The sequence below is a fragment of the Cygnus atratus genome, chromosome 1 (genome assembly GCF_013377495.2).
Source record: "Cygnus atratus isolate AKBS03 ecotype Queensland, Australia chromosome 1, CAtr_DNAZoo_HiC_assembly, whole genome shotgun sequence".
Taxonomy (NCBI): domain Eukaryota; kingdom Metazoa; phylum Chordata; class Aves; order Anseriformes; family Anatidae; genus Cygnus; species Cygnus atratus.
Window position 1 is genome coordinate 11427654 of NC_066362.1, and position 72089 is coordinate 11499742.

General features: G+C 37.4%; 1 protein-coding gene across 1 annotated transcript; it reads left to right on the forward strand.

Annotated features, from left to right (window-relative positions):
* The first annotated feature begins 18557 nt into the window (after window positions 1–18557).
* Window positions 18558–46723, forward strand: GNAT3 (G protein subunit alpha transducin 3). The gene is made up of 8 exons (XM_035549435.1): window positions 18558–18675; window positions 26205–26247; window positions 30469–30610; window positions 36063–36220; window positions 40112–40240; window positions 44617–44746; window positions 44954–45107; window positions 46533–46723. The coding sequence occupies exons 1-8, from the start codon at window positions 18558–18560 to the stop codon at window positions 46721–46723; spliced, it is 1065 nt and encodes a 354-aa protein (XP_035405328.1).
* Window positions 46724–72089: the final 25366 nt, after the last annotated feature.

Consider the following 72089-nt stretch of genomic DNA (forward strand, 5'->3'; position numbering starts at 1 on the left):
AAACATTCACACAGCCAAAATGGAATGAGAGATGGCTTTACATTTTTGGAGACAGTCACTGAAAAACATGTAGCAGGAATAGGTTCTAGACAGGCACTCCACAGTACTAAATGTACCAACTGAAGCAACACAATGGTTTGCAGTTTTTAGAGAAACACCTGACGAGTTTCCCAAAAGGAAACTCTCATCAGATTGGACTAGTACCAATAAACGTTATCAATTTAGAGCAAGGTAAGTTAGCTCACACAGAGCTTTGCCTTGCCAGAAATTGATTGTACTTGAGATAAATAAATGATAGCTTGAGTAGCTGCCCACAGACATTTCTGTCAATGCAGTTCTGAGAAACTAGATTGCCTTGTTCTTTTCTCTAACTTGAAGACTTAGCAAATACAGTCAAGGTGTAGAGTAATATTAATTTGCTCCTATAGGTGATTGATTTAGTCTTGGGCGATGTAGGCAGTTACACTGGAAAGCAGGTATAGGAAAATAAATAAATAAATAAATCCTCCTCCACAGCTCTTACTTATGACACAGGAGCCTTGTAAAGATGGTAAAGATGGTTTATCTTTCTGTGGTGAGTGGGCTGGCAAGTAGTGCTGGGGAGAAGAGGAAAAGTTCCTCCCAGGCATTGAGCACCATTCTTTCTGTCTCCTAGGAGGCAGCAGAAAAAGCAAACTCAGCTCCAAACATTTTCCCAGCAGCTTCCTCTTCCCTCCTTGTAGTGGGAGTTGCTCAGCTCCAACCAACCTCCCGCACCCCCCTGGCCCACTTCTTGGAGTACCAAATTGATTGTTTCCTCCAAGGCTTGAGCTGTCTCTGTTGCATATATTCAAGGTGGGGAATTGCTGTACCAGGTAAGTCTAGATTCCAGGAGGTCACTGTAAGACAACCTTAAGTAACATATATGTGTGTCCAGAACAGTCTAGCATCTGCACTCCAGGAAACCTTTGTCCAGTCCTGGCTAAGCCTTGGATCTGTTCACTTCCTGGGTGTAATGGCATGAAATTAAGAGGAAAAGATATTGGAAAGGAGGCAATATATAAAACAACAAGATTGCATGTGCATTTATACGACATTTATAGACTTGTGAAGAAACAAGAACAACAAAATATTCTGGTTCATGAAACCAGCACAGGAGACTGGCTAGAATATACATACAGCAATATCATTCATAAACTGTGTCAACAGAATTTTTGTTATTTTTTTTTTTTTTTTTAAGCAGAGCATATAATTTAATTATGCATATAAATAGCTTTCTAATCAATTAGATGTCATCAACACAAAGATCCAGATTCTATTTTCTGTGAACTGTTAGGGACCCCATTATTCATCATTAATGAGGATTATATACCTGATGTTACCATAGCACTTAAAGGCATCAGGTGAGTATTGGGTCTTTTGGTGTTTACAGCTGAGCAAAAATACCATAAGAAACAGACCATAAGTGACAAAGCCAGTGTTGCGCTATGATTAACTTTCCTGACTCTCTCCGTAAGAGAAAACATAGGCTTTCCATGATTTCCAGTTTGAACAGCTCCGTTCTGACAGAACTCAGTTTCTAGGCTTGTAGAAATTGTCATACATTGATAAAACAATGAAGAAGGGAGGGAGAGAAGATGGGGAACTATAAAATGAGTATGTCGCTATATGACAGAAGGAGGTTTCGTCCCACCACCTGTGTTTCATATCACCATCTAAGCAATGCTCTAATTTTTTTTATAAAAGGCTCAACAAAAGAAGGAAATAGAAACTAGCTAAACAATTTCCTTACCTTAATAGCTGTTTTGAAATCTTAGAGACAACCTTAAAAAGCAAAATATCCTAGGATTTTTTTAAGTAAAATTCCATTCATAGGTGATAAGGCTTACCCAAGTTCATTTGTTCCTATTTTGAAAAACACACAGGGTAAGATTCAGATCACCTACTTTTGTGCCATTAATAAACCTGAGGAGCAATTAAGAAGCCTGAGCTGAATAAAGAGAATCTGAATATTTGCTCTCCAGCATGATGTAACCCTGAGCACAGCAAGATTCCAAAGATATTTGTGCCTTTGTGATATTATTTATGCCATAAAGTCCTTCAAATTATCTTTACCAGAGTGGACGCTTCTGAATCTCATCACAAGTTATCCCTGGAAATCTGAGTTTGCATTCCAAAAAGATGGGAGGAAGCCCTTCTTCTGCTGTTTTTATGAATTGGTTACTGCTGAATAAAGATAAATGTATAAATATATATTAAATAAATAAATAAATAAATAATCAAACAAATATTTTCCTCAGGGCTTATTTACTACTGAGTACAGTAGTTTACAGAGGCATTTTACTTTATGATCTCCTCCTGTTTTGTGCTCCTGGTAGAGGAGTCTAAGCAAAATTTCACACTTATGTTTCTATTCAGCATCTCTTTGGAGAGCTCAGCATCTCTAACAGAGGTGACAACCTCTTACTGTAACGGGAACCTTGGAGTGCCAACTTCAGTGCTCTGACTCCCCTCTCTGGGCCAGGCAAGCACTAAGGTAGCTAATTCAGGTGACCAGAGTCTACATTTTAAATCTGATCAACAGTTTAGATCAACAACTGTATATTAAAGTGACTAGGCACTCTTCTTTTTTTTTTTATGGTTTTGTTTTGTTTTGTTTTGTTTCTGGATTAATTGCATGCACAATTTTCTTTCATACTTTCTTTGTTCAGTCTAGACTCCTCTTTGAGTCTTGGAGTCCTCCTGAAAGGGATTCATTACCACATGATTTGAGGATGTAGGAAAAATCCTCAACCTAAAAAAGGTTTTTGAAACCCTTTTCATTTTCTTCAAAGTAAGTAGATGACTATGTTGTGATCTGGCATACATCCTTCAAGGCATATGGTACAACATTTCATTGTAACTTTCAGGAAGGAGAGGGAAAGTGAAGAGCTTTGCAAGTAGCTAAAAAACTATCTGAAGAACGAGAGGTCATTGAGCAAGATAAATATGTGTAATGGCACAGCAAGATCCAAGTGAATGAGTAGAGAAATCATGTTGTTCAAATAGAAAATCTTCAGATTTATCTTTAGGTACCTTATTCTTACAGGTAAAGTAATGTAGCATTACATGGGATATCAAAAGGATTCTATTCTGCCTCTCTGCATTAAATGTGTCTGGATTTAGTATGCTACCAGAGTCCCTGGTAGAAATTCATCCAACTTGTTGGGGTTTCCATAACTTTCATTTATAGCTTGTCCTGGGGCTTAGTTACCATTATAGTTAGTTTTTTTCAGAAGACCCAATGGAAACCTTCATTATAAATTATGACTGTCTTTTATTTCCTGACACGAGCATCCTCATAATGCATGTTTTGGGACTTTCACATCTCATTTGTTTGTTAGTTGATTTTCTAAACTTGAAAAGAAATCTTTTTTTTTTTTAAATTAATAATGGAAAAGCACATCTACCTTATCATACATTAGAATAATGCCACAATATCAGATACATTTCTTGTAAAAACTGGGTCCTAGTGGAACTGTCTTGCCTGTTATATTCACTTGTTTTCTAGTTATAAAGTGGTGCGGTGAATGTATATAACCTTTTTTTGACTAGAATATCCTTTACATTTTCAATCAGAAAATGTGTAACAGCAAGAAAGAAGGCAATTTCTCCACTTTTGACTCCATTAAGAGCTTCTACACCTGGCTGTAACAGGCTTCTCTAAGTAGTCTCATATAAAAGCTCCTCTTGTATTTTAGCGGTGTAATGTTATCTCTGTGAAGAACTCCCTTTTACTGTGTTGACTTGGATATTACAGTTCCTTTCAGGCATGTCGGTTATGACAAATCTGTTCTAAGAACAGCAACATATTTAGATGCCTGTATGTCCACTTTCATCCTTCTTTTAGTATATAGGGAGAACTGAGTATATACAATTTTCTTGCCTCCAGAGATTTGTCTCTATTCATTTTTCCATGTAATTTCCATGCATAACCACATGAACTGAAAAAATACAGAACTTGGCCCATAGTAAAACAGATGTTTTTCTATAATAGACTGTGCCTGTGTAGTCAGACACATACTAGCCAGTTTTGTTTGCATATAAAGTTTATTTGTAATCCTTTTGCTGCTGGAGAAAACAGTTCTCCTTTGCTTCTGTTGTTTTGACTGCTTGTTTTGTTGTTGTTTACTTGTTTTCATTTTTAAAACTATGGCTTCTGAACTAATATTTAAATGTTCAACCCACAGGCCAATGAAGCAGGTAGAATTTATCTCAGAGACAGATTTCAGTCTTAGTTATTAATTAGAAATAAACTCTGACATAGAAATGTTCTTTCAAAAGTGAGATCTGGATGGATGTCCTGAAAGACTACACAATTAATCTACTATAGTGAAAATAAATGTGATATCTTGAATGCAGAGTAGAAAAAGACACATGCAAAAGAGCTTTTTTCAGCACAAAGATGCATGTGACTGTCCCCACAGGGACAGTCTTTGTCTCCCATTGTTCTTGATTACTATTTCCTCATTTTGTGGTTATAGATCAAAGACTGGCCTTTTTTAAAGAAATGTGTTTCTATCAATAAATCTTTTTCATCTCATTGCTCCCATTCCAGTTTATTGGAAATTGCTAATAGCTTTGGCCATTTTCCAGATTTTTGTCTCTCTTCCAAAATTTTTTGATTCATTCATGAGATTCATGTGTACTTTTTTCCCAGCAGGTCCAGCAGACCTTGGAGTTTATCAGGATGTCTCCAGAATGATTTCCACTAATCACTGCAACAAATCTCTAGTAATAAGTAAAAAGTATTCATGCACTGGAGACTGGAAAGGCTCCTAATATAAAGATCTTTACACAGTGTTTTCTTAAATGAAAAAATGAACTTTGGAACTCCTGGAGTCTCTCTGGACATTGATGACATTACCATTTGTCCAATGACTTTGAGAAAATCAGTTCATCCTCAGCTTACGTAGTACAGAAATCCTTCACCAGATACTTGCATGAGAGAGGGACACTATCTATATTTTCCTTGGAGAACTGCTGACTTTGGAGCAGTGGATAATAATAATAATAACAATAATAACAATAACAATAATAAATGATAATAATAAATAATAATAATAAATAATAATAATAAATAATAATAATAAATATTTTGCTTCTGATGCAAAATATGTGCTTCTGATGAGAACCATGTTCAGAAGAGCCTTTGTGAGAATGACAGTGAAAGTACTGAAGAACTAAAGTTCTGAAAGTACTGAAGAAATAAAAAAAAGATTTTAGCATTCTTGGTGATGATTTTAGCAGCAGAAGATGAGGCCTCTATGCTATTTGCTGTATGTGTGAGAGGAAACTAAAATCTGGAAGTGCCTATTATTTTTCATTGCCTGTAAAAAGGATAGAAGGTGATTCATTGAAATTTAGACTTGTACACTGTAGGCATCTGAGGACAGGTGCAACTAATATCAACAAATACATTTCAACATTTTAATAGCAGTGAAAGCATGTAGTTTTACTTAGCATTCATGATTCTGATGAATTATCAATGAAGAATACACAACACTGAAGTGAACAATAAAATATTGTTGAATACCTCTACATAAATATGCCCTTTTAAAACAATGTAATATAATATGAAAACGTTATTTTTTTTTCATAGATACAAAGTTGTACAAATGTGATGCTCAAAATAGCATCTCATGGTATCAGATGGTGATAAAGAGGATTTTTCAGTTCTTTTTTTGCATAGTGTCGCATAATTAGAAATGTCTCTGGAGAATGTGATGAGCATTTCCCAAAGTACACACGTGTCAGAGAAATATCCTTTTCTGTCTTTGGGTATGCCTCTTGGGAATTTTTTAAAAGTTTTAACTCTTCCTCCTACTTTTAAAGTTCTCACACAACTAATTGCATCTTTACCTTTGGCCACTGTGATTCCTCTAATATAACAAAAAAAAAAAAAGAGGAAAATGAAAGAACTGCCATACTGCCGTACTGTAGGTCTCTGTTCACAATGATGCACCATCTGATTTCTTTTGTTGTTTTTGTTCTTTTTCTAAAAACTCTCTTCAGCCTCAGGTCTTGGAAGGGGCAAGACATTTCCAGGATTGCCCTTCCTGGAACATTCCAGGAACATTCCCTTCCTGGAACATTGCCCTTCCTGAAATGTGTGATAGGATTATATGTTCCAGGAAGATGCTGAGCAAGATGCTGATCAGCAAATTAAATATATAAGTATCTATTAAAATAGATACTGATACAATGATCAGACGCAAAATAATAATTTTGACAGAGTAGCTGGGAACAAAGAGAGACCTGCAAGCATATCATCGCTTGTTCACATCTGAAGGCAGATCTTACTTTTCCAGAAGTTAACCTCTAGCATTCCCCACATGTTATGGTATATTATGAAATGAAACTGGTGGGCAAACTAGGAAAATAGACTACTCTGCTTTTTGCTTTATAGTGCTTATGGCAGCTGCAGAAGTGGAAGGCATCTGTACAATCCACAGACAGCACAGAAAGGACCACATTGCTGAACAGTGTTTGTGCTCCTATGGGACATAGGCACTGGCTTCCATACATACACCAGTGCAGACTGTGATGTAAAATAAATAGGATTCTGCAGTCATCTAAAGAGAAATGCATTCTTCAAAGATCTTGTCTGCCTTTTATCGACTGATTTGCTCTAACGGTTGAAGATATTAATGAAGCCAGAAGTCAAATAATGCATCTCCTGCCCTTTTGTTTTCTGAATTTATTGCTATGCTAAATTCTAATACTAATTCTATGGATTTTGACTATATCAAAGTTTAAAAAATCCAGGAAGCTAAAATATCCTGGCAGCCAACATCATGAAATAAATGAGCTAGGCAATACAATAACATTATGTTAGTATCACATAACTTGTATTGGAAAGACTTCCTCCAAAGTCTGGATCGCACCTGTTATCTAAGTGGTTCTTCCCACCGAAAGCAAAACTCCTGTCGCTGGTGTTACAGATTTGTGCATATTGTGGGCATAGAAACCATCTCAGCCTGTTCTCACACTCTAACTTAGGAAGCACAGGAAGGTGTAATGCAGAATAAGGCTTTGAGAGCCAAAATCAGGAAAGGCTAACCATGAGCTAGCTTGGACACATCTTGTCCATTACATCATCAGCTTCAGAACATATCCTTACACCTACAGTAACTGAGAATAAATATCACAGACCATCTCAAGTCTGTGTTAATAAACAGTCAAAGGCTTCAAAACAGACAGGTTGTGAATAATCTTTCTTTAGTTATGCCAATTTTCATTGCCAAGCCAAGTCCAAGAATTGCCCAGGGAAAGTCACGAACACTCTACATTCTTCACCAGGATGGTTCTAACAATTCCATTCCAGGATAATTGCCAGGCATTCTTGAATACACTAATATTGCTGCTGCCTATAAATTAAACACATAACTGAGCATAGGGGGCAAATACTGAATAGGAAGACTTATTTCTTTCTGTCGCATGTCACAAAATAACCCAGCAGAGCTGGTCATCTGGAAAGGCTAGTGGCATTGCTAATCTACATATGTAGTGAGTAGTATAATTACAAAGTGTAAATCTGAACAGAACATGGGGCTGAATATGTATGAGGAGTCTGATCACAAATGTTGGAATCCAGCCCTGCAGTGTCTGCAGGTCAGAGGGACTTAAAAACTGAGCAGGCACAAATGAAATCTAAGATATCTAAGACCCAAGCAGAGCACCACACTGAAGCATGAAGTGTGACTGCTCAGATAGCAGGACTGTGACCCCCCCCCCCCCCCAACTGCTCAGCTAGCAGGACTCCGACTCCACACACACACACACACACACTTCCATGAAGCTAGAATCACAAAGGGCAGCACAAGGCATCCAGCCAACACTTCAACCCAGAGATGACTTTCCATCAGGGTGACACTACAGCAGCAGAGGGCATGCAGATAAATAAGTAGCCTGAAAAAGTTGTGTGAAATATCAGTAATACAGCTTGCCAGCTGCACAACACTAACTTTAAAATAAGGTATGTGTGTTACAATGACTTTTGGAAGAAGAGAGCCTGCAGATTTTGTTGTGCAGTTCAGTTACGGACAGACTCAGACAGTCAAACTTGAGACAAGGTAAATGCTGGGAATAGAGACTTTTGCACAAAACATTTGGAGATGCCAAGAGAACAAGTCCCCTGAAGAGTAGGAAGCAATTCTACTTAAAGTTACAACTTTCAGAATAAAAGTGGAAGGATATTTAATTTTGGAAATGAACATGTGGTTTTGAATAACAAAACCATCACTCTTGAAAGCATAAATTAATGTGCTGCCTGAAAGTAAATAGGTGTTCCCCATCTTAACGAGTTATTCTATAATTACCAAATGATTTTTGCACTTCCTTTTCAGCATTTGAAGTTGGATGCCATCGAGGATGGAGACCCACTTCCAGCTGTGATCTGTTATAGAACAACACTTAGACATTACTGACATTCATAATATGTCTGGCTAGTCTTGTAGGCTCTTCCATTTCCTTTGCAACTAAGTTCTGACCTCCTTTCCTATGAGGCCTGAGGATTCAGAGGTTTATATTTTTTTTCCCATCAACTTATTGTATGTGAGTAGATTTCTTAACATATGTGCTTAGGATCTTCTTTCCCAAATATCCAGGGAGGTTGAGCTGTACTCCTGCCATTCAGGAGAGTAGTAAAAATATTTTGTTTTTGTTTTTCCTTCCCTCTCTAAGTACAGAACATTTCAGGGGTGGAGGCCCAGCTCAGGAAGAAATGCTCAGCTCTTAAGTTCCTCTTTAAGGGGAGTGGGAGCTGAGAAAAATGAGATAATTTCCATTTTCCCTTGAATTCTTCCCAGGACAATACACATTTTTCTAGGGGAAATGTCACCTAAAGCTGCATTAATTATAATGCTACTTTACAAGCAGCATAGAAGAATACATAAAACATAATTCTTACAATCCCCAGAGTGAAAAATCCTAGTACTTCCTCTACGTGCTACGTGTCAACATGAGGTACATCACAATGCTATTGCACATTATTTCAGGATACCATCAAAACTGAAATTACTTTAGAGATCTTAGTTGAAGATGTTTGAAAGTTAAACTGATCTGACCACAGAAGTAAATGAGAATGTATAGGGCTCAATCAGAGGCTAAAATGATTGCAAGCCGCAAAGATAATGAGAAACAGCTTTTCTGCCCTGGAGACGTAATTTTTCTTACAGAAGTTATACCAAGCAGGAGACAGGCTTTCACAGAATAATATGAATATCGTAGACTGACTTTCCCAGGAAATCACTCTCTCTCTCTCGCCTTACCATATTTTGTTGCCATGTTCTGTTCTTTGAATTCATCAGGTCTAACACAGAGTTACAGTGAAATGTACCTTTAAAAATGGTTCCCTTATGCCACCATCCTCTCTAAAAACCTACCAACATAAGAATCTCATTTATTTAATATTGTGATCTGGAGTCAGAATGAGAGAACTAGTAAGACACAGAAGTCAACTTCCATGAGAATACAGCATAAGAGTCCATATAGAATAAACCATCTCTCTTCAGATGCGATGCATTACCTCAGCAGCAGAACAACATCTATAGTCTTTCCCATAGGGATTATGACAATATGACAACAGCTCTTACAGAAAAGTAATTGTGTGGACACACTTCAAGCAGCAAGGTTTGATTCAGTTAGCAGCCTGTAACTGCTTTTTATTTATTTATTTATTTTCCAGTCTGCAAAATTTTTCCAAGCTCTGAAACTATCTACTTACACCGTCTTCAGTATTCAGAAGCTAAACATTGCCAATGACTACTCAGCTATGTTACAGTACAGATCTGCTCATGTTCTATGTGGAGTCCCATGCTTTCCAAAGGGACTGCAGTCACACATGAACAACAACAACAACAAAAAGGGAAGAATACCATGATGTCAGGAAAAAAAAAAAAAGTTCTTTTATCTTTTCAATATTTTCCCCTGCATGCCAGTTTGACTCCAAAAGGAAAGGTTAAAATATTTGTTACTCAAGGAGTCTAATTAGAATCGTGTTTGCTCTTACTCTTTCTTCATTTCTGACTGTGCAAGGCACTGTGGGACTTGGCAGATCTTAATATATGGCTCTTCTGGGAATTAGAAATGTTCAGAGTGAGATGTTGGCAAAATATTTCCCCATTGTTCTAAGATTTTTTTAATGTACTATGTTGACTGTTCATCCTGTACTAGAAATGAAATCCTTTTTGCAGAAATTGCAGGCATCACCCACTTTTTTTGCTAAGATTCCCCAACATTTTTCTGAAAATATGAGATGCACCTCTTGAAGAAACCGGCTGGAGAGTGAATCAGTTCAAAGACCTAAAATAACATATTCATTACAGTGCATTACTTTCTGACTGTCCCTTTCGATATTCTCAGGTAAATCAACAATAAGACAGGAGAAAATACAAATGTACCATAACAGAAAGATCATCTACTAATATTTGGAGAAGGGTCAGACCCTGAGATATTTGCCATCCTCATGTAAGAAATCAGGGAAAAACACTAGTGCTCAGTGCAGTTCATAGCTCTTTCAAATACATCAGAGAAATCCATTCCATAAGTGTTGTCTGTAGTCAGAGTATTTGTTCAGTTTGGGGTTCTCTTAATGACTTTGCACTAGATGTTTCTTTTTTACTAATAAGGCAAAATTATGTAGCAAGTTTAAAATTTTTGGAATGACTGGTTCTTTACTTGAACATAATAGCTTAGCCACATGTCTGCTGTCACAAAATTGACATAGGTTCAGTAATAACACAGCCTATGTTCAGCTAAAGTATTTGTAAACACACCAAAATTATGTGAGCCTTATCTGAACTGATACTCAGCCAGCTAGCCCCCACCCAGCTCCCAATAATCTCTACACACACAATGTTACATATTCCATTGCATCAGTATGTGTGGCAAATATAGAACAGAGGATAATGAGTGTACTGAAGTTCAGTTTTCAGTTTAGAGAAACTGAACTAGCTTCAATACACTTCATGTATCTCACAGTGAGCCTGAGTTTTTCAGAAAAAAGCTAAAAGAATTATTGAATATGTCAATATATTAAAAAAAAAACTGACAGCATTAAAAACGTAACAGCTTTTTTTTTCATTTTTTTTTTACATTTTTAATATTCTTTCTTTCTCTCTTCTACTTCCTTTTCATTTTCTCCTCTGTAATCAATAAAAATGAATGACTATATCATCACTCTTTTTCCTTTTTTATGTAACAAAATGGCTTTGTAAGTGATACAGTATCATTTCTGTAATCCTGTTATAGAACTAAGGGATGAGTTTTTCTTTTTTTTTTTTTTTTCCTATTTGATAATGCTTCCTAGAGAGAGGTGATAACAAGAAAAAAAGAATAAATGTTAGACTTCATTCATTTATTTATGTCTTACATATATTTCAGTGCAGAAAAAAAGGAAACAAAAATTAGGAAGGAGAAGAACAAATAAAAAGAAAAGGACCCAAGTTCTGTATTTTTTTAATATATTTTGAAGGAAAAAAAATGCAAAATTTTTAACTGGGAACTTAATCTATTAATGTATTCTTTGCATTTAAATGTTTTTCACAGAAACAATATTTTATTCGTCATGAAAAACTTACATTTTTTCTTTGTTTTTTTGTTATTTTGTTTTTTGTTTTTTGTTTTTTTCCAGTTCCAGAATCCACAGAGCTGAAGATCTATTAATCATATCTTTTCCCAAGTATCTACTGTAAACATGGATATTAAATCTGCAAAATATTCTTGACTTTTAAAAATGTGGAAGTAGTATAAAAAAATAAAGCAACACAAACAAGCTTCGAGAAATAGATACATAATGGTCTCAAGTGAGATTAATCAGATCCATGATTTCTTACCAGTTATCAGGATATTAATTAACCTTGCTTTACTACAGCTGTTTTGAATAGCATGGAAAATACAGATGATAGCTCATCATGAAAACATCCAGGACAGTATCTAGAACACTATGTTCAGTTACGTCCTGTTATATATGCGATTCTACTAAAACAGTTGTGCTAGAGATATTTTAATTTCTGAAAAATATGCTTGAAAAGACTCGAGCAACTTGTTAACTTTTTCCAGTAGGAAATAGTTCTGTTGTCCAAACACTGAATTTCAAGTATGCCCACATACTGCTCTGGGTTAACTTACTTAACATTAACTGAACAGTGTTTATTAGTGATTGGTATGTTACGAGGCAAGGCTGCCTTTTGGACAGACTTCAGTGAGCTAGAGGAATGGACCAGTGTGAACCTCACGAAGTTCAAGGGAAAATGACAATTCCTGTATCTGAACCAGAATAACCCGATGCAGCAATCCAAGCTGAAAGTGGCTTTGCAAAAAAGACCTGGATGCTGGACAGCAAATTGAGTATGGGTGTGTAATAGCAACAGTGTGCCCAAAGAAGAATTTCTGGATTCCTCAGTGGGAAACTGAGGAAGTCCAAGCTCTGACTACACTTGAGTCAACTCAATTAAATACATCATGTATGTGCACTGGCAGGATCAATGGCAACAGTGCTTTAGGGAAAATCAGAAAACATGATGCCAGAGACTCTGAAAGGTCTGCTTCTATCATGGAGACAGAATGATGAATAACAAAAGTAATTCTGTCTCCTAATGTTATTTCCATAAACACAGGATTATGAAGCTGACAGGTGCCACCAGTTAAATGATACATTTTCTTGTTCTATGTCAGATATTTCAGTGCAATAGTACAGTCGGTTTTGAAATTGATATATTTTCTACTTGTCTTGAGATGTATGAAGATGATTCCTAAGAGGACATAGATACTTATTTGGATGTTTTATGTGGGCTTCATATCACACTTGAACTTCAACAGTTTCACTTTTATGACTAAGTCACAATATCTTGGAAGGGTATTGGAGTGGCAAGGGGAGATAGTTTGAGAAGACTTTCATAGCCAATCTACTACCCAAAGGTTCTCCCCCATTACCTGTTACTGCTAGGCTGGATTGCCAGTTTTGAAGTTAACCCCACTAACTGCTTCCAGATCTATCTTACATTCCTGTTCTTGCAAGTCTGAGAGATGAAAAGATACCCTGGGATGTCTGGTTGCAGTCAAGCAATATGGGTATGTCTACACTGCACAATGAAGACGACAATCCAAACTGTAAACATCACATAGTGAAACACAGTCCTATGTGGAGAAAGTACCTCAGATCCATAAACACTTAAGCTACATGACTGTGGCCAAGTGCCAAAGGTAATAAACTTCGATTCTTAACAGATTTCAAAACAGTTTTCAAAACGTCTAGCTTTGTGTCACGTTAAAGCAGCTTGCCATGGTTCTAAACTAATAGCAGTGCTGACTGGGAGCATATAAAGAGACTCTGTACTTCCTTTGTTATATCTGTAATATCTATCATTCAGCAGGGTTTCTCATGAAGTACAGCACAAGAGTAGTTATGAAAGTCCAGATTGACTTGCCAGCATTTTGGGTGTAAGGGAAACTTTCTTCCCTACTGAAATGGTCAATGTGCAATAGAGGAATAGAACAACTTAAAGAGCTGAAAGGCTTCCTGTGATTGTAACAGGCATTGTATTGAAGATTTTTCAGGCTTCCTTTATTTAAGAGTATACTGGAGGAAATGTATTGAAAGTTTCTATATTTAGAGAATTCTATTCTTACTGAAACTTCCTCTTTTTCCATCCATGTCACTCCTCCAAATGTTATCAGGTGAAAGGGAAAACATTAGTTATAGTGAAATGTCAAAAATAAGAACATACTTAAAATCATAGAATCATAGAATCATAGAATGGTTTGGGTTGGAAGGGCACGTCCCACCAGACCAGGTTGCTCAAAGCCCCATGAAGACTTCCAGGGACGGGGCTTCTCTGGGCAACCTGTTCCAATGAATCAACACCCTCAGAGTAAAGAATTTCTTCCTTACATGTAATCTAAATCCCCCCTCTTTCAGTTTAAAGCCATTCGCCCTTGTCCTATCACTACAATCCCTGAAAAAGAGTCCCTCCCCAGCTTTTCTGTAGGCCCTTCTTAGGTACTGTAAGGTCTCTGTGGAGCCTTCTCTTCTTCAGGTTGAACAACGCCAATTCCCTCAGCCTGTCTTCATAGGAGAGGTGCTCCAGCCCTCTGATCATCTTCATGGCCCTTCACTGTATTCTTCTAATACATCCATGTCCTTCTAATGCTGGGGGGGAGGGGGGGGGAGGAGGGGCACAGAGCTAAACACAGTACTCCAGGTGGGGTCTCACAAGAGCAGAGCAGAGGGGGAAAATCACCTGCCTTGCCCTTCTGGCCATGCTGCTTTTGATGCAGCCCAGGATATGGTTGGCTTTCTGGGCTGCAAGTGCACGTTGCTGGCTCATGCCGAGCTTTTCATCAATGAACACCCTCAGATCCTTCTCATCAGGGCTGCTCTCAATCCATTTTCTTGCCAGCCTGTGTTTGTGCTTGGGATTGCCCCGACCCAGATGGAGGACTCTGCACTTGGCCTTGTTGAACTTCATGAGGTTTGCACAGGCCCCCCTCTCAGGTCTTCCTCTGGATGGCATCCCTTCCCTCCAGTATGTTGACCACACCACACAACTTGGTGTCATCGGCAAAATTGCTGAGGATGTACTTGGTCCCATTGCCCATGTCACCAACAAAGATGTTAAGCAGTGTTAGTCCCAATACTGACCCATGAGGAGCACCACTCGTTACTGATCACCTGGACATCGAGCCGTTGACTTCTTGAATATGACCATGCAGGCAATTCCTTACCCATTGAGTGGTCCATCCATCAGAACCATGTCTCTCCAATTTAGAGACAAGGATATCATGGGGGACAGTGTCAAATACTTTACACAAGTCTAGGTAGATAACATCAGTTGCTCTCTCCCTGTCCACCAATGCTGCAACCCCATTGTAGAAGGCCACCAGATTTGTCAGGCACAGTCTGCCCTTAAAGAAGATATGCTGGCTGTTATCAATTGCCCCCTTATTTTTCATGTTCTTTAACATAGTTTCCAGGAGGGTTTGCTCTATGATCTTGCTAGGCACAGAGGTGAGATTGACTGGCCTGTAGTTCCCTGGTCTTCCTTTTTTCCCTTCTTGAAAATGGGGTTCTGTTTCCCCTCTTCCAGTCTTCACCAGAACTGTCACCAGACTGTCACAACTTCCCAAATATGACGGACAATGGCTTAGCAACAACATCCACTAGGTCCCTCAGGACAGCAGATGTATCTCATCAGGTCCCATGGACTTGTGCACCTTTAGGTTCCTTAGCTGGTCAGTTTCTGAATGCAAAGACACAGAAATAAAAAAAAAAGGGGGGGGGGGGGGGGAAAGAAAAAAAAAAAAAAGGAAATTGCAAATTTCCTAAGCTATTCCTTTTTCTTTGACTGGAAGAAAGATAGGTAGATTATAGGTTGGTTGTTTTTTCATTGTTTTGTTGTTTATTTGTTTATTTTAAGAAACTGAAAATAAATTATAAAACAAAAAATAACAAACAAACAAACAAACAAAAAATAACACCTAAGTTCATTGGAAGAGTCTTTAAAGAGTACAATCTATATAAATGCCAAACAAAAATCCCAAACCAGTACACCTTTAATATAAGTTACAAAATCAAAATTTGGAATTACAATCCAGAATTCCAAATCCATGAACTGATCATCTGAAAGCTCTTTTCAGAAAGTGTCTCATAATTTCTCATAGTAGCTACAAAATGCTTGTAATGTACACTTTATATATCAGCACCACCTAGAGTGCATCACCAGAAATAACTCCAGTAACATAATATTCTTCACAAAGTGTGATTGTATATCAAAGGAACGCTTTCCAGACTTACTCTTTTTCAGTGAGTTCCATTTCAACCATACCTGGTTTACACAATAGAAGAGAGACAGGGAGGCAATATTTTTGTTATTGCAACTAGAAGAGGTGAAGAAAAGTTATTGCAAAATATTTTAGATTCAACTGAACTCCGTAAGTCAGTGTCTATTGCTTCTGTCTTGATCATGAGCAGAAAGTTCCTCAATCAGAATATAGGCAGTGATAACAATGATGAAAATGATGATATCCAAAGCAGATCAGAGTCCTCTTCATTCTCCTAAATCTGTTTTAATTTCCCTGAGAAATAGGAACAGATTGTTGTGTTTTTCAGTAAACTATTTAGTTAAGAGTTAGAAGGCAGAACCAAGAAAATCAGGTGGGTAAGATGTTAATTGCATGCTATTGCATGTTTATGAAGAAATTTTTATTGCATGTTTTATGCAGTTATGAAACAATTGTTAATACATGTTTATGAAGTAACTGTTTTTATCTTTATTTCTATTGACAATCTGTTTGCAGCATGTTTGCATCACCTAATTATATAAAGCTAATTCCTGTATGCAGTCATAACAGCAACAAAAGGGTAGAAAATTTATGTTATGGGAATAACACTTGATTTTCCATTGCTTTCCAAGGGAAAACGATATAAAGCTTTCTCCATTATTTATTTACATTAATTTTTTTCCACTGCAGATGAATAGGAGCTAGTTTGCCATTGTACTATTCCAGTTTGATACTGTAAAAATTTAATGCAAAATAAGTAGAGATATAACAGTATATGCCTTGAACAACTCAGTAGGGAATTGGGCTCTTAATCTGGAGGTGATGTTCTTCTCCACGCTTTGTGACTGTAGCAGTTAATTTGTTAATTCTGGCAATGTTCAGAAATGCTCAAACATAATCACTTTTCAAATCCACTGAAATTCATAAGAGCATAGTACTTGCCTATGGTTCTGGTAAACAGACACCTGGTGTAGACAGAGCACTTCTGGGGCTGTTTATTTTCATTTTTTAAACAAACGTGTTGCTAGTACAGCTGCATAAAGATCTTATTATAGTCTATATTAAAGAGTAAAAAAAAAGTAGGAATATAAGCTTAACAAAATAGAGCATTTTCTTCCTTTGCAGACGTATATGCAAAAAATCAGCTGTTGGTAAGTACTGGTTATTCATTTCTGGCAAAGCAATGCAAGGAGACTGAAAATAGGGCTTCTTGCTCCACTGACTGAGAAGCATAAGACAAACAAGCACATCTTCAGATCTTTACTGCAGTGTGTGGTCTTTTTACGAGATGACACTCACTAGTAAATGGGACTGGGACAGCAAAGGGCCTGTCTTTTCTCGGAAGACAGCACTCTCCTGCTTATATGGAGCGCAACTCATTAACAATGCTTCTCATCTTTATTCCTCTCCTTCCCACCTTTGTGACCCAGTGCTAGTTGCCTTCTTGTTAAATCTGGGGTCCTGCTGTGGGAAAGTTTCTATTCTATAGGAAGGATGAGTGAAATACTTTGCTTCAGGTCCTCTTGCTCATTTTTCTTCTGGCTGGAAAATACATCTAACATCACTCAAACTGACCTGTAAGCTTATACCTCTCTTAAACATTATTTCTGGGCTAAACCTTCCAAAGCTTACACATTGGAAAGTCAGAGCATTATTGACCATTGCTAGTCAACAATTGTAAAATAGTAATATAATTTTATACAAGTTTCTACATTTAATGTAATTGAAATACTGTGCAAAGGGAATAAGTATAACATTACAATTATTTATAGTATTGCAAACGATCATTTTCAATCTTTTAGTCCTTATGGTAACTCTACTCTTACCCACTGCAACCAGGTGTGGATTACATAAGAATATATTTTCTCAGTATACTGCTGGCAGCACATACCAAGTAATGTGCCCACCATATTACATAAAATATTTTTATATTGCTATTGCATTGTGAAGAAACTAAGACAAAATAATTACATCAGTAAGGAGAATCTGACCTCTATCCCGTCTTACACAAAGAAAGTGTGGTACTTTCAGCCGAAACTGATAATAAAATCATAAAGAAATGGAAAAGGACTGTGCCAGTTATTAAGGAATGACCACGCAAAAGTATAACAAAGGTGTTACAAACTGCAGTGAAGTACTTATTATCATTACAAGAAAACAAATGAACTTGCCATAATATGAAAATGTATCAAACATTCTGCAAGATAATTAATAATTCAAAATAAAATGTCTTCAATACAAATCCAAATTAGGTTAGTTTTAAATAAAGAATACTGATATTTAGGGTTATAACCACTGAGAAAGATGAAAAATAAATTATTCAAATGCTTCAAAGACATATAAACCTTTTTTGGCTTCAAAACATAAGCACTTATTCACTTTTTTTTTTCCTTTATCTGAATTATTCCCGTTTTTATTGTTTCAAAACATTCTTCATATTTCTTTGGAATGTGTGAGGCTGGACACTCTCTGGCCATGGATAAAGAACTATCTAGACCTTGATTTTGCTTTTGAATAGATCATTTTAGTTCTTTGACATCATAACAGTACACTTCATGTCCCTATGTAAATCCTTGACTGTAGCATCTCCAGATCATATGACATGTGAAAAGGGACTATTTGATTTGAAGGTTGAACACAGAGGTGTTCAGGATTCTTAGATTTCCTCAAAGCACAGGCTGTTGTCCTGAATTAAACAACTAGACTACATAGAAGTAAATCAGTTGGCACAAAGAGAGGATTGTGACCACCTCAAGATGGGCAGTGGAGCCAGTTCTGAGAGCAAAGAGTCAGCCAGGAGATCCAGAGAGCTGGAAAAGAAACTCCAGGAAGATGCAGAGAGGGAAGCCAGGACAGTCAAACTACTACTGTTGGGTAAATAGAATAAAAATTGTTGATAATATTTTTCTAATGAGATGTTATTTTGCTCTACAATTACATTTCAGAACAGTGGATTTCCCTGCCTTTACTATTTTACTCGAAGAAAATAGTCCTGCAGCACATATATAAAGTGTTTTCTGGTTGTGGACACACATGAAGCAAGCAATTAAGACACATGGAATGAGCTGAAAATGACTATGTAACTAAATGGATTCAATTTTAAATTTTATAAATCCTTGAGCATAGAAAGGTTTGAGAAATGAGAACCTACTGTTAGAATAACTGTTCTGATGTTTACATATGCAGAAGGTAGAACAGATTTTTTTACAATTCTATATACATTCATTTGCAGGAGGATTAAGTGAGACAATTGGTTAAGTAGAAAATTCCCAGGTGCCACCAGATATTGAAATAGAAATTGCTTATTTTCCAAACTGTTGCACTTCATTCTTTTACATAAAAACTTATGTGGTGAGTGTTTTTTGTTTGTTTCTTTCTTTGTTTTTATGTATAAAAATGATACTGTAAATAGAAGAACAGAACGTAGTGAAATGAGTAGAGATGAATATTCTCACAGACTACTACTTCTAATCCACATTATGAACAATTTATTCAGTGTGTGTAATAGCAAATGAAAGATGATATTTTTCTTGATGCAGCTTTATTTTTTTCCCATGTTACTGCTTAGCCTGCTAGAAATATCCAAGAGCACAATAGCACTGCTAGTATCTTAATACCTTTCTTCTACTATTATACTATGAGAGATTACATTGGTTACACGAAACGAATAGAAAAATAGCCTCTTATCATTCATTTTTTTCTAATTTTTTTTTCCTTGTAACCACAAGGTTTACAAATGCTGTTAAACTGAGATTTATTCAGCCTGAGCTAGATCCCTCACATAAAGTAAATCAGATGAATTCTATTTTGTATCTTATGCAAAATATCTATTTATGCCTGCTGAGAATCTGTCCATTATAAATAATAAATACAGGAAAAAGACCAGCATGCAGGTTTCTCAAATGATTACAAGAAAATAACAGTTTGACACAGTTTAAGTACCATCAGTATTCAGATTGCAATTTACAAAGTTTTAGAAATCAGTTGAGAATATGAAGATTTTCTGTGCTACATTAATAGAAATTATTGCTCCTGCTGAGACAACCTTAAGTTGGTGAAAAAGAGAATATTATTTTCATTTAAACTTTCATAAACTTTCAATAATTTCTATATATTCTTAAGAAAATAAACTGGCAAATCGAGTTAGAACCAGAGTCCGTCTTTCCAGAATCCTGTCTCTGACCAAAACTGATCCATGAGGAAGATGTAAGAAATCCTTTAAGAGGAATTTAGAGAATAAAGAAAAATTTATAAGATAAGCAGTTTGATGATATACTTTTATCTTCAAACCTTCATGTCCTAGCTCTCATACTGCAGGTTGTCTTACACCAGGACACAAAATAAATCACTCCTCCCAGAAAATATGTACGTATTTAGTATTTAGAGCATTAACTTAGTATGTTTCCCAATGGATAAAATGAGTCTTTTTCTGACACTATTAGTGTCTCAGTCTTAAGATACTTTTGGTAAAATGTTTTGAGATGAATTGCAAGCTACATGAAAAAGATTTCTATTTAGTTTAACTTTAGCATATTTCAGCCTCATCAACTATTCAAACTCTCTTTTCATGAAACAAGACAATCACCAAAACTTGATGAACTCTTCTCTATAGCATATATTTCTATTTATCTGCTTTTATTCATGCTATGTCAGTGGGTGGTGTTTTGGAAGGCTTTTCTCCTAGGGTACTTATGATATAGAACACAAGGAACCAAACAAAAAAACGTTACAGGGAAAAAAATAATTTACTTCTTAAAAAAAAAAAAAAAAGAGGTGAATAAAGTCTGTTTTCAACTTAGTACACAGCTAGAGTGAAAGTGTCTGCTCAACATTTGGAATCACAGCTGCTGAAGCAATGTGTATATGGGGCATCATATAGATCTTTCTATGGTCAACCAGTGAAATGGCCAGGTAGGACAAAATAAATCCACTATCCAGATCTGGGTTCAAGGCTGGATTATTTTATTTTATTTCAGATTTTAGATTATTCTGATATTTCTATACCTCCAAGGTGATCTCAGAAAATGATTCAGTTCTTACACTTCATAATTTAAGGGCACCACCATTCAAACTGATAAGACTAGTCTTATCCTAGCCCTAGATTTCTGTTCATTTTGACCACACATTGCCTCTACGTTATGGTCCAGGTATCACCATTGTTTATTTTGCAGTAGGCAGACTGGTAGATATATATATATTTAGAAAAAGATTGTACATATATTTCATATGTTTTTCAGTGTCATCACTATTGCTCTTACCTTTAAAATGTGAAGAAGGGAAAAAAAGAAGAAACACAAACAAACAAACAAAAAGCATTCTGACCATTTCCTGAGAGGAGTTTTTAATATCTAGTCTGGTCTCTCTGTGTCCTCCAACAGGTCACTTTACAAAAATTAAATTATATACAGAAACTAAAGACACCACATTACCACATTTCTTTACATTAAGTTCCATGACCTAGGCAAACACTTTCTTGGTATAGAGCTGATAATTTGTAGTTTATAGAACATGCACAAGGAGAGGAGGAAAACAATGCCCCTTCCTGATTTTCTTCAGAGGTTGCCCCAGAGCCAGGAAGGTTTAGACCTTTGTGCTAGGTGCTCCTGTGCTGTCAAGGTCATCCTTGTCCAGAAATCTAGTCCTTGAATATTTATACTTCCAAAATTCATATCTTTTTATGAGTCTGGAACAAACTTCAATGTGACAATTTTATTTCTTTTGTATCAGGAGATAAATACAGCCACAACGTGTACGTACTTTGTAGGAGGCCAGCCTAAAGGTAAAGTACAATGCACATTTGAAACGCCACCAGAACAGCTGATGCTCACAGTACTGTAGGAACAGTGACATTTCATAGAAATAAGAACTTAACTTCGGTTTAGATAATCATTACAACCTTGAACCTTATTAACTGATGACCTCATTGTATGCAGTTTCCAGTGGCAGGTTACAACTCACCCGCATCAGAGCCGGTCAGGTCACCCCCATCTCACTGATAAATACTCATTTTTAGAATATCTAATTTAATTTAAGCACCTACTTCAAGGTGACCAAAATTGAAGCAATATGTTTTTTTTTTAGTTTTAGAAGAAAATATTTTTCTCCACTGTCTATAAGGTGTACCCGATAGTGAATCCGAACATAGAGTTTGCAGTGTAGACATTTAAAATCCATTAAATGAGTCAAATCCAGTTCAATTGCCATAGTTATGAGGCAAGGCTTAAATTATTGCTATTAACACCTTCACTGAAAGCAAAGACAGCTGAATAACCCTGCTGACTGAAAGGCAGTGGGTTTTTTTGTTTTGTTTTGTTTTGTTTTGTTTTTGTTTGTTTGTTTCTGGAGGAGTAGGGGAGAAACTTAAGGACCTTATTCTCTCAAGAGGGCACAGGGTTAATAAAGCACTTGCTTTTTTGTTTTTGTTTTTTTTCTAATTTGTCTCTCCTGTGGAGAAAGTAAGTTCAGTTTGGAAAGAGGACTGGAAAGATATGATTTCCAGTCTAGTTCACAGTTTCCAGAGGTTTCACACCTCTGCATGAGCCTTGTTGATGGCGCTCAGAGCTTAGGGTTTGGAGTGTTTTTTTTTCAAGTATTACATGAGAGTCAGTTGTGGCAGGTTTCAAAATATTCAGGTAGCAGTATTTTATATTTTTTTTTACCTTTCCTTATGGAAAATTTCCTAAATTAAACCTTTATTATCACATAAATAATAACTGTAAAGAGATAATAGCTATTTTTTTCTGATACACAAAGCAATGCAATATATTAAACAAACAAACAGCTTCTTTTATGACTCAACAAATGTTAATTTGTACTTGTACTTAATTTGTACTTGTATTTGTTAATCTGGACTTGTACTCTCCCCTGTATCCACAAATATTCAAACAAATCTTAATGTCTTCATTAATGATCTGGACAATGACACAGAGTATACCCTCACCAATATTTTTTATGACACAAAAACTGAGGTGAGTGGCTGATATACCATTGGGTTGTGCTACCTTCCAGTGGGACTTGGACAGATGGAAAAATGGCCTGCTGGGAGCCTCATGAGGTTCAAGAAGAAGAAATGCAGAATCCTGGACTGGGAGAGAAACAACTCCAGGCTCAAGTATATGTTGAGGGTCACCAAGCTGGAAAGCAGAAAAGGACCTTGGGGGTCCTGGTGGGCACCACGTTGAACATGAGTCAGCAACGAGCCCTTGCTGCAAAAGCTAACCATATCCTGGACTGCATTAGGCAGAGTATTGGCAGCAGGTTGAGGGAGGTGATGCTTCTGCTCTACTTAGCACTGATACGGCCACATCTGGAGTACTGTGTCCAGTTCTAGGCCGTCCAGTACAGAAGAGATCTGAGCATACTGAAAGGAGTTCAACATATGGCCACCACGATGGTGAAGGGACTGGACCCCTCCTCTAAGGAAAGGCCGAGGGAGCTGGGACTGTTCAGCATGGAGAAGAGGAGGCTCAGGGGATCTTATCAATGTAGATAAATACCTGAAGGGAGGGTGCAAAGCAGACAGAGCCAAGCTCTTTTCAGTGGTGCCCAGGGACAGGACAAGAGGCAATGGGCACAGACTAGAATACAAGAGGTTCCTCCTGAACGTCAGGAAGCACTTCAGAGCTGTGTAAGTAAGTGACAGAGTACTGGCACAGGTTGCCCAGAGAGGTTGTGTGGTCTCCCTCCTTGGAGATCTTCAAAAGCCATTTGGATATGGTCCTGGGTAACCAGTTCTTCGTGGCCTTGCTTGACCAGGGACAAGATGGCCTCCAAATGTCTATTGCAATCTCAACCATGTTGTGATTCTGTGAAATTCTGCTTAGGAAAGCAGTGGAGTCAAGTTACAGCTGAGGTCTTGCGTTCTGCTCTCCTTTGAATTCAATCAGTTCTCACTGACTTTCAAGGCACCTCCAGTTTTTTTCTCTGTTCTTGCTCTGTCTATACACCTTTGTAGTCTGTACTGTAGAGGCTGGGCCATCCCAGAGCAGAGGGGCAATTCAAGTGATGTCTCTGGGTGTGGCTCCTTTGCAGATCCTTGCCTGCAGCTATGCCATGCTCACTGCACTTCTCGAGGCTTCTCTGAAGCCTCAATGTGTTCAGAAACAGAAATGGCATGGATGTTTGGAAGTCGAGTTGAAAATACCCCAACGAAGATGAGAGGCAGTTTACGGTCTGCTGAACTGCTCTTTGACAGCACAGTGCTGAAGGTGGATGTAGCATGCCCTGGTACACCATGAAATAATTTTCATCTCTCAGGAACTGGCCCAGAATTCCAGGCACTAACAGAGATTTCCATGCCTTTATTTTCCATGACTTTATCCATCTCAAGGAAACTTGGCATACAAATAGAGATATGGAAATCAAAGGTACATTTGAATAAAAACTAGATCATAAGAATGTGAAATGCAAAATACAGGCTATAGCATGTTTTATGAGGTCCCTGTCAGGCAGAGACACAAATCTTCACAGAGACAGGGAATTGTTTAAAAGCCAATTAAACTTTCCAAGCTTTAGAACAAGACTGACTTTGGCCTAAACTCTAGTCTTTTATGCAAAAAATTTGGGCTAGATTATAATTTCTCTCTTCACTGCCTCCTAAAGTGAAGCTGTCCTCAGCTCCCCCTGCAGTCTTGCAAGGGCTGCCATGGTTCTTTTGCTGCCGTTTGCATGAGCAGAAGGATTCTGTGGTGGTTAGAAATGCAGCTGTGGCCCTGCTCTCCTGTCCTAAGGGCTCGGGCCAGAAGAGCAGGCTGCACAGGAGGGGGAAGAAAGAAGGGAAGCAGGTGCAAAGTAAATTGTTTCTGACTTGTTTCCTGTAGTACAACTGCTGCTATGATTAACACAATACTCCAGAGAGGAGCCAAAGTCTATGAGTCATCTGCTGTTTAGATAAAGGCATTACTGGGTCATAAATTAGAGATGAGCAGAGGTAGAGAAATACACCCATAAGATATAAACTATGACTCCTACTCTATTTTAACCTTGTCTTCCAAATCTGGAAGAGAGGTTCATTTCTGTATTATGCTTCCTGGCATCTTTCCATGAGGTGGATGCAGGAATTCCCAGAACTGCTTGCTCTCTTCCCTACAAAAAAAGTTTAGCAATGCTGCTTCCCTGGCAGGGCTTTACCAAGTTCTTCAGAGGGGAACTGAGGGGATAAAAAGTGATCTAAAGTAAATTTGCATTTTGTCCAAACTGTGGCAGATGGCAGCATCAGCTCATTTTGCATGGGCTTGATGTTTTCCTCTCGCACTTTCTGCCATTCACATTGTGAGCTTCAGAAAATGTTTTGCATATGGTTTGCTGTCTGTTGTGATTCAATTGAGTAAATTAATCTCTGTCATTTAAATGTTATTAGCTTTACAAAATCTGTGTGGAAAGTCTGTAATCTGTTCCATTCACTGGCGGGCCATCAGTTAGAATAGCTATGCCTCAGGTTTCCTCTTTTGCCAAAAGTATTCAGTAAGGTAAATGATAATCTGCAAAAATCAGAGCAGCGATGAGTCTTGTCCCGTGGATTCATACACAGAAGTTAAATCTTCTCTTCAGGTTCTTTTAAAATCTAGCTCGTGTTTGGCAGGTGTGGCCAAGCCCTGCTCCTCACCAGTCTCACTGATAGAAGTTAAAATGGTTAGACTCATACTGATTTGCAATGGAAAGTCTTGTGTTGTGATTATTCACTTTGCATGTGATAAGAAGGCCAAATTAATCTGAATAACCTGACCTGAACTAAGACCTAGTTCTGCAAATTGCCTGCACAACCAAATGCCTATATCTCCCTGACAGCAATGGGAATTTATTGCAAATTCATTCCCTAGCTGTATCTGCTGCAAGGCTCTGCAGATTTCCCACTTCCAGCGGAAGACCATGGGGCAGAGGAAGTGGCAATATACCGGTATCAAGACATTTGCTCATGTGCTGCTTCCGCTTCATGAGCTAAACCACATAGACATTCTGCTTTTCCACTTATTTAAATATGCTAGGTGGTCTGGCTTACAAAGTCAGCATAGACATTAAATGAGCAGCTACAATCATATAATGAACAACACACTGTCAGGTGCTGTAGTTTTTTCATATCTTTTCACCCATCTGCCCAGCTGATGGGGATGAAATCAAAATATGACCAATATCTCTTTGATAATTAAAAGCTGTATTTTTCTTAGTTGACTGCACTTTCCTCTCTTTTCAAATTCCCTTCCCTCTTTTAGAATTTATATTTTCACCAAGATTTCATTCTTTTTAAGTCTGAATGGACACTAGGGAGGTTTACAGTTAGTGAAATGGGGATCTGAAACATCTGTATGTCTCTTCATAAATACCAAATTCTGTTCTAGAGAGTTATTTTTAATATTTGCTACTTATTGATGTATCAATCATATCTTCTGAACATTCCCCCTCTGCAGGTGCTGGAGAGTCAGGAAAGAGCACTATTGTAAAGCAAATGAAGTAAGTACATGAATATCAGTTGTTGAATATGGTATTTGTAGCATAAGCTAACATCTTATTGCAATATTTATGTTATTTGAATAAAATGCAAAGAAACATCATTAAAATCAAGTCCTCATTCAGACACATAAACAAAAATACAAAGTGACTAAGACACACAGCTGTATTGGTAATCAGATCTGTCTGATCAAATCATGCACCTGTACAACCCTTTACTGAAGCTTCCTCTTTGGCTTCAGTGGGAGTTGCGGTACTGTGGTGAGACCATATAAGATAACAGGCCATAGCACATCCACGTAGCCTAGTATCTCATATCCTGAAGTAGCTACTGGAGGATGTTTCTAGAAAATTATCAGATCACACATGCAAACCCACTGTAATACTTTCACCAAATACCCTGCCAATATCTGGTGATCTGTTACTCAGGGACCATCCTGAACCAGAGAAACAGAGATGGTATCAGTATGGTAAATAGTTCTCAGTTAATTCATGTCAGTTTTCTCCTGAATCTCTTTTGAACCAATGTTAACTAATAACACCCTCATCTCCCTTTGTTCAATTTTAATTTTGTCCACATCGTTGTCATTCAATTTCACTGTATTGCAAGTGAAAATATTAAAGTATTCACATTATGTAACTGTAGTGTCAAGACTTCTTTTTTTTTTTTTTTTTTCCTTCAAACTGGGTTCTGTAGGTCATTCTTGGTCCTGGGAAAATACAAAAAAAAAAAAAAAAAAAAAAAAAGCAGGAACTGCAAAACTTTAAAATATGATCCCACTTTGTAAGCGCCAGTATCTTGCTGTGAAGAAAAAAAAAAAAAAAAGTGTTTTACTAAATCAGTAATATTATCAGTAATATTATTTCTAATTTAAGTTCTCCTAAATATTTTATACCTTCACCTATGTATTTCAAAGAGTGAAGTAAAAAATGTCATATCATAAAAGTAATTTCCTACTACATAAGCAGCTCATTTTCTAGACAGATTCAGTACTATCCATCAAATATTTCTCTATTTTTGGTTTGATTGTTTGTTTTGTTCCAGTTCAGTGGTGGATAACTTTATTTCTGTTTTGAGTTTCAATCAGGAGATATCCACTACGCAGTAAACCATTGAAATGTATTTTGCTGAAAGCTTCACCAAGTATGAGCAGATTAGAGATGTTCCTCTGAATTAAACACTATAAGAAGGCTGATAACCCTAAACAACTTCAAGGAGGGAGCAGGAAGTGGCAAAGCTGAGTTATCTTTAAAGTCATGCATATACATGAGCTGTCAACCTGAGCACAAATGTGAATTATTTTCCCAGGAAAATGATGATGAAAATTATCACTTTTCATACAAAATGTCAACTTTATGTCATAACTAGTGTTTTTTTTCTAAAACAGGAAATTAGACAGTAAAAAAGAAATATCTATATTTTTTTCAGTGAAGTATAACATTTTCCAGAGAAGACTGATAACTACTAACAAAAGAAGTCATTTTGCTGAAAATACAAATTCACACTAAAATCAGGATTATTTTACTCCTATTACTATAATTTTCTAATTCATAAACCTCATTCTTTCCAGACTGAAGATTTCGATCAAAGTTAAATCCTTCCACTTAGCTTTACACAATGTCTTGTGATGCTCCAAATATAGATATGGTGCAAGGCCTAAAAAGGCTAGGATGTTTAAGAGGGACTACTAAAATAAAAAAAAAAAAATCTGGAGCTCTGTGCTTCTGACTATTTCATTTCCAATGTGTGAGCTAACTTGTTTAAATCCAAGCTGAGTATTTCTCTGCTATGCCTTGAATTAGAAGTATAAATCTACTTTATAACACCCAGAATTGTAGAAGTTCGGGAAATAAAAAGCAGGAAACAAAATATTTGGTAATTCATCAAGCCAGTTGAGACTAAATCAAAGCCTCCTGCCTGAACTTTTTCCTCCAATAAAAACATATTCTAGGTATTATGACTGGTAAAACAACTCACAGCTTTAGCATCCTCCACTTATTTACAGGTTGGATTTGTTTGTTTGTTTTGTTTTCCAAGGAGTGTTAGAGAGCTAAATTTTCCATTTGATAGAAAGCTTCTTCTAACCACACAAGATGTTAGCCTGTTTTACAATCCTTTCTTAAGAATGACCAATGTTTAATAAATGTAGCAAAATTCACTACTGATTTAACAGGCTGGCTAGCATCTCTTCTGCCAGAAGACATAAATATATATTTTTTTTAAAAAAGGGGGTTAGGGAGTGGCACAAAAAAGCCTTGAGCAAAAACAAATTTTGTTCTGTAATTACAGAATCTAGTTTTATTTCAGGATCTTATACGTTCTTCCTCTCTTTGTTCTTCAAAGGGAAAACATGAAAACAACATATACAATAGTCATCTGCGGACTACATTAAGGCTTTATCTTTACTCTTAACCCCGATTTTCCAGCCAAAGGCAAAAAAACTCATCTTCTCCACATATCCTGTTTTGGACACTGCTGTAAGACACTCAAAGTAGTCAAACAAAGCTCATGTTCTTCATGGGCTAACCACACTGTCCTTCTATTCAAGTACATCACATCTTGTCATGGTTTACTATATAAGAAGTTCTGGATGAATATAAGAGGACTTTTCTGTACAGTGAGGGTGACCGAGCACTGGAACAAGTTGCCCAGAGAGGCTGTGGACTCTCCTTCTCTGGAGATATTCAAAACCCACCTGGATGCCATCCTGTGCAATATGCTCTAGGTGATCGGAGTAAATATATCTCCCCTCTCAATAAGTCTTCCTATTTCATTTAAATCACTATTTTGACATAGGGATGCATGGATACCTCAGGTGCTGGTAGAAAAATGTCCACCAGTATGCCAGCCTGCATAACACAGCTCCTCTTTATTTTTCTTACAATTTTAGTAGGATTCCTTTGAATCTTGTAGATTAGTGCTGAAATCAACATTTTAAAAAAAACTGAAATAGAGTTTATAGATTTGCTTGTTCAAAAAGTGGTTGTGAAAACACTTAAGAGAACTGTTTTCTCTTACAATGCTACAGATGCAAGTACAGAACTTTTGAATTCTGTGCTATCCATAAGTCGGACATGTTACGATTCTTGAGCATTCATTTATGATCTAGCTTGTGTGTGTGCAAGTGAACTATTTTCTGACAGGACTGACTTCTCCCCTTGCAGGGAAAGTGTCCCCAAGACACACACCTGTACTCATTCTGGGCTAGACTGTCAGATTCTTTCATATCACCCATTTTGGCTTGTTAAGACTGTATCTCTGGCAAGGTTGGGGGGTTGGTGTAGGAATTAGTTATTTAATAACCTGGCCTTCACCTCTGAACAACTGAAGTGAGGAAGAACAGTCTTGGCTCTAGAAGTAGCCGAAGCAGCTTGCTGTCTGCTAATTGAGAGTACGCTACACCAAAATAGATGAAGTTTTCATTCTTTTCACAACTAGTGGAAAAAGATCTCTCGGAGCCATGATCCAATCTGCACACTGATCTCAGAGAACTTTAACCCTATGCCACACTTCAGTTAGGGAAGATTATGAAATTACAGTCCCTCTCTCAGAATCAGATTAATTGAATTTGACTGTTAAGATTCTTTGACCTTTGGAATACGAGCAAAATCCTCTTGAGTAATAGTTATCTCCCCAAAGTCTACAGAAAATAATAACATATTTCATGAATTAGAAGTTTTAATCAATGTACAAAGAAATATTAAAGACTGCGTTTTCTGTTGAGAAAGTACCTCACAATGTAGAAATATAATTACATTACTGTTTTCCATTCTAGATAAGACTCAGGTTAAAAATGAGAGTTACTAAATAAGCAATGTGAGAGCCCAGTTTTAATATTATAGACTGTAATGATACAATATTTGAGGCATAAGTCCAGCTATGCATCTTGCCCTGTAACCACAGGAATGGGCTGGGGACCTGTTTTGGACCCATGCAACATTACCTTATGTTGACTCACAGGTGAAAAGAAAAGTACGTATTCAGCCAGACTGGGGAAAAAAAAAAAAAAAAAAAAAGTAGCTTTTTATTGTCACAGAAACTGCTGCTATCCCATTCCACCAGAACAGGCAGATCAAGTATTGACAGATGCTTTTCCAAGGGCCAGAGAGATTCAGTTCTTTTTCATGCAGAGCACAAAAGTATCTAGTTCAACTTTTATTATTCGTCTTTTTCATGCATCCCAAACAATTTTATTTTTATTTTTTTTTCTATTTTTGCACCAGGATCATCCATAAAGATGGTTTCACATACCAGGAACGCATGGAGTTCAGACCTGTCATTTACAGTAACGCAGTGCAGTCTATCCTGTCTATCGTGAAAGCACTGACTAAGTTAGGGATCAATTATGAAAACCCAGCTAGAATTGTGAGTATGATGTTCTTTCTCTTGAAATAGGCATTAATATATATATATATATATAAATATATATAAATGTAGTAGTAGAGACTAATAGAACAAAGAGAGTTCAGTATTTGCTTTATGATAGTAAAAACTAAGTACTGTTTGGGTTATAGATGTGATAAGATATCCTTACTTATTTTCATTTTCTGAAGACTGATGCCTGAGGTCTGAACTTTGCATAAACTGTCATTTACTCTACTACAAAAGAAATGTTCAAATCTTATGTCAAAAACCATAAGAAATGAAAAAAAAAAAAAAAAACCTTTTCTTGGCTGCTTAGTCATTTATTCAATGGTATTAGAAATGTGATAAAAATTTCCCTTTTAAGAATAAATCTTGGGGCTCAGCCATGTAAGGAAGGGTCATATAGATGTGTTTGGAATATTTCAGTTTTATCTTGCTCCTGGGGCAGAGATCTCCTCATTGTACAGAAGGAGTACTGCAGAGAAGTGGAGTTTGACCTTCCTGGCATGGTTAACTGTCCTATACACAAGTGTGAAGAGCGGCACTTCTCTTTCTACAACTTCCTTAAGCACCTCATAACACTGATTCCAGCACCTTGCAGACTTTACCAAGAGGCTAGAGAAGACAAGAGGAGGCTGAGGGGAGGCCGCATGGCGGCCTACAGCTTCCTCATGAGGGGAGCGGAGGGGCAGGCGCTAAGCTCTGCTCTCTGAGTACAGCAACAGGACACGAGGGAATGGCATGGAGCTGGGACAGGGGAGGGTCAGGCCGGGTAATAGGGAAAGGTTCTGCACCGAGAGGTGGTTGGGCACTGGAACAGGCTCCCCAGGGCATTAGTAACAGCACCAAGCCTGCCAGAGTTCAAGAAGCATTTGGACAGTGCTCTCAGGCACATGGTCTGATTTTTGGATGGTGCTGTGTGGGGCCAGGAGTTGGACTCTATGATCCTTGAGGTTCCCTTCCAATTCAGATTATCCCATGATTTTATGATTCCATGAAGTAAGATTAATGCAGTCATCAGCGAGTAGTTTTTTATCAGAAGTTTAATCAGGAAGACTAAATAATTGAGGAAACTCAGTCCCTTCTTTTGTGCCCAAGAGCAAAGGCACATTTGAGAGATGCCATACTTCTCCTCAGTATATATGTTCCAAATCAGGAAACTTTTGGCTTCATTTGACAGGTAAACTGACAGTGCCTGCTCATTTACAGTAAGAAGACCTGCAATCTTCTGGTAATCATGCAGAATTTTCAGGGAAATAATTAAAGGGAAAACACATACCTTTCTTCTCAGTGTGATGATTTGCTTGTAATTCAGATCTTGCTGAGAATTTCTCAAAGGCCCATCAGAATATCAATTGGTTCCAGTTTTGGCAAATTCTCCATATTCCCTAGGGGTTCATCTTAGAGGGAATTATAGCTACTTATCTGAAATCAGATCTCCTTCTTACGGAAGACTATATCTCATTACATTGATATGCACTACTTTGATCTAAAAAACGATAAACAAATGCTTCAGGACATACAGTCAGCTGACAAAATAAAAACTAAATGTTTCTTCCTGCATTCTTTTAAGAGTCCATGTCCACTAATCACGCAAACAAATGTAAAAGTGCCCAAAAACACCACACAGAAAACAGGCCCATATGAATATGCTGCAGCTTGGCTGTCTCAGTTGCAATAGGCACACACTGCATAAGGATCCATGACCCAGTCTGCACACCCTAAGACAGCTGAACCTTGCAGAACCTAGCCAGCTTGTTCTGGCTCACCCTTCAGTATCTACTGCCAGGTTCAGACTCTGTTTTCCACTTTTACTTGAGATATGTTTCTGCCCATGTCCCAGTAGTTCAGCTTATTTTCCAAGCTTTACCAAACTTTCTAAGTTTATATATATTCACTCATCATTCTTCCATAGGGATATACTCACAAAATGTAGAGAATACAAGCATAGCAACTTAATTTATTTAGCCACAGGCATCATAAAATCATTGAAAAATACAGTTTGGAAGGGATCTCCTGAGGTCACTCTGCTCCATCCTCCTGATAAAATCAGGACCAAATAGATTGTTATTCAGGGTTGTTCCAGTCAAGTTTCAATATCTCAAAGGATGAAGATTTCTTCACATGACAGACTCTCTGGGCCCCTGCTCCAGTGTTTGAAATGCTTCACTGAATTTCACAAGGTTCCTCTGTGTTCATATTTCCTGCCTGCCTGCTTCCCTCTCCTGTGTGTCCACTGCCTCCAATTTTGTATTTTCCACAAAATTTCTGAGAGTGCATTCCAACCCACCATCCAGGTCCGAAACAAAGAAAGGGCCCAAGTATCAGCTCCTGAGGCATGCCACTATTGTATTGCTACAAGTTGGACTCAGTACTGCTGATAACCATCCTTTGAGCCCTAAGATCTAACGAATTTTCCACCAATGTTATTGCCCACTTATTCAGTTCAATGTGGTTATAAAAGTATTGTGGGCAAAGATGTCAAAGGCCTTGCTAAAGCCAAGATACATACCATCCTCTACTTCCCCTCTTCTTCACAAACTAAATCTCACTGTAGAAGGCAATCAAGATAGTTGTGTGAAATTTGCCTTTGGTAAATCCACTCTGGCTGTTCCGAACCACTGTGTCTAAAATGATATCAAAGACATAAGTGACTGAAAAGAAAGAGAACTTCTTTGGTTTCATATGAGATAAGTGCTTGATCCTTAGAGAGTCCGTAGAGTCATCCAGGCCTTACTTCAACCTCTTTTTACCAAGATATATATATTTTTTTTTTTACTCAGAACAAATAAATAGTTACAGAGATTAATATTAGCTACTTATTATTAACCTATAAAACTTCTTATCCAGTGTCCAAGCTGAGAATTCCATGGAATTTCCTGTTCTTGCATGGAGAGGCCATTGTTTCAGGAGTCGACCATGAAGCAGCTTCTCAGAAATAAGCATATACCAAGTATTAACTACTCCTAAAGGACGACTGCTGTAATCCACATTGTAAGCAGCAGTATGAAGATTGCTGTTGAAAATTAAACTAATATGAAGATCAAATTTTCAACAAGAAAACTACAGCATGATTGGAAGCCCATAAGAAAAAGAAAAAAAATCATAGTTGCTAGTTTGACAAATATCCATGTGTGGATTACCAACATGAAAAAGTGATATATTTTTCTTCTCTCCTTTGCATGCATTTACTTTAACAAAATTGAAAAAAAAAAAAAAAAAAAAAAAAAGGAACACTGCAACCAGGTTATAAAACTTGTTCCACAAATCTACGCCAGTTTCATAGAAATTTTGTTCAAGTAATTTCACAGCTTGGGGAACCAGGAATTGAAATCTTTTGTTAAGTAGCACTTTCTATTTCTTAGCATCATATACAATCAAATGCAGAAAACCGCAGGTATGTTAAGTTTACCACAGATAGCACAGGAAGGCCACACTTACTTTCATTGACATTGGAAGAATAGGCCTCTAGGAATACAGTCAACCACACCTGTATAAAATATTTGCAGTGCCTACCTTCTTTCTCCCCCATGATCATAGAAGAGCAACCTGGATGTGAATTTTAAAGAATCATCTAATTTCAATTGTATTTGCTAAACATTTCCCCTTCTTCCAAAAACAAAGTTAGTTTACATTTTCTGTAAAATCATGAGCCATACATAAGTTTGAGTTGTTTTGATATGAAGCTTGACTTCAGCTAGACTTTGCTTTTGCTGAGTTCTGGTCCAGAATTAGCTGCCTAAAGTCAATTAGGCATTGACTGGGCTTATCTTGGTCCTTGAAAGCAGGGAGTTTATCCACGTTCCATGATTGCCTACAAGTACCACTCAGTGATTCTAAAAGTGCCTAAGCATGCAGTTTTGAACAGCACCTGATCTGAGGAGAGAGGTTTCATTGTTTCTGTTTTTGTTTTGTTTTGTTTTCCCTAACGTGCCATTGCAATCTGTTTTTAGCATGAAAATCATAATGTCTAAATATCAGAGACAAACAAAACTTTATCTAAAGCAAGGCTATGATAAACTCTGCTATCTTCCATTTTTACGTAAGGAACAATATCTACAGTTGCCACCTTTTGCATAATAGCCCATAATTACCAACAAACATTTACTGGGAGGTTCTGAGTTTAAGGCTTCTCATTATACACTACTCAACCAACGAATACCATACTGTAGAAGAACAGTTATAATCATCAAATGATATGTCATATCGTCAAGGAGAGTACTTTCCAACCCTTACCTTGAAGCTGAACAAATGTGTGTCCTGGAGTCTAATGACGGGCATATACAAGAAATTGTGAGTCAGGTCTGCTGAACACAGCAGTGACATACATATATTGTTTTTTTGTTTGTTGGTTGGTTGGTTGGTTTTAATGTACAAAGACAATTGCACTGCTCTCTGTTCTCCTTTAAACAAATGTAAGACTCTATTTTCCCCCATTTTTCTCTCCACTCTAATTTAATTCCACAAATATTTTAGAAAACCTGCAGTGTTTTACTTTTGATCACTCTCTGACTTGCACAAAGTTTCCAGAAACTGCAATTTCTAATGAAACATAAAGATATACAACATTTCTAAAATAATTTGTTACAAAATATTGTGAAGATGTCTTTGAAGATACTTTTGAATAAAACATATTCACTGCCAAAACAGGGTCTGTTAGAATTAATTTCTACTTTTGCAACTATTGACTGCAAGTCTACTTATATGGCTAGGAAGGAATTATACTCTATAATTACCCACTGCTGTGTCAGTGTATCAAATGACCCTATTTTAAACATGCACTTTATTTACAGTGCATTCCTAAGCCATTAACCACTGAAAAGAAATATTTTTAAGGTAATAAATTACTTGAAGTCTTTTGCAAAAATGAATAAATTAGAAAATAATATTTATAAAATATTTGGGATTTGTTTAAATTACATGTTTCTTCTTCCCTAGGGGAAAGAAAAAAAAAAAGAAAAGAAAAGAAAAAAAAAAACAGACAGGAAATACATTCACTGCTTATATTCACTTTGCTCACTGTGCTCTAGAGCTAGAAAATTCTTCTTCCAAAATATTCAGTCTTATTTAGCTACGTATTTCTACATTAATTTAGTCATAATACATTTATTCTTGTTAATTTAGTTTTTAATAATTTGCTATTCTCTCTCTTACAATACAAGTTCAGAGTTGGAATTTGTGTGAATACCTATGGTAAGATGAAACTGAATGAGCCCTTGTATGAACAAGAGAAAACAATAAAAAACAGAAAAATGTCCATGTGATAATTTAAGACTAACTAACTTAAAGTGAGAATGTAAAAGGATGCTTACACGTACAGGTGAGTACATCTACATGGAAAATATTGTGAAAATGAGAAACTTCTCTGCCATTGAAATTCATTGTAAACCAAGTACATCTTCAAGCTGGGGTACAGTGTGTCTGCATAGCATTTACTGAAATTTCTCTTTAGGAAGATGAAAAGAAACTCTGTGCCATGGCAACAAATCTGGAGGATGGTGACATGACTTCTGAATTGGTGGAACTCATCAAACAACTGTGGAATGACGGTGGGATCCAGGCATGTTTTGCAAGAGCATCAGAGTACCAGCTCAATGACTCGGCAGCCTAGTAAGTGATATAAACTGAGGGTGTAGAACATTTAGCTAGTAACAGACAGCATAGGAAGCCTTGTAACAAGAACTCTCCCTCACATGTGGAGCAATCTATGAAAATTGCTCATCAACCTGAAAAAGGACAAGACCTTTTGTTAATCTGTTAATAATATATTAGAAACATTTAACCAAGGAAATCAAACAAAAACCAAATAACAACTAAAAAAAAAAAAAAAGGCCATTGTTTCTAGGTAATTCTAAGATTGGCAAAATGAGGGGGAAAAGTGAATTGAAATCACTAGGTGTTACCTAAAGTTCTCCTTTGAATGTATAGATTTCAAGCTGCTAAAATAGTGTTTCCAGTGAAAACTATAAAAAGTTTCCTCTAAACTTACCAGGCTGCATGCATTCGTGTTCCCTAGGCTGTTACCATCTCAGCATCCATCTTAGTCAGTGGTACTGCAGATGCTCTCCAGCCTGATGGCCCCAGTTCTCTTTCTGTGGCCCAAGAGGTGGCAGACACATAAGAGGAGACTAGTGCTGCTCAACTCTGACTTCACAAATGGTCAGGATCATGATGTGGATGGAGTCAGTAATCCTTGTGTAGTCAGATGATCACACTTTAGATGTAGTCAGTTAGCTTAGATTTTTCAGCAGTCTCTGTTTTCATAGCTTCTACAGATGTTCTTGCAGACCACCACAAGCCCTGAGTGGTCCTGTTCTGCCATTTTCTCCCTAAGGACATACAAGACCCAGAAGTGAGGTGTCATCTGGGTCTGAGTTTTCCTGGAGTGCACAAGTCTGACCCAGAACCTGGGGAAGAAGGTCTGAATTTTCCTGGAGTGCAAAAGTCCTAGACCTGGGGAAGAGGGTTTTTCCAGCTCATGTCCATTTACCTTGGAAGATCGCTCTCTTCCAAGATCTGCAGTTTGAGCCTTTGCTGCTGCTGCAGCTCCTCCTACTGGTTAAGTGTACATGCACAGGGAAACTGCACACGGTGTACGGTGCCACTTCCATCCAGCAGATAAAGGAGTGATCATAGGCCAGGAGCTTGGCAAATTGAACTTATTACTAACTCACCAATTTTAGATAGTAGAAGGGACATACCACGATTATTATTTTTTTCAGCTCAACATATCTTCAGACACTTTCAGCAAGATACCTAAACACAGAAAATATTGTCTGTGATTCGTGCCTTATTTGGCAACATTTTATAGCAGCCTTGTATTTTGATTGGAATAACTGATGGAAGTACAGAGCAATCTTCTGTTTCTTTTCATATTCTTCTGATAGGTCGCACTGTAATTGCCAGCATTAAAAGTCCATACCAAGTCAGTAAAGGGAAAATCAATTCTTGAAATAATTAATAATAATAATAATAATAATAATAATAATAAAGAAACAAACAAACAAATACAGAAAAGGAAATTTATTCCCTGTTTACCATTCTAGTAGTGTGTACACTGTGTCTGGTAGATTAGGTTTTGTTGCCTAAAAATAAGATAAGACAGTCTAAGGAAATTCCCTAACAGTGCAATGACTGTGTTATGTTTTAACCTGTGAGAGATATGAGCTTCAAGGGAGCCAGTATATTCTGTAAAGGTGCCAGCAATTATTTATTGCCAGAGCTACTTTAAAAAACAACAAAGTGATATGCTTTGCCTCTGCTTGGACACTTCTGAAAATTCTTCAACTCCTTTATCTTCATTTTTAGGTACCTAGGGTACCTAAAACCTTTAGATATGTTTTTGAAAATCCAGCCTTTGCCTCTGGACCATTAAAATCAACTTAAGTTGAGTCCTTGATGCTAGGCTCCTAATGATCAGTTTAATCAACCATCTAACACTACATTTTTTTTTTTTAAAACCAAAAGCCTCTTTCTCAGCCTTTGTAAATCAGTACCTACACAGAATATTGATTAGTACTGTGTAAACTCTGACTTTCTGAGGTTATCTTCTCTGAGTCTTTTCATTATTAATTTATGTTGATGAAGTTTGATCACTGTCTTTTCTCTGTGTGTTTTAATTGGAAAGAGGGAGAGAGAGAGAGAGAGAGAGAGAGAGAGAGAGAGAGAGAGAGAGCTTCTGAACAACAGAAAATCAACTTTATATCAAATTTGGCTGGAGATTCTTCCTTAGACTTAAATGGAATTGATCTTGTTTTAAGAAGGAATGATGGGGGTAAAATCGGGACCACAAATCATGACCTTAAATGTCATTGAAAAACTACATGGTGGTTTTTGCTTTTTCAGGCACTTGCCTCTCAGGGTAGGATTCATGTCACCTAATTTAAGACAAGAAAAGGTCAGGCATTTAGACTAATCTACTAGTTTGTGTTCCCTCTCTTGCCAGTGGAGAGCTGTCCCAGAGTGTCCCACTGGGGCTGTCTACAGCCGTGGGAAGAATCTGAAGATGTCTCTCTTGATCCATTAGCTAGATAATTAACTTGGTCTAATTTTTATGCAATTACACTTGGATCAGTTGAATTGAATGTAGGTCTTTGTGACCACGCGCCACCAGAATTTTATAAAGGTTTAGGTGTTTTAGGTGTTTTTTGGTTGGTTGGTTGGTTTTTTAGTTACAGATATTTTAAATATTGCAGACAAGGATGATGAGCTGTGAGGTCTGTTTTGGTAGTTTCTTGATTAAACTGAACTGCAAAACTTCATGCTGGGAAGTTTGTGTTGGAGAAGGAAAAAAAAAAAAAAAAAAAAGAAACACGAAGCCTAATAAACATTGGAGCATTGGAGTCTGTGTTTTCTGTGTCAGAGACGAGACACACTACAAATGATAAGGTACCGACTAAGACACCAAAAAGGATGGAAAGTGCTTCAACTATTGTATGTGGTTTCTTGCCTTTAATTTAGTTTATTATTTGAATATCAGTGGTTAAACAACAGGAAGCTGCTCACACATCACCTCTTCTTTTCCCTTTCTCAAATCAGAATCAATTTACATTGCTTCCTAGATCAGCCAGGGTTCATAGGGTTCTGCTCTGTCATTTCTAGAAAGCTTCTTGCCCCTGTAAGAGAAAGGAGAATGGTTGGTGGTAGGCCAAGAACCATCTTCAAAGATCTGGTTCAGATTCTCATTTCATGCAGATTTTGTCTCTGTATGCTGGACACAAAACCAGGTAACCCACTCTTTTTCAGGGTTGTGAGAATAATAACTTAGTGGGTCCTCAGCTAGGTTGAAGCTTCTGGTTTTGATTACAAAATATGTATTGTTTTAAATATCATGTACCATTCTCTTGTAAACTTATAAATTTGAATGGAAAACAGCCTTGAATGTGAAATCCTCCAAAATCTCATGCCCTCTCTTTCACTTGGAAAGCAAGATATCTTTACAACAGAATAGTCTGATACACTGCAATAATTTCTAGTCAATCTGCTTTGAAGATGCAGGGGTTCTTCCCTTGTGGTGATAATTTCCATTTACTGAAGTCAAATGGACAAAAGCAGTTACTGATATCGTGGTTTCTTAACCTCCATGAGGAAAATATGGATTTTCCTGAACTCAACTCCAAGAAAGATGTTTACAATATATAACAAAATTAATTACATTTCCATATACAAGAAAAATGGGGGGGGGGAGGGAAGGAAGGAAGGAAGGAAGGAAGGAAGGAAGGAAGGAAGGAAGGAAGGAAGGAAGGAAGGAAAAGGAAGGAAGGAAGGAAGGAAGGAAGGAAGGAAGGAAGGAAGGAAGGAAGGAAGGATGGAAGGAAGGAAGGAAGGAAGGAAGGGAGGAAATGATCTAGATTTTGGGTCTAGATTATATAAAAGCCAATTTTAAGTGTGCAATTTACAGAGAATATCTGAAAGTGGCTCAATAGAAATGGATTAGTGACTACATCATGTTCAGCTCACCTTTTGAATTCATCAGTCAGCATTTCTTTTTATTCTCTGTAGTTACCTGAATGATTTGGATAGGTTAGCAATGCCTGACTATGTACCCAGTGAGCAAGACGTTTTGCACTCCCGAGTGAAAACAACTGGGATTATCGAGACTCAGTTTTCCTTCAAGGATTTGAACTTCAGGTAAGAAAGATGTGTTTATGTAGTTTCAGCTTTTTTAAGTATTTTCTTTTCAAAGGCATTGATCTATAATAATATTGCTAATCCCATTGTGATATTCTTGAATCCACTCTTATTTAATAATTCGTAAGAGCCAAAAAAAGCAAGACATTTTAGTATCAGTGCTCCAACTGTAAGCATATAATGGACTGTTATTAAGAGATCTCAGAATATCAGGTTCTAAAAGGATGTTTTACATATGTAAGTGTCTAAAAAGCACTATTTGAATACTGCCATTTGAATAATTGTTTGTGACATTTCTGAAATTTGCCTACCTAAATGTCCTTAACAGCATGCAAAACATTTGATGACTACTAATTTGTATGCACTCTCAACCTTTCACTCTCTTCCTTTGGGAACAGAAATAACCGCTGTTAACATTGGAATTTGTTACTGTTGAAAAAAAAAATGTGTCCCATGGGAAATTATAGTATTAACATGCATGCCTTCATGCTCATTTAAGATGAAAAGCAAAATGTTCAGAAAAAAAGTCTTGAAAATAATGTCTCTAAGAAATTGACGCTTTCATATACTCAAAATTTTGTTATGCTTGGTGAACAAACTGAAAACGTAATTCTGCATTAAAATGTATTTGAATTAATTATGATCATTTCAGTGTTCTATAACACCATTTTTCTCTATAGATTGAATTCCATGAATTCCATTTAATTCTTAATTTAAGGCTGCAGTGCATATTGAGGAATGTAGTCTGGCAAAAAAAAAAAAAAAAAGATAGATTTAGGAAGCATTAGGATTACAATATATACATTTTTCAGAGGCCATACTTTTTTCTCATGTGGCAAATAAACATCTCCCAAACTATTTACCCTACCACACAGATGCTTTGATGCAACTGAGATTATATATACAAATAAGATTCTGAAGTAGATGCCCAACAAAGAAATTATCACCTACAAATATCCTGATCACTCCTGAAAATTAGAGTAATAGAATCATAGAATATTCCCAGTTGGAAGGGACCTACAAGGATCACTGAGTTCAACTCCTGGCCCCACACAGAACCATCCAAAAGTCAAACCCTATGTCTGATAGCACTGTCCAAACACGTCTTGAACTCCGTCAGGCTTGGTGCCATTACCCCACTTCCCTGTTCCAGTGTCTGACCACCCTCTCAGTGAAGAACCTTTTCCTAATTCAGCACGTATCCACAAATGCTATAGTGCAATGCCATATACATACTGTTCTTTTTCTCTGATTAACATATTTCACATAGCTTTGTACTCTGGAAATCTGAGCACCTTTACAATTACAACCATAGTTTATGAAAGATATAAAAGCTAAGACAGGATGGAGAAGGAAATTATCACAGTGCAAACCCTCTCAGATATGAATGCAACCAGTTGTAATATTACAATATTAGAGTTGTGTGTAGGTCTGAATGAAACACAGCCTAACTGAAAATAGTTACCTATCTGAGTGTCTGTAAACAGGAGAGAGGATCCTAATGAGATTGAAAAGACACACACACAAAAAAGACTGTGTTTAGCCTCCTATTATGCATCACAGTAGTGTTATGTGAGTAAATTCATTAGTGGTTTTAGGCATTTAAATAATATGAGGTAAAGTCACTACAAAACAGTCTGAGAGTTTTGAGCTGTTATAGGGATGCAAAGCAGCAATAAATCCATCTTAACCAGCCAGTTACAGCTACTTTGCATTGCCAGAGCAATGAAGAACAGCTGGGGGATCCTGATGACTCTGCATTTAGTTTGATAAGTGCCATAGAAACATCTATAAAGAGAGGAACGCTTCCACATTCAGAGTGAGTTTTGTTTGATGTGCTTAAGTGAGGCTTGGGGTCACAAACCAAATGCACATAAAAAGAAATCATGAACAGATGCTTCATTCACTAAACACTTCTCCCTCTTCTGAACTGAATGAGGGGAAAAAAAATTGTATCTGTGAAGTAAAAGTCTGAATATTCCAGTACTGCTTCAGGGAAATTCATTGCAGTTCCACAGGCAACATGTCTTGTTATTTGCTATCTTCTTAGTCATGACTTAGCTGTTTTGACATAAACTAGCTTTCTTGAGCTCTTCAGTTTATTTCACCAATTGATTTTGATTTCTAAAGATGAGAACATGCTGGAATATATTTTTTAAAAAGAGAGGTCTGGTCTCCATAGATCCTCTCCTGCACTGAAGAGCTAGGAAGGGTCTCACCGAAATCAGGCAAACTTCATTTCAGCCTTCAGGTCTCACTGTATGTATCATTAGGACAAATGAATACAAAACTAGCCCCCTACTCGTGTCTAGATTTTCCAAGAGTAGTGCTGGGAAAATACAGTTTTCAAGACTAACTTTGCATGTCTTTGCAAAAGAAAAGATAATACCAGAAATACACTGATCACAGCATGACTTCAGTTTTGCATACACAGATGTTAACTTCTGGGCTGACAAGAGAAGAAGAGCTAAGCGAGATAAGCTTAGTACAACAAAAACTGCCCATAAGCATTGCTGGCCTTGATCTTGTCCTATTTTAACTTCCTTCTCACAAATATTCACAGGGCCATATGTTAAAAGTGTGCAGGAGATTAATACAGATTCGTATGATTATGTGTGTTTGTGAAACTGAAATACAGACTACATTTTGAAGCTTTTTCTTCCCATGTGTCTAATTTTGGAGGTATACACTGCAAATCAAGGAAGACACATAGTGTCAGGTGACTTTTGGGCACTAACCACAGCCAAAAGTCAAAATGCTTTATTCATACTGACCTCGCTCTTCAGTAAGCATGCTGAACTCAGGGAAGATATGCTTGGAAGAATGCCATTACTGTTAAGAAAATCTTGTTTCACAACAGCTTCTTGGTTTCCTAATAGTTCATATTTATAGACACCCAAGGATCAGACAAAGAGATGAAATGTAAAAATATCATTTTCTCTAATTGTGCCTCAGCAAACGAATTAGTTCATCGCTAGCTTTGGAAAGGGTTTCATTTCTTCTAAGCAGGATGAAAAATGTTAAACAATAAACTGTTTCAATCAACTTCATTGCTGATGATGAAGAAAAGAGGATCTATATATTGCAAAAATTATGTTTCAGTAATAAATTTTGCCCAGTTTACTACTGACTTGATTTTCTCATATTGAATCCCAATATTTTCATTGATTAAAAAAAAAATTGTCTTTAATTTTCAGATGCTGCAAGAGATACATCCACAGTGTAAGACCAAACTCATTTTCTTAAAGGAAGGGAGAGTGCAAGCGAGGATTAGGTTTTAGAGTTTAAGTTCAACAACATGCAGCACAGGGAAAAGTCATGCACATAAGGAAATAGAAACAATTGACTTCTAACATGTTCTTTCTCCTTCCTAATGCACTTGAAAAATGTTTATTTTTTACATTTTATGTCAAAAAAATAGGGAAGAGAAAGACCTACCTTTTATTGTTGTAAAACTGTAAGTATAAGTGGGAATTTTAAAACCTAGTCCTAAGAACAATGGTAATTTTGACAGAAGGTCCATCTGTGGTAGGCACTAAACTGTATTATATTGAAGGTCCAGACTAGTTATGCTTAGTTGGCTTTGGACCCCTTATAAAAAGTCCATAAAAAGTTCATATGTCTCTACCTACAGGCAGTAATTTCTGCCACAAGCTGAAAGAAAATAATGTAGAGAATGACAGCCCTGCATTTTCCTCTCTACAAATGAACAGATTTATGTCCCCCAGGAATTACTGCTCAAACAGCAACTAAATGAGACAGACAGGGCAAAGACCCCCCCCCACAAACACAAGTTGCTAGTTATATAGCTAGTTAAATGACCAAACAACAACAATCAATAGATGACTAAATACTACAATGAATATATACTAAATACTACACCAGCCAGTCAAACACAAGTGGTGGATCAAAAAGAATAGATCAAATTGGACTGGCTTCCAAACATATGCCTTATTGATGAATGCATCATTTCACCACAAGCAATACTATAAAGTAACACATAATTATGGTTGTGCGGGGCTTTTGTCAATGTTTCATGTATGAATTCTGTCTTCCAAAAAATCACCTGCAGGACTAAGTCTGGCCCTCAGGTCTTGTTAAGAGCTTGCTCAAAAGGGAGTGCCACCTGAAAATACTGAAAATATCTCCTTTATGCAGATATTTAAGCCTTTACATTTCATTCTATGTTCACTATAAAGCTTTAAGTAATATATAGTTCTCCTTGACCTGATGGATCAAGGAAATAGACCAATAATTGGAAAAGCTGGATGTTTGATTGTCATTCCTTTCTAGTTGCACTCTGCACATTAACAGCATGACTACATCCTTATTAGTTAGTACTTTACATTGTACTTACGTTATTTTTTTCTGCAAAGGATGTTTGATGTGGGTGGACAGCGATCAGAGAGAAAAAAGTGGATTCATTGCTTTGAGGGAGTTACTTGCATCATATTCTGTGCTGCACTCAGTGCCTATGACATGGTTCTGGTGGAAGATAAAGAAGTGGTGAGTCAGAAGAAACAAACAATACTTTTTGCTGCTATGGTTGAATGTACTCTCTGATGGCATATCAGAACTATCCCTGTTCCCTGATAACCATTTAAAGGCTATTATGCTCTATGGGTTCCTGGCAGTAGATAATATTACAGTAAAAATGACATATGGGGGATGAGATTTGTCAGTCTCTTATGTTCACCTTTTGCATCAAAACAGAACAGAATGCATGAAAGCCTTCAGCTGTTCAACAGCATCTGCAACCACAAGTGCTTTGCAACCACTTCCATTGTGCTGTTTCTAAACAAAAAAGACCTCTTTAAAGAGAAAATAACAAAAGTTCATCTGAGTATCTGCTTTCCTGAGTACAATGGTAAGGCTTTTATTTATTTGTTTGTTTGTTTGTTGTTTCTATTTTTTTTCCCAGAAGAAAATACATTCAAATGATTAGAGTAGGCCATGCATTAAAGATCAAGATTTTTATTCAGGTCACACATATATAACTATTTAAATGCCAAGCATCGTGTTTAAGCATCTAGCCTTTCTCTCAAAAGAATAGAAAGGGACAGACATTGCCAGAATTTGATTCATCTCACCTACTTATGATTCCTAGGTTGGGGATGGCTCTCTCTGGAGATGCTTATTTCTCTCCACTGTAAGTAGACGAATTTGAGACTAGAAATTTCAGATGGGTGAAGTCTGGTGTGATAAAACCAGCCCACATTTCAGTAGAAGTAGTGGCTTATCACTCATATACACCATAACTTAATCCCAGTCTTTTTGTTCCCATTTTGAAAACTGTTACCATAAAGAAAGTCCGTCTCTTTTTATATGTCACAGTGGTATCTACTGGAAATAGAGAATGCCAGCAGTTCCAAGCTGATGCAAGCCAATATATGAAGATATGCCAGAATATACCAGATTAAAAACAAAAGCTATCTGTATTTTAGGACTAACCACATGTATTTTTGATAGCGAGTGTCTGAAATGAAACATACATTAAGAAGTTTCATTATTAGAAGATAGGTTTTGTGTACTTCCTGACAACCAGCTCATTCACTCCTTTTTGGAGAACACATCAAGATAGGGACCCAAAATTGTTCAGAGCTTCACTGGGATAATCAAGTATTATGTGCTAGACTCCGTGGAGCAATGCGACTTTACATTCAGAGACATATGGGAACTAGAAGGGCCTCTAAGCAGCAGCCTGGCAGGTGTCCCATCCTTCTCTGGACTACTCTGAGTGCCAGTACCAGTGCTTACTCTAACACTGTTGCTCTAACAAACTACTATCAAAAGGCAGAGAAGCTGTGTAAAGAAATTATAAATGAACATATAAGCATCTGATTTTTGCCCTTCTTCCTTCTTCATTTCTTTCTCTTCATTTCTGTAATTCCCACCAATTTTGCCTATTATGTAGCTATTCCCTCAGAATTTATGGTCCCTCTTTTATTTTATTTTATTTTTGTTCTCCCATTTCACTCATTTTCTGCTCTCTTTCTCAGGGCCTTAACAGTTTCACAGTGTCTGACCCACTTGTGAGCATTCTCTTCAGAAATTAGGACTTTTGGTTAGGAATAGAAATTTGAATTTGAATGGGCAGTTTAGATACAAACTTTCATATCTAATGCCTGAAAATAATCCCCACCTTCTGCTCCCCCCCCCCCCAAAAAAAAAGGAAGAAAAAAAAAAGAAAAAAAAAAAAGAAAGAAAGAAAAATGTTTCTTAGCAGCTGTGAGGAAGTACAAGAGTACAAGTTGTTATGTGTCTTCTTGCCTCTTACTGTCATCTCCACTAGGACTAAATACATTTGAAGATGCTGGAAATTACATCAAGCAACAATTCCTAGACTTGAACATAAGGAAAGAAGACAAGGAGATATATTCTCACTTGACATGTGCCACAGACACCCAGAATGTCAAGTTTGTTTTTGATGCGGTCACAGACATAATAATCAAAGAAAATCTGAAAGACTGTGGGCTTTTTTAGCCATTCATTTCCTGACTTGTAGCCTGATTTCATGTCTGTACCATCTTTTCATTTCATTGTCTGTAACATCTTGCTTGCTGATAGAGATAAGAATCAGTAGGGAAGAAACAATATCCTTCAGGTTTTTGCTAGCTGTCAATTGAAGCCTTGGATGTAGCATGAGCACTGCAAAACAATACAGACTTTCTGTATGTCATAAGAAGACTGAAAAACATGTGCCTTCTTCAGAGATGCTAGCCACTGATAAATCCTACTGGAATCAAAGGGGAAATCCTATTTTACTCATGATATGAAGGTAATCAGCACTTCTCAGAAAACTGGGGGTACCTCAGTATCTTACAACCCCTCCCTGTAGGGGGGGTTAAAAGGATAATACAGAACAGAGATTAGATAACTGACATATCTAAAGCCTTAAAAAACCTATAACACCAAAAAAGCAGTATCAGTAGATAATTTCCATTCATTACTCTTGTGTTTTCATGTTACATTGACAATAAAAAATGTCATTCCATAAGTTTAACAGAAGCAAACACACAGACTTTACTGTCATATGACAAAGAGCAATGCAAATCTGAATGTCTAATTACACTGTTTTGATAGGAGAGCTGAGGGACACACATATAAAAACTGCACATATACAAAATTCATAAATGCTGCTAACCACTTCAGAGAAAACAAAAATAAATAAACAAATAACAACAACAATTAAAAAAACCACAAAAGTAGGATGGAGGCAGATGGTAGGTAAGTTTTTAGAATCCCTGAGGGACAAAAAAATATTACAGTAACTGTCAGTTTTTGCATATGCTACAAAGGCAAGGTGAAACTTTTTTAACAATTAAATACTTGACTTTTTTTTTATGATTATTAATTATCCTACCTTCTTTAGTACCCTGTGATTGCAGTAGTCATCTCCACCAGTGCAGAGCATATGTGACCCCCCTGTCCTTGAGGCAAAAACATATTCTTGTGAGTTTGGTGAAGAAATCCATTCTCTATACAGAGAACTTGCTAATGAAGAACTGCTCCCATCTAGCTCCACCTGATTTACTGTGACTATAACAACAGAAAACATTTAGCTATGGTAAAAAAAATGGGAGTTCTAAATATATTAAACTGAATTTTAAAATTTGGTCTTCCAGAAAACACTCACTTTTGAAATCTGACAAATGAACTTTTTTTTTAATTTTGTTTTCATTAAATATATTTTGATCTCATTTTCATCATAATCTTGTTATGCTCTGGTTAATCTAATTATAAAAAACACTAGGACAGGCAACTTGGGCACTGAACAACAAAATCCTCCAAGCACTCAACTTAATCAAGGTTATCAGTCTGTGCAGGTCTCCCAGCACAGCTTGGAACTTTGTGCTAAATGCTACAAACAGCACAAATCTGGAGGTAAAGCCCCACTGTGAAACCATGCAATGACAACATTGGAAATTGTAGCCCAGTGTCTCACTGAATTTTAAGACTTAAGAACAGTTACTACTACCTCCTTGTGTGAACAGACTCCCAACATGACTAGTCTTCCTGTCACTGTCCATCTGGAAATCAGCTGTTTAAAAAACAAACACTTTTGATTCAGTGGCTTAGTCTTGACAGTAATGAGAGTAATTTTGATGGTGTGAAGTCATGGAAGTCCCCAGGTGGATACCAGGGACTGGGACATGTAGTCTTAACTGAATCCCAACTAAACAGCTAATGGTGGAAAAGTTTACTGCATTCTACCAGGAACATATTTAGCAGTTGAGCATAGAAGAAAGCAATTTATGTTGCTATTGGTAAAATTGTATGTGAACTATACGTAGATATGTAAGTTAGGAAAATGTGAAAAAATAGTGAGAGTTTAAGTAAGACGAAAGTAACAGAAGGCATTATTAGGCCTTGGTTCATGGAGTAGCACCTTGACTAACACTTGCCAGACTAAAGGACTGTCTCTGACCACTTGATTTTGAAAATCGTGTACACAAAACCTCAGCTAGAGTTGTGCAGAGAGCTGTCCTGAACCAACAAGTTTGCTAAAACACAATTTGTACTGGCTGGATTTCTATTACTGCCTGATCTGTAATGCCCCACTTGATTAATTCCTGGTTTGTATTGAAAATAATTGATTTCCAGTGATAAGTGTCTGGATTCATTTCCAGCAATAAATCTCATTTAAAATGAATAATTTGAACTGTGGTGGCATCAACATTAATTTCTGGATGTCTTGATGGCATAGTAAAGTGCAAGATCTTTAAGAAACAAATCCATAAACAAACACATCTCTGAAACATTTTCTTCAAGTAAATGCCTTAGAATTCAGATGGACTTTACACTGTAGCTTGAAAGTTAATACATGTAAAACTGTATTAGATCAGGTATCCTACATCACAGTAGGCTGACCACTGGTAGAAATAAAATACTTAGATACACTGGTGTGAACTGTCGTGTTGTTTTTGTTTGTTTTGTTTTCTTTTCTTTTGTTTTTCTTTTTGTTTTATTTTTATTTTATTTCTTGACTTTCTGGCAAGTAAATGACAGATGAGCACTGTACTTTGTGACCCTCCAAGAAAAATGACTGTGGGTAGTGTCACCATAATTCCTGTGCTGAAAGGGCTGGAGGACAGCATAGGGCACACGGTGAGCGACTTGACTGCCCTGTTCTGCAGAGAAATCCAGTGGCTGTTCAAATGCCATCATGCAAAAAATCTGATAGCAAAAATGCTGAGAAGAACCTGGAATCTGAAGTCTGTGGATGGTGGGAGAGGCAGCGCCTACACTATCACAACCCAGGGCCCCGCTGGTGGCAGGACTGCAAGTCTCCCTGCAGCGGAAACATAAAATGTGATGTTTCCCACAAATCCTTGTATGCTTTGCCAAAGAGCAATAGAGTTCTTTGCAGGAAAAAGAAACAACGACATGTTCCACCTTGCCCTGCCTCCCATGCAAATTCATGATTATGTATATTATTTTACCTGAGGCTGATTTTAAGCCCAGCCAGCCCAGATTTCAACAGGCTGATTTTAAGCCCAGCCAGCCACGGGCCCAAGGGTCTCCCAGTGAAACCAGCATTCCCAGACATGGCATAGCCAGGGAGCACTGGTGGCTGGGAGCGCTTACCCTACTCCACATGCTAGGGTCAGGCCAATAAAAGCAGGTGGCTAAATCCCCAATAATCACTTCATTCTCATTTTTAAGGGGCATAATTTATGCGATTGACAACCACTGTGACATATTGCTTTGCACTTCACCAAAGAGGCGGTGGCAACAAACACTTGGGGAACGCTGGGTGTCATCCAGTCTAGACAAGCTCATCGGGATGCCTGCATCTGCTCACAGGCGAATTTAGACAAAACAAACAAACAAAAAAAGGAGTTAAAGATGAATATTAGCGATTATATCAGCTGAGCAAGAGGGGAGAGGCCGGGGCCGGGGGGAGGCAGAGCAGGGCCTGAGGCCTCCTTCAGCCGTGAGCGGCTCTAAAGGGGGCCGCCAGGGGGAGCCATAGCACCGCTGCTCTAGTCCTGGAGCCTAGTAGGCCGAGAAGGCCCGGGCCGGCCTTTGTGGTGTTTGTTGCTCATCCAGCACCGCTTTTTCTTTCTTCCTAGAAACGCAGACAGAGCGCTCGTGGCTCAGGCAGTCAGAGAAAGGGCAAAGAGAGGGAGTTCTGTGTGCTGCTGACAAAGTGTTCGTCTTTATTTTCATTTTTATGGGAAGGCTTGTGAACTAAAAGAGGTGCGGCTGAGGAAGGGAGCATGCATGGCATGTTTGAGAGTCACAGTTCTCAGTGGGGTGCACTCCAGTTCACTGGTGTCCTCTGGGGCTGGGTTATTCCAGCAGAGCTGCGTCACTCACTGGTCAAGGCTGGCTCATCCCCTAAGTGCCTGAGTCCATTAAGTATCTCCAAATTTTCCTTGGAGTCACTGAGCATCTAAATTCAGGCACCGACTTGTGGTTAGTAGGGCCAGATCTGCCATGAAAAACACTTAGCACTGATACCTAACGTGGCTGTCAGCCCATGGGAGCCTGAACTCTGAACCCAGGGCAGACCAGTAAGTGAGATAGAAGGAGGGCTACAATAAACAAGCTGTATTTTGAAGGGAGGAGGAGGAGGAAATACTGTTACCTACCATGTGTTTTTTGCATTTTAGCAGATTAGCAGTCTGATTATTCACACAGTGGCACCCCCATTTCTAGGCTCTTCTTAGATGAAAGATGTTTTAATCTACAACCACACCCCAAAAGAAAAACAAACAAACAAGCAAACAAAAACTGTGCAAATTGACCTTATTACCAGGCTATGAGGTATGACAGAGAGAAATTACCCTCCCCTTTTTGTTGAAAATGGTTATTATGTATAAGAGAAGAAATTTTGGGGACCAGATAGAATCACAAAACATGGCTTCCATGGAAAAAAAATAGACAAGGGGATCCAGAAGATCCTCCCAGTGAGTTTGCAATTTTCATAGAAAAGACACTGAATAGAAAACAATATCCCCAAGCCCCAACCCTAACTTCATTTTTTTTTCCTTAGGTAGAACTTGGGTTCATGAGCCTGTACCTTCCAAAACCCTAGTAGAAACTCTGGTCTTGGTCCTACCTCATTTCAAAATGTAAAGGTTGGCATGAGAAGGAACCCACAAAGTGTTAAGAAAAACAGTTTTGATAAAAATGACACAAATCCTCTTCCCTGCTCCAAGGGACCTCCAAGACACAGTAGGAACCTGGGATCCTTAGTCTGTACTTTCCCAAATTCTAGCCCTATTCCTAGTTTTAAACCTATCCTTGCTAGAAATCAGGTCCAGTCTTTGAGATGTGAATGACAGAAGGTAAAACAGCACTTTAAACTGCTATTAGCCGTTTTCATTTTCCTGAGTTATTGATACATTGAGAATTTAGATTTCTCAAAATTGTTCATGTCCAAAGTCTAATCCTATCTTCACTACTGTACATCTACTATCCTATCTTCACTACTGTACATTTGAGAAATGCAAAGATACTATCATTACTATCATTACATAGTTAAAAAAAAAAAAAAAAAAGAACTGGAGAACTGGATCCTTTGGAATCTCTTCTCCATCTTATTGTGCCCTGTGTAGCCCCATGTAACTGTAAATACAATGTCGCTGTTGCTGATAACAAGCCACAGGCTTTGTATTAATTTAAAACAGTCCTGAGGGCTTGTCAGGTTTTGTCTGTACTAGTCTCAGCTAGCTTGGTGCTTTGTTTCAGCTTGTTTATCTCTAACAATTGTCTAATGACCAGGTGTCTCATCCCTTATCTGTTTTCATTTTGCTTAGCTTTATATAACTGGTGTAATACCTGTTGCTAAAAGTTTTTATATAAATAGGAATAGCAAGTAATTATGCTGTGTAGAATGGTTTATGACCCTAGATTAATGATGAAGCATAAAGAAGTAAAGCTGCAGAGTGATACAAGTGGCTGTAAAGGTTTGGGCATAGGATGATACCAGAGGCCCTAGGGCTATCATTAAATCACCATCAAAGGTACTGCAAACCTAGGAGCTGGGCAAAAACAGTTTTAGGGATAAGAGAAAAGGCAAGTGTCTCATGTATAAACCCCATCACATACAGTAAAGTTAGATGTAACATAAGAATTGCAAACCAAAGAAAAAAAATCAGGGTGTAGACATGATAAAAAAAAAAAATTGTGCCCATGAAAATCATACTCCTCCCAACAAGCATCTCAGGATGACAACTTTCTATCACAACTCTTACCCCAGGCGAAATCCATCAACATTAGTAGATGGGGAGGTAAACCTAGCAGATCAAGCAGTGAAGAAGTAAACGTACCACCAGAGAAAAAGCACTAGATACCAGGAGGGTTTTTTTTATTATAACTTTTAACTTTGGTGCTGTTGATGAGATATATATTTTTACCTGGAAATTTTTAACTTTATTTAGACTAATAACATTAACTGTTTTCTGTATTTGGATTATATAGTCAAATCTTTATATGAGATTAACAATAAAATCTTGACCTCAGGTGTAAGGTATTGTCTTCTCTTTGCCCATAACAATATTTTAAGCACCATGTATGTGGCATATACAAATATTCTCGGCTAGCAATGGTATCAGACTGGTTATGTCACCCCTACCCATGTATTTTAGATGATGTCTAGGAATGTATGCCTTCCAATGGAATCAAATGATAAGAAATTAATTGCATTTGATATCACACCTCTTCATAACTCTCATTGAACTTCTCATTTCAGGAACCACAGTTCTGATTCTGTGTAATTCAAGTTTCTAAGTTTCTTCAACACCTGTTGTGGATATGGATTCTTCCAGGTGATAAAAGAGAAAAGAAAGGATTTATTGCAAAGAACATTTATAGCTTGTGCTTACTTTGCAAGACTCCTTGATGGACAACATAATATGCTGAAGGAACACTCAAAAGCTCACGGACTTCAGTGCATTGCTATTATGTTGTTCTCAGTTGCGGTACTATTGTTACAATAGTGTACATGTGGCCTTGATAATCCATGAATATTTTTTGAGTGATAGGCTTTAATTTGAAACTGGCATCCAAAACCTCACAATCTTTTGTATCAGGAAATGTATACAAAGGACATCTTTGCTTTCTGCAGAACTACAAATCCAGCTCAATGGGCTGTGTGAGATCATTTTGTTCATGATTTTTGTCAACTTGCACTGACATTGTGTCCCTCTGTTACATAAGGGGCATGAAGCATTAGGCATCAACCTTAAAAACTGCTTAGAGTTCTTCTATATTGGCAAGGTCACTAAGGTTTTATTTTTATGTCTGATTAATTAATAATTATTGCCCCTACAATTTCAAGAAATAGGTTAGATCTTCACCACTTACACCTTTTCTGAAATACAGAAATCATGAGTATAATATCCATAAGGACCGTTTTATGATGACTCAACTGTGACATGGACTTCTTCAGTGACAAGATATATCAATATGTATTCTTGATTTCCTTTGCCTAGGTTTCCATCAGCCTTTTTTCTTTTCTCTTTAACTATGTCTTCTGATTTCCCCCATCTAATCCTGGGAAACATCCAGAGGGATGAGGAAACCAAAATATGGCCACTTTTATCATCAGAGAGGAAAAAAATCTCATTTCTTCCCTTGAGAACTGTCAATAGACACAGTCTTTGAGAAGGAAACAAATCACCCTGCTTTATCTTTGAAGATGAAACACTTCCTAAAGCCCTGATTCAGCAAAATCATCAGTCACTGAGAATGTCTAAAGAACCACTTAAGCAAATGAAACTGTTGTGCTGTAGAGCTGCAGTACTGGGGCCAAAATGGCCAAAGAGGCCACTCAAGAAATACTCAAAGAATATTCTTCTCTCTGGGGATTACAAGGAGTTTTTCTGTGTTGGCCCTAGGAGCAAATGACTGATGTCAAAAGGTTATGATCCTTCTCAACTCTGAGTCAGCCACTCATTCTAATAAATTGAATTAAAGACTTTGCAGTCCATTTTTTAGTCCACTAGGACATGTAAATCTTATTACTGTCAATGAAGGTTGCAAGACTCTCAGAGAAGATAATATAACCTCCTTATAATGTATAATCTATAAAGTACATTACATGTCCTGAAACCACTTCTAAAACATTGTAGAGAAAGTGCCATAAATACAGTCCCTTTCTATAACATTTTAAAAGCATAGGAATGGCATATAAATCATAGGATAGTGAGATTGATGATGAGCACTGCGAAAGCTTCTTAGCCTTGGTACAGTCCATTAAAAACAAATCATAAATTCTGAAGAAGCACATAGGATGATCATCTGAGACTGAAGACCCAAGGGTGCTTACATACTGAACATGCAATGAGCAAAACCTCTAACTAGGCTTACTCAGGGGTGCAAATTCTGTCCACACAGGAGCAAAAATCTATAAAATGAGATTATCTAGCCAGGAAAGGCATTCTTAGGGGATTTTACTCAAAAGATACAAAACAACAATTTACTAGCTAGCAGAACTGTTCAGTGGCTGGTTCCGTGATAGCAGGATGTGTTGAAAAGGAAACTGATATGGATATATATGAACAACTGATATGGATATATATGATAAGGAACTGATATGCTATTTGGCTTACACATGGAAAGAACGTAGTAGAGCTGAGAATACTTTTACAGTTTGTGTGTGCTAATTGTAGCTGTGCTAAAGAGCTGCAGCCTAAGGGGAAATCATGTTTGTTCCTATTATAAAAAGAGATTTGTAAAGAGGAATCCTTAATGCCAGAGCTCACTATGAATTAAAAGTGAGTGAATTGTTCTGCTTGACATCAGTAACGACATGCTATGGGGGAATTTTTTCCTCATGCTTAGTCTGATCTGATCATTTTTTTTCTCCCTTATTGTGCTATTATTGGAAAGCCAATACAAACTTCATTTAGTACTTCTGCTTAAAACTGATATTCACTATATATTGTGTTAGTAACAGAACAGTAATTAGGAGTTAGTGTGTATGCTGGCTCTTTGAGAGCTTCCATTGAATTTTTAGATATATATGTCGATGCCTATGTTTATTTACATGGAATCAGTAATGATCCCATTAAATAATGTGCTTAGTTGTTTAATCTACTGGGCTTCAACTCAGTGTTTAGAATAGGGAACAGTTAGAAAGAAAGGGAAAAAAAAAAAAAAAAAAAGGAGTTTCTTTCATTGGAGGGAAAAAGAACAAAAAAAAAAAGCCATTAGTTAAATAAAGAGTATAAAGAGTATAAGTAGTACTTATATAAAAGTAAGGTCTTAATAAAATACATTATGTGCTGCTTTTTTTTTTTTTTAATAAGTAGACTATCATTTACTTTAAAGCTCATTTATAGCCAGTATTTTTCATGTTATAAGAAATTTGGAATTCTAAGTAAATCTTCTGAAAAGCCACAGAAGGCAGAGAAAATATTTGAATAATAATTTGGGGGGGCTACAGAGAACAGTAACTAGAGAGACAAGGTGAAAGTGGCCAGGCTCAAAGGAAAAGAAAAGAATTGAAGAACAAGTACATTACCACATTGAAACACATTATTTTTTTTTCTCTTTAAAAATTATTTTCATTTTTGTAATTCCACATATTATAACTTTAAAAACTTTAAAGCTCAGACAAAACATTTTGTTTTGTTGAAACAAAATATTTTGATAAATCCTAGCTACTTCTCTTTTCATGTGTGAAGAACTTCGAGCATCTGTTAAAAACAGACAAATATTGAAAATTTTAAATCTTCACTGATGGGGAATGCCCACTCTCTGCATAGCTCTAGTCCACAGCATTCATTTTCTCTGAGTTGGTTTGCATCAGCAGGACATGTTTTACTGACTGTGATTTTGCACCAGCAGAGAGCAGTAGTACCCCCATCATCAAGGGTTATACCCTGCAGAATCTCAGTTTTTGTTCAGTTTTGGTACACGATGGGGCCTGCAGGGCACCCTGACTCACAGGTAGCATCCAGAAAGCTCTTCAAGATCAGGTCTGCGTGCTTCGTCCTAGCCCTCACATCTCAGGATCTGCACAGGCAATAGTGCTTGATATTTTGCTGTCTTCAGTTATGTTTTTCTCTGGGTTGCCAGGAACACTGAGGAATTCGGCTCACAATATTTGCTTTGAATTATCATCCTTGAGCTCACAAGTAGGAAGGAGATGCTGCTTTCCCCTTTCAATATTTAATGCGGAGTTGCTTTTAACTTTTGTTTACTGAATTTAGGTTTATTCGATTTTTCTTCCATAAAACAGTGTTTATATACATATACCTTTGTGTTTACCTTATAGCAAGATTTCCACCTTTTAAAAAGACTGTTTATGCAAACAGAAACCTCCTGGTTCCACCAGGCCCCGGCAAATGCCTGTTTACATTATCTCTGCGATCTGTAACAACAGAGCACCCAACTGAGCCCCCACAGATTTACAAGTGCAACGAATCCTTGAGGTTAAGATATCAAACATCCACTTGCTAATTGTGACATTAATCTCACCCTGTCTGCTGCTGAGATGTTAATGCTGTGCTAGAGCCACGTTGCCATTTAAAGTCATTTCATCCTGTAGTGCGAGTCATGTGGTTCTGGCTGCTGGTACAGATCCAGCAGATGGATTGTGAAGGAGTAGGAGGCAGAAAGCAAAATGCAAACAGACTCAGTGCTTTTAAAGTACAGTGAATTCAAAGATTGCCTCTGATTTTAGATTTCTCAGTTGTTAAGCACCCAAAATTAGGTGGTGGCTCTCATTGCAGCATAGTCAGGTAGCTCATACTGACATCCAGACCTGGTGCTGGGAAAAGCTTCTGCTCCACTGCAGGGCAAAGAGATATTTAGACACAGTTCACTCCCCTAAGTAGAACAGTGAGGGTCCCTAGAAAGTGAGAGGGAAGAGTTCAGCAAACCACTGTGAGGTTACAAGAGCCAATATGTTATAGAAGGTGCCCAGTGTAGTCAATAGAAAATGCCGTAGAGAAGGTTTTGCTGTAGAGATAATGTCTTTTCTAAACATAAGTGAGAATCCACATACCTTTCCGAAGGAAATTCTAATATCCAAAAGCCTGATGTTGCTACCTAGGTCCCTTTATGAAGATGGACTTAAGTACTTTGCTAGAAGTGCTCAGCATTTGACGGAACTGGCCCTCAAATGTAATTTACTTTGTAAATGGGCTCTGCAAAAAGAGCAGTGTAAAGGATTTAGGATTTGTGAGAATCATCAAAAGTGCCAAAAATTTGAATGTGCCTCAGTGTTTCCATTCTCTTAGTGCTAACTGAATGCCAAAATCAAATAACATCCACCTAATGGTAGAGAACAGCAACGTATCATGGAATTTACATATACAATCAAAATAAGTCAAAAATCTGCACCCTAAGTAGAGAATATTGAGTGGGTATTGTATGGAATGCATTTCTGAAGTGATGGAACAAGTGGTGGCTTTAGAGGTCATAGAAAGAATATTTCCATAACTAACATAATTAAATAAATAAGGGCTTACATATGCTTTTTAGTAAAAGGTTGTATATCAAATTCTGACAGAAGTGAGACCAAGACAGAGAAGTCAGGAAGGCTGTGGCCCATTCTAGCAAAGCAGCTGCTTTCATCTGGAATTGACTGAGAGCTGTCATGGCAGAAAAAGTGTTAGCCAAGAAAAAGCTTGCACTTAGGATCTTGTGAAAGGTTCAGCCTGTTCTCTCTGTCTTTCTGCCTCTCTCTGAATAGTTTGTTAGGAAGTGGATCTTTTCTGCTCAAGCTGCAGCAGCCACACAGGTCAGTAGTTGATTTGTCTTCTTAACCTCACTGTTTTAGCATCTGTCTCCTCAGGGTTTCATTGATAGTGTCGTACAATACAAAAGAATAACGTTAATGTAATCAGTGCTGTGAAATTAGATTAATAATGACTGTTCAATCTGGCAGACTGAAACAGAGGATTCCTCATGAATAGGAAAGATGCTGTATTGCTAACACTGAGTTTTCCTTTCCCAGGTTCATTAGCTTTGCTTTCTTCTTCTGAAGAAAGTAATTTGCAGTGAAGCATTCTGCCTTTTGATAAAGGGAAAAGAATGCAATATAATGAGGGAAGATCTTGCCTTCAGTTTCTCCTGGACAGGCCTGCCACCTTCAATGGGACTGGATCGAATCTCCATTTCTTGTTTTCAAAGCACTGGGCAAGCATTGATCAGATAACCCTTTATGTCACCTGAGGAGGGGTCTAGGTAAGCAACAACAGCTGCCCACCAACAAAAAGAAGCTCAAAAAGAGCATTAGGCTGGTTGGTTTCTTTGTTGTTGGTGGTGGTGGGTTTTTATTATTATTATTTTTTTATTTTTATTTTTATTTTTTAGTTCCACACCTTGTGACAGGCAATTCAAATGCTTTTGAACCTTCTGGAAAGGATTGTTATTTCTTTTGCCATTTTCCAAATTTCCTAGGGTCAAGATGACCTGGATAATCTTGCTGAAGGTGATTAAACCTTGCACAGAAAGTCTCTGGAAACTATGCTGCTTACTTTGACCTCTCCAAAGACTATCTGAATAGAAGGGAGGTGAAGATATTAGGCCAGCTCTGTCAGGAAGAAAAATGGCTAAAGCAAACTTGGCCCAACAGAAGAGCACGGCCACCTGACATAAGTCAGAATGAAGTGGTGTGCCAAAATGTGCATGTGTGCATACACGCAAGCATCTTTATATGAAAATATGAAAAGTTTATGGGTTGCTTTTGATATTTTCCATTTCACAGAGCCCTCCTGGGGTTAAATAGTCCCAACCCCTCCATCTGTATGTAATAGATATTTTCTCCCTAACAGTTCTGAACTGCAACATACCATCTTCTGCAGCTACAGAAATTAGAGCACAGTTAGGGAGCTAACTCAGCAACATGAAAAACCTGAAGCTCATAATGATTTGAAGGTTTTTCTTAATTTTAGCTAAGTGTTTCTTGTGCTTCTAGTAACCTATAATAGAGAGTCAAATGCCATGCCCCCAAATCGTGGGGCAGGCAGTTTAAGAGTCAAAACCATCATTTGCTTCAGAACTTTCTATTTAAGGCTCTGGTCTTCAGCATTTTTGAAGAACAGCACAGATTCGTGTTTATCCTCTAGCTCCCTGAAGACTAGGATTTCATATGAACTTGGGTTATGAGATGTATTGTTTATAAACGAGTTTGTCTAGCTGCCATTACAAACATGGGCTTGGATTTGTCTGCATCAGATATTTGTATAGAGAGTGCTAAAAATGTGGGGTTGTCCTTCACAGAGTACTGCAGCCCAGCAGCCTGTGGGAGATGGGATCTAATGGCTGGGAGGGTGTAGAAAGGATAGGTACTATCTTTAGTCTGGGAAACCAGTAGCCATTTGAGACATCAAGATGACACAGTTCTCCCTCCTTCTTCACTTCCTGTTCCCTGTTATTATCTGTCTTACACTGAATGTCCACAAAAGCATTCATCACAACATAGACTTGGTGACATCATCTGGTAAATTCATCTTCCTTTCAGCTACAGAGAAAAGGCGCACCACACAGAAGCATGGGGACAATTGTAGAGATGGTGATGAAGAAATAGCTCCCTTAAAGAGGAAGGACAAAGAGAACAGACTCCAGAGAACACATGCTGGGGCTGGGAAAGAAGCCTATGTGAATCATGGAGGCCATCTGAGAAGGGCATCATCCTCGGGAGACTGGGTTGCAAAGCATTATGTCAGCTGCTCCGTGCAGGTGGCCATAGGAGAAGTCCTCCCTAGTTCTCCACAGGGGTCAGGATGGCTCCTTCAGCTGGCCACTTGTTACTAACTTTAAATAACTCCTTTAGTTACATTTATTCTGATCAGGGTTATATATAACAGGAGCTGCCAAATGTCTTCATCAAGGATCCCATCATTTCTAGTTTGGGAATAAGCTGAGCCATGCTGGGAAATCCTTAGAAAAATGTCATTGATGTAGAGTAATGTTCAGATAAAAGAAGGGAAAGCAGTGTCTGCTGCTCACTCTCACCATTTCAGGGAAGCACAGTACTTTTACCATTACTACTTTAAAGAATAGGAGACTCTATAAGTTCACTGAGCTGTCTTTGCTTTAGTGATTTCTTTTTAAACCACAGTGCTGAAGCCAATGCCTCTCACTGACACAGGATTTTAGTTTGGACTTCAGGAACTAGATGAGAGTGATTTCTTGGGTAACCTCATAACCTCTGTGCAGCCATTTGAGATGATCCTGTGTCACAGAGCACTGGTAGTGCCTGCCCTTGTGTCGCAGTGCCCACCACCAAGTCCAAACAGAATTCATAATTCATGAGTGGTTTTATAGGAAGTTCAGCACCTTTCATCCTCCTTGCCAGTTGACTCCAAAAAGAATTGGTATTATGTGTGTGAATACACATGAACAAGAATTGCAGCCGAACATCGATAACATCAGTCTGTAGCTCTGTGGAGCTGAGAAACATATTATTACAGCAAAAGACTGGTTTATCTTTTGTCCAAAGGCAAGATGAAGGAATGTTTTGCTTTCACTGGAGTCTCAGTGATTTAGGATGAATGAAACAGGTTTTAAAAGTGCTTACCTATCCTGCTAATGGTGACTGACACCTCTCAAAAATAATTTTCTTTGAACATGCTCAGAATTCTATTAAAAACAGTCTCAGATATGAGGAAGCAGTGAAAGACTAGGTTAGTACACAGTGTAGTACACCAGAAACCCTGGTACAAATCCCAGCAGTTCTGGAGGTACTACATATACCATTAAGGGTATGGAAACTGGCTGTAAATGATAGACAGACAGTCTGAGATGGAAGTGCTTTTGACTGATACCAGTAATCAGTGCTATTCCTGTCACTGATTATACCCAGAACTGCCATTACCAAAGGCAGTGTCTGTCAAAAATGTTTTCAAATTCCTGATTTAGTCTATTGCAGCTGGAGACATTTTAAGCAACCAATGCATTTCTTTCTGCAGATGAGCTGCGAGAATAGAAGTTACATTTCAAAAGAATGTCAGGCTTTCAATAGTTGACTTGATTCTGGTAGGAATCAGTGTTCCAGATTTTTCCTTGAAGATGTCTCAAAAGCAGACAAACAACAGAGGTGTAGTTATTCTCAATGTTTACTTTTAGCAAAATTGAAATACTTTCATATTCACTTTTTAAGATATGATGTTTAAGTGTTGGGAAAAAAAAAAAAAAGACAGGAACTAAACAGGAGTCAAAATGTCTTGCTCTGAAACTGTTCAAATAAAATGTCTAAACATAACGGGAATGTTTTTCTTTGGAAAAACTCTGGAGAGGTCAATATGATTTTAAGATGTATTTTAGATCTAGCTGAAAGCATATTCAAATGCAAAACCAGATTATCAAAATTGCTCTCAGTGATTCTACTTGGGATACAAAAGTTCATCTAATTGGCATCCACCAGGATGTTTATTTGTTCATTCAAGATGAGAGACCAATTTACAAAGCAAAATTACATCCTCTGAGTAGAACAGGAACCCTGACATGAGACTCAGCTTTTCAATAAGTATTTTCAATGCAAATAAGGTTTCAAAGGACTGTTCTGAAAAGATCAAGAAAAAGAAAAAAAAAAAAAAAAGCAAACAAGCTTTTTCCTTTTTCATTCTTGAAGTATACTGTATGACAGTTTGAATTACTAATATGAAGAATGAAGGTAAAATAAATATTCTTAAAATTCTAAGGACCTTTACATATTACCTCTCTGTCTCTCCCCCTACTCAGTGAAAATGCAAACAAAGCATTGTCAGTAGGTTCATTCATTTTGCAACATGAATGGAGGTGAGAGGACTCTAGTCTGCTTCCCTGGTCATCTTTGGAACAGGAGCTGACTGATTTGAAATTTTAATTGAAGTCCTGTCAAGACAGCATAACTCACAATGAGAGCACCTTTTCATGAGATTTAAATCACATAAACCATGACTAAAGCATCTATCACACAGTGACTTGTGATTATTTTATGACTTATAAAATAATGTCTGTCTCTCTACAGAGACTGTGTATGACAAAACCATGTAGAAGACAGACCCAGTAGTGCAAACAGTATCTTACATTTAAGTACCCTTTGCAATATAAATGAAGCAGATGATGGATGATCTTCTGGGAGGAGCTACTCAGTTTATCAAAAGTACTTCTTGAGTTGCTATATCATACTTAAACTTGTCACTATACTTAAAAAAATATTCATTATACAAACACCCTGTTAATACCACAGTTGTCACCTTGTTCGCCTTGTCACAGAGAGACCCAATACAACACACAAGCAGAACAGAAAACAGACTGGAGAATGAGGTGCTGTGTCTATAATAAATCTCCATGCTCTCCTTCTTGGCTTACTGACATTTTTAGGGACTCCATTCTAGCTAAGATAAAGTCCAGATTTTGCTGATGGAGGAAAAAACGAGGTAGTATTTCCTCTTGCTTGGAAGGCATTCAGATGCTATAGTGACAGGTATAATAGAAATGCCTACATAGATTAAAGCAAGAGAAAGAGAGAAAGACTGCAGAGCCAGAGCTCTGCAGATAATCATAACATAATAAGAATATTAGATCACTGCAAATTTTTCTTTCTGTTACTGTAGCAGGGCTGCTGGACTCTTTCTCAGGGCAGAAGTTTTTAGGATGTGATACTGTTTTTCCTCTCCTCAGTCACAAGAACATAACCATATGATATGAATCACTGACAAGGAGCCTTGGGAAGGTGGACGGATAACCACCCCTCGTACCTTGAGGATGTTGTTTGTATAATGCGTTGGGAGAGTATTCTGGGCTTGGTAACAAATGTACAGCTACAAAGTCTGAGTTGATTACTGATGTCGTTTTACAGCCAGACTGCAGAAAGAAAAATGTGAAATCAATCTTGCATCAAAATATTTCAAGCTATTTGTAATTTTATTTTTATGCACTTTAGTAGGGATTTTGCTGTTGCTGTTTTTTCCTTAACTGGAAGATAGTGCGTGCACAGTCTTCTGCCTTTTCTCGTCCTGACTGGCCCCAGCATTGTGCTGTGGGCATAGACCAGACCCCAGCCAGCTGTCCCACTGGTTCCTCTTTTTCCAGTGCTCTTTGTAGGACAGCATGTGGGTTGCTCCGGCCCCAGGCATCAGTAAACTGCCATTCCCTGTACACCATGGTGTAAATCCCAGATGATTCCAGTGCATTTAGGAGATTTAGTTTGGATCAACACTGAATTTCCTGATGCCAGGGTGTTTTCCTTGGCCTCTGGCATCGAAAATAGCAAAGCAAGTAGATTTTGGAAGAAAATTCAGGCAGGTGGCAAGCTTCATATATTCAGGAATTTTCTAATTGATTTTAATGGGATGACCCACACATACTAAGTTGAATGAATAGGCATTTGCAGGAATAATGTCGTATGTGTTTGTACCATAGTAACACAGAGGTTAAACTGCATTAACTTTGCATTTGCAAGATAGAAAGCAGCTGACGCTATGCGCTATCATTTCAAATCAATAAAAGCAGGGTGTATGATAAAAATAACTGTGCAAATTAAGAAAATATTTTATATCAAGTTCTTTTAAACCTTTTAAAAACATTTTTATAAATTAAATTTAAAAAATATACTGCTTCCTAGCAACCAAATTCCTTCCAAGCTTCTGCAAATCTCAAGGTCTGACCTCTGTCTTTCCATTTCAGCTATCACAGTTTCAGTCATCTGAAGTCCCAAAGGCCTCTATGTTTTTGTAGGCATCAAATGCTTTCTGTAAATTATTCCCTACTTTTCTCAATAAATTTGAAAGCTTTTTGTGGGTGAAGGAATTTTTAGTCTGTTTGTCTGTTTTGTTTAAATCTATTTGAAACTTGAAAAAATAAAATAACAAAGGAAACAAAACAACAACAACAACAACAAAATACTCTAGCCTTACTTTAGTTCAGTACACTTAAAAGGATAGACCCTCTGTTAGGTGATTGTTGTTATCCTTAGCACACAAAAGTGCTGTAATTCTGTGTCAGAATTCTTGGAAAGTATTTTTTTCCAAAACAACTTGTGTGTAAAGAAAGGGATATTGGCTATCTAAGGAACATGATGAATAAAAGAAAGTATATCATAATGGATTTTTTTTCACATTCATCTTTTCCGTGACCTCCAAAGTATAAATGAAAACACAGCCATCCAGAAGAGTACAGGTCACCGCTGGCAAAGTAAAAACTTCTGCTCCACCTGTCTTATCAGAAGAAGTGGAAAACATTCAGTATTCAGGAACACCCTCCAAACTAGCTAGGGATTAATTGAAAATAGAAGGTGGAACACTCAAATGATGCAAAAGATGTAAAGACATACAGAGTGTTTCAGAGATCTAAAGTCACACAGCAAACATCCCTGTGCTTTGGTGGAGCAGGTGAAAGGTAGAAGTGGGTCATCTGTATTCTGGACTGTGAAAATATACTTAATTCCTCAGCTGATAAAATTCTCTTTTGCATGGCTAATTAAGCAAATGAACTCATCATCAAATGAACACAGCTTCCAGAGCTCAAATTTGCTTTTGCTTGGGTATTCAGAACATGGACTGGGGGAGCACAGTGAACTGCAACTGCGTTTAAAAATATACCTTGCAATTTAAAACATTTAGGTATTTTTGAGGAAAAAAAAAACAGTATCCTTAAATGATTTTTTAAAATAGCCCAAAAGAATCAAAATCTAAAAGATGACCTGATCCATTTGTCGATCTCCATTAGGGGAGCACTCCATCTCAGATATGAAAATTTAGAAGAAAGACTGCCACGTACTATATTAAACCTGTTATTGTCTTCTGTAGAAGTGTTTTGAGCTTATCTCAAGATTAAATTCACAACATTGGAGAGAGGCTTCTGGTTTAGATAGGGGCTGGTCTGATGCAGAATAGCCGTTCTATTTCCAACTTGAAGCCTGGTAGAGTAAATGGAAAGAGTCCGGTTAAGTTCAACTCTCTATAAACCAGGTACTCCACAGGAATCAGTAGCTCCACTTTCCTTTCTATAGGCCAAAAATCAATGAATGAGGCTTTGGCCTCAGGTTCTAAAAAATTCCATGCCTGAGGTTCTTACACTGTGTGAAACCTTGACTGCTTAAAGTTGATGCTGTTCAAGTCATGCTATTCCCCTTCTTACTGACATGAGACACAATGTTTCTGGTAGTGGAGTTGATCTAACCACAAGTCAAAACACAGTAGGGGCAAAGCCTAATGCAAGACAATACCTACCATGTTTGTCCAGATGGCTATGACCGTCACACTTTTCATGACCTTTTACATACGTATACGCGCATTAATTTTTTTCATATGTATAAATATATATACATTAATCACTGATTACTTTTTCTGAGAAGATAGAAAATATATTTTCATACACAGTCATTTGCTTTCTGTAGTTTTATAAGGTAAACAATACTGTTATCCAGTTTGCTTTCTTTCGTAGTATATCTCCCAGAATCCAGTGCTCTTGTCTCTTTTGACTCGATTGTCAACTACATCATAATGGAATTTTTTCATACTCATATTTTCTATGACATCCGAACTACTGTAGCAAAAATCTAAAATCTGAGAAAGACTATATATATATACAGCTAAACTGGATTTACCGCTGGATATACAGCTAAGTTCCAAACTGGTTTCTGCTGGCAATTACTCTTGGTACACACCAGTGCAGAAAATCTTTCTCTCTTTTATAACCAATTTCATTTGGAAAGTCCTGTTTTAACTCTTCACAGAGTAATTAGTAGATGCTGATTGAAAACAATGCTACTGTTGCATATTAAAATGATAACACATGACCTCAATTTAAATTTTAATTGGATTTCCAAAGGTGAATTCTCTTTGCTATCTGATACATTTGGATCTCAGAGTACGAGGGCTTGCACGCTTTAATTCACATTGATAGAACTGAGCTTTTTAGTTAGTGCTTTTTTCCTCTTTGTAGATGAAAAGAAAGGAAAAATGAAGCACACACTTCACTCAGATATCTGCAATGACTTGAATGGTGCCACAGGGGACAGAGACCATAGTTCTAGTGATATTCACTTAGAATCCTCATCTATATTATATTCTTTGATTGAAAAAAAGGCTTTCATGAATCTGACTTACTGTTATCTTCCTTCCAGATGTGTTTTTACACAATGTATTTAACATTTTCTCCTAATCATTGAAGAGTTACTTCCATTAAATAGTTCCTGGTATGTCATTTTAACTCTTCGACATATCAATTGCAGGACCTGTGTGAGAATTTTTATCAAAGGTTCATGAATACGTAGTCTTCAGTCTCTTCCAGAATTTCAAGCTGTGGTGTATGAGCTATTAGGAATAAGGTAAACCAAAGCAGTAAAAGGCCATCTGAAGTGCTTAAATTCCGCTCTCAGGGCAGGAGCTGCTTTATCATTCTTTATCTGTTTCACCTTGGGAATAAGATGCTATAAGATTCTGATTATTTTATTTTGCTCCAGTCAAGATGCAAAGTGGTCAAATAGAGATGAGAATAAGATTCTCACTGTCTTTTATTTTTATTGGCAAAAGAAAAGTTTGAACTGTATCTTAATTCCCCTATCCCTACAAACTTATTGGGACTTTTTGTTCTTAGCAGAAGATTAAAATCAAAAACATCAACAAATACTAGAGAGGGGAAGGGTCACAGTCTAAATATTTGCATCGCCTAAACAAAATCATCTGGAGCAAAGCAAGATGAGATCAGCAGATATCTTGTAACATTTCCATTTCAGCACAATTTCTCACTGGAAAAGGTAAATCTTTTCAGACACAGTAGGGTCTTTCACTGTGGCAAGAGGTATCAGTGCAGCCACAAGGCAGCCATTCAGAAGGTTCCTTCCAAAGCAAAACAAGTAAATGAAGATGTCAAAGAGCAGTGTAATATAGATCACAGATGTTTCATTTTTGGTGCTAGTGGAAAATAATACTCAATTCATAGACACCTCCACATTCCACTGTATTTCTCAGCAATATTGTGCACTCCATGGACAGAAAGATACTCATTCTCAGTTCCCTCGCAGGCCCATTTGAGTGTTAATATATAAAGAAGCATCCAAATTTTCCTAAAAATGAAAGAAGTTTCACATAATCATCTCCCAGCTCTGGTGATTATTGGAAGGCAGCTCCAATGGCAATGTATTAGTGAACTAGACATGGCAATATTACTAATTCTGTGGTTTCCAAAGGAGCTCGGAGTATAAAAGGCAGTGTTATCATCCAGAATAAATGCATCAGGTAAATGGGATATATTTCCTTCTAATTTTTGAAAGATAAAAGTTAAGCACTTCTTATAGAAACGAGCAGAGATTTTATCAACTTTTCATTTACTAAAAAGAAACAAGCACATCAATGGCTAGGAATGACTGTGAGTAAATCAGTCTTCTTGTGTTTTTTCCTCCCACCAAATGAGAGTGATGTAGTAGGATTCCTTTGAAGAAGGAAGAGATCAGGGCAGGTGGGGCCAGCAAACTTTGATAGAAATCTTCAAGTTCATCAAGGCTAGCTAATCAGGCTGCTGAAGGAATGTTGTCCACTTATGTACCCAGAAGTCTTTTTCTTTTGGATTAGGAAAGGTTGGGTCACAGTATGAGAATTATTCATACACATTCTCATTGTGCTTGGAAGAGAAGCAACTGCTTTTCTGAAGGGGGTTAGTGTTATTGCATGCAGGTACAATCAAGGAAACTGTTAGGAAGAAGTGACTAAGAGAAAACAAGGAAGCTGAGCGTGAGGAGGAGGTGAATTAGTACATGCAGAGAAAGTGAATGCAGAATCAGTAGCTCTTCCCTTGGAGTAGTTGATTGAAGTAAAAGTTGTGTTGCTTTTGTTACCTACATTATCAAACCAATTTATCTTGAAAGTTGCACAGAAATAGATGAAACACTAATTTTAGATATTTTTAAATCCCCTTTGATTTCCACTCCATTCCTTTTATTTCTGCATGAGAACTTGATGGTAGCAGAGAGGCAAACTAGACCTTTAAAAGAACCTTTGTTTATAAGCCTGCTAATCAGCATGACTCATCCACAAATTCATCCTTCTAGCTAATCTGACTTCTTGATGGTTAACACGCTTACATTTCAGGCTAGCATGCCATTTTAATGAGAAGGGGTAGTGGTTCATTACATTTCCTAACAATGGTAATAATAGGCATTTCTCTTCAATCTCCTGTAGGATTGCCCTTGATTGCTGCAAGGGTTTCCACTTGCATTCAAGAGAAATGTTCACATCTACAGGTCAACAAAGGCTTGTAGATTTTTAATTCAATGAGGACAGGATGTTTCACTTCACAGCTTTCCCATAATCTCCCATCTTTTCCCTATAGCCCCTAAGTTATATGCTTTTTTTTTTCTCTGTCATGCTATATGAAGTTACATGTCTTCATGCAGATCTACCACAGAAGTTGAAGTTTTTGAAGTTGAAGTTTGAAGTTTTGTTTTGTTTTGTTTTTGTGTGTGTGTGTATAAGAAAACCTTACAGACATTGTATATTTTCTGTCAGTAGCTTAAATGTATCTTAAATTCCTCTAGACACATATAGAGTTTAGGAAGAATTTCAGGTTCAATCTTACTGAGCAGAATGTATCCAATTAATTCAGATTTCTATCAAACAGTATGCACCCTCCAAATGAAGCTTTTTCTCTTTTCATCTCCCTTTATTCAATATATCCAATATTGTTAATATTTTCAGAAAGGAAGAAAAAAAAAAAAAAACAGACATGAAAGCACCTCTTTACAAAACCTGCTTGTAGTACATTGTTGATAAAAGCACAGAATCTAATATGACCTTGAGCAGAGCACATGCACCCAAAGGCCTCTCAGCCTGTCAAAACTCAGAGCTGAAGGACTACCTGAATTGATAGAAAGTGTAAAAGTGTCAATGCTGACCTCCACTCAGGTACCTCAGGCCTCCAAAACTGAGGAGATAAACCTGAATACTCTAGTTCACTGATTGCTGGCACTGAACAGTATGGTTGGTATCTATTTTACAATAGAGGTGAAGGCACATAAAGCTTTCTTTCCCTCTTACCCATAGAATCAGGCTTCTCGTTATTTATATTACAAACTCATTAATGTATCCAAATCAATAAAATATACTATAAAAAAAGACCAAGAGTCTCCTAAACTAAAGAGCTTACAAGTAAGCCAATAATATATCAATTTAACAGGTTAAGCTAATTTTTACCCTCTCCTTCTCTCTCAACTAATGGAAGGGTCATTGTAAGGCACAAGGAGGAGCAGAGAGGAAATATGGTTATGTGCACTTTGCTAACCCACAACTCTAAATTTTTCACTAAGGACTCTGGCCAGCAGATGCACTTAAGAGCAGTATCTAGGGTGCTGTAACCAGCTCGCAAGCCAATGTTGGGCAAAGAACCAGGAAGAACTTACTGCTTGCAGTTTTTGCTGATGAAGTAAAAATTCAGGCCATTATATTGGAAGTATGTATTTTTCTATATCATTTTTAATTGGAAAAGTCACCAATGAAGCATGATTAATTCAATTAAAAAAGTCTTGTATGGCACCCTCTGTCTCATTTCTCTGTGCTGTTTACCTGTGTTATCGTTGTCTTTTCCTATGAAATATTCTGTTGGTTGATCTAATATTTTTTTCTGAATTAATTCTAGTAACATGCATATGTACTTATCTGAGGCACATGTCCTTTCCCAGAATTCAGACCAAAAAAAAATATGGTAGGGTTGATTGTAGGTTTTACAGTCTACCCTAATGCTTGCACACCCAAATTAACTGCTACATTGGGTACTGAATTTTCATGCTCTTCACACCTTCCCACATATACATAGAGATGACGGCAAATGGTGGTCAAGTGAAGTCTCCTTCCTTCATGTTGTCCTTGTAGGCTGGAGCTTTCAGGTGGTATAAGATGGCATTTTGGGTTCCCTTTGCACTTTGGACAAACAAGATGTTACATGACCTGGTCCTTAAATTAGAGACAGCTGTTAAACAGATAGCAGGGATAATGTAGTCAGCTTAGGTTTGTTTTTGTTTGTTTGTTTGTTTGTTTTTTAAAAAAAGGTATTCTAAATATAGATCTCGAGGTCTTAGACTGCAAGATCATTCTATTTACATGTAGAATACAACTTCATACTGTTTTGAAAGCTTTTTCATTGTCACACTGGCATCTCTGGAGACTATTTTGAGCTTGCCAGAGAGGCTTAATGGTAGTGTTTGTTTTAGATCTCTGGCTTTCCTCCAATTAATTATTGCTTTTTATGATTCATTTTGTTTGGAGATCTCTAATAGAGATTATATGAATGTGACAGAAGGTCTTCAAACAGAACATAGCAATCATAAATTGCCAAATCCTATTAGAGAGAGTTGTCATCATTCCTGCTACGAACAGATATGGTCTTTTAAATGCACCTGAGCAAGGCAACAGTCTGGTAATAGTCCACCTAATGTGATCCTAGCCTTAGTCAGAAAGAGTTAAGATTTAAAATTAACGTAACAGAGAATGTTAGAATTCTTATTAATAGCTATTTCAGGCATCATCGAATGGATTGTTTATGACAAGCACAACTAAACAGTAGTTGCTGTAGGATCCTACAGGTATTTGGGGAATCAGCTCAACTCCCTTGAGACACATATTCCATTTGGATAGAACTTTGTGCAAGAATGAGGGTTCTGTGATCACAGTTGGAATGTTTCTTCTAGGTGAAAAAAAGATAATATATATTAAGTATATTAATAGGTCTTTCATATCATGTGGTATTCATGAATGGCAAAGAAATATGACGTGATAGATCTCAACTCCAGGTTGCATGACAATCATTTTTTGCTGTAGGCAACTGAGCTTATTAGATGCTCCCCTGCTTGTCCCAAATTGCACAGGAATTGGTTTGTGGAAGACATCTGTTACCTAGAGAGCCCTATTGTGAATCCAATTTGGATACATGCAAGTTTAGTACAAGATAGGTACCTGAACTCCACACACATTTCCCTTCAACTCAGTAATTATTGTTTTGACCCATTAGCTTCTTGTGACAGATAGATACTGCTGCAAACAGTGTTTGTACATCACCCTCTGTGTTACAGCACTATGCTCAAAGAGGGCAAGTGGAGGTCCAAGCCCCCTCAAACAGCTTTCCCTCCCAGGCAGCTACACAAAGGACAACAGGATACAGGCACAATTTTTTAAAAGCCAACTCTTCCTATTACGCACCTGCTTTCAGAAGTACACTGACTGGTTATCACACCTACCGTCTCACATTGGGTCACTATACCACCAGTGAAATGGGTGCATAAAGTGAACCTGGTCTCCCTTTGAGCATCTGCAGAGGAACAAAACTTTTTTCAGTGAGAGCACATGGAAATTAAATGCTTATATCAGGACTGAGTTCACTGTTGGCCATCCTCTGTTGCTACCATGGTTGTGGAAAGACATTTTAAAATGCTTAGTGGTTAATTTTGGTGCCTGTTTTAGGCTCTCTGTGTCCTTTCCGATCCCTCAACTTCTCTACTTTCCAGGCTGCCAAGGCTATGCGCACCAAAGAAAAGATTGCATGCATTAAAGAGACACTGGAAAAAAAAAATCAATAGCCAGTGGAGCTCACTTCTGGCAGTCAGCCCCAGGGGACTGCTGGAGAAGTGAGAAGATGCCAATTTGTTTGAGATCCCTAATGGTAAAGTTTTCCAGCTCTGTTATCCTCCACAGGTTATGCTGAGACGTAGGGAAAATACAAGTGGGGATTTACCTGAAGTTACAACATCCTTTTTAAGCTTACATGTATAGCTATGAGAATAATCTCTACAGATCTTTTAATCCAATACTTTAATTCCCTATTTAGTCGCTTGAATCCTCTGAACAAAGTACTAGGATTAGCACTCATATGTCCTAAAGACACAACAAAGCCAGCAACTCTCTTCCACTTAAAGCCTAATCCAAATACCACTGGAGTCAACCAAAACATTCATGTAACTTTTACAGGC

Excerpts from the sequence above, each read along its gene's own strand:
- GNAT3 (XM_035549435.1), top strand. The coding sequence starts at position 18,558 with ATGGGCAGTGGAGCCAGTTCTGAGAGCAAAGAGTCAGCCAGGAGATCC. Across the intron at positions 30,611-36,062 it reads ATGAAAACCCAGCTAGAATT|GAAGATGAAAAGAAACTCTG; the intron begins GTGAGTATGATG and ends ATTTCTCTTTAG. Across the intron at positions 44,747-44,953 it reads TGGTGGAAGATAAAGAAGTG|AACAGAATGCATGAAAGCCT; the intron begins GTGAGTCAGAAG and ends GCATCAAAACAG.